The 72,089-nt window shown below is 39.6% G+C and overlaps 2 protein-coding genes and 1 non-coding gene across 5 annotated transcripts; 1 reads left to right on the plus strand and 2 right to left on the minus strand.

The window, feature by feature from the left end:
* Positions 1 to 1,868: 1,868 nt before the first annotated feature.
* On the minus strand, positions 1,869 to 9,180 carry ORC6 (origin recognition complex subunit 6). Of its 3 annotated transcripts, XM_047836043.1 has the most exons (7): positions 8,762 to 9,176; positions 7,152 to 7,281; positions 5,784 to 5,947; positions 5,475 to 5,564; positions 3,581 to 3,693; positions 3,047 to 3,115; positions 1,869 to 2,435 (listed from the first exon to the last, which is right to left on the minus strand). In XM_047836043.1, exons 1-7 carry the CDS (start codon positions 8,824 to 8,826, stop codon positions 2,308 to 2,310), a joined length of 759 nt encoding a protein of 252 aa, XP_047691999.1. In that variant the 5' UTR covers positions 8,827 to 9,176; the 3' UTR covers positions 1,869 to 2,307. The 3 variants fall into 3 exon arrangements, with proteins under 3 accessions (XP_047691999.1, XP_047692000.1, XP_047692001.1); XM_047836044.1 differs by lacking the exon at positions 3,047 to 3,115 and having other exon boundaries at positions 8,762 to 9,180; XM_047836045.1 differs by lacking the exon at positions 5,475 to 5,564 and having other exon boundaries at positions 8,762 to 9,177.
* A 121-nt stretch (positions 9,181 to 9,301) lies between these two features.
* VPS35 (VPS35 retromer complex component) lies at positions 9,302 to 37,771 on the plus strand. Its single transcript, XM_047836042.1, has 17 exons — positions 9,302 to 9,397; positions 15,198 to 15,296; positions 16,532 to 16,628; positions 17,711 to 17,834; positions 19,095 to 19,277; positions 20,905 to 21,118; positions 22,303 to 22,386; positions 22,789 to 22,898; positions 26,161 to 26,257; positions 26,356 to 26,504; positions 28,243 to 28,450; positions 29,205 to 29,360; positions 31,972 to 32,094; positions 33,944 to 34,123; positions 34,621 to 34,860; positions 35,985 to 36,128; positions 36,774 to 37,771. Exons 1-17 carry the CDS (start codon positions 9,395 to 9,397, stop codon positions 36,951 to 36,953), a joined length of 2,391 nt encoding a protein of 796 aa, XP_047691998.1. The 5' UTR covers positions 9,302 to 9,394; the 3' UTR covers positions 36,954 to 37,771.
* Positions 19,997 to 20,069, minus strand: TRNAR-CCU (transfer RNA arginine (anticodon CCU)). The gene has a single exon. It is a non-coding gene; the product is annotated as a tRNA-Arg (tRNA).
* Positions 37,772 to 72,089: the final 34,318 nt, after the last annotated feature.

Consider the following 72,089-nt stretch of genomic DNA (forward strand, 5'->3'; position numbering starts at 1 on the left):
GAGAGGGAGACACAGAATCAGAAGCAGGCTCCAGACTCTGAGCTGCCAGCACAGAGCCCAACGCGGGGCTCGAACTCACAAACCATGAGATCATGACCCGAGCCGAAGTCAGTCTCGCAACCGACTGAGCCACCCAGGCGCCCCTCAAGGACATAATTTTAAGTGAAATAAGCCACTCACAAAAAGACACTCTTGTACCGACCTAGAGTAGCTAAATTCAGATATAAACATATGGTAATTGCCAGGGAGGCAATTAGGAGAGGGACAAATAAGTTGCTTAATGGGTGTAATCAGCTACACAAGATGAAAAGAGCTCTGGAGATTGGTTGCTAACAGTGTGAATGTAACACTACTGAACTATGTATTTAAAAAATGATTAAGAAGCTATGTTTTATGCTAGGTACATTTTACAATTAAAAAAAAAAGTGAATATGCTTAATTTTACTTGGTGATGAATAGACTGCTTTTCACTCAAAGCCAGAAATCTAAATCTTGGCATCAAATAAAAACAAATTATATACTTTCTTAAAATAAACTAGGAAAAGACTAACTTATTCATTTTAGATGAAAGCAATGAGCTACTATTTAAGGAATGCCTTCTAAGTACTATGCACTTTATAGAAATATTACCTTCAGTTCTCACAAGGCAGAGAATATCTCTACTTTATAAATGAGGAAACTGGAGCTCTTTTAAGGTTCTGAAATTTCCTTACGGTGGAAGTGGCAGAGTCACAATTTAAATACCAATGTATGTGCTTCCAAAGGCTCATGTTCATTTCCCTCTATCACAGGGCTTGCTAGACATTATGCCTGAGTTAGGATCATTTGACCATGGCTTTTCTTTTAGATTTCCAGATCTTGGAAGGATCTGGAATTAAAAAGGGCAGGGGAAGAAATTACTCTTTTAAATGTTAGTCTGCTTTTTTTTTTTTCTTCTTTAATGTTTATGTATTTATTTTGACAGAGAGAGAGAGAGAGAGAGACAGACAGACAGACACACAGACAGAAAGGAGAGACCACGTGCATGCTAGTTGGGGAGGAGCAGAGGGAGAGACAGAGAATCCCAAGCAGGCTCCGCACTGTTAGCGCAGAGCTGGAGGCTGGGCTCAATCTTATGAACCAGGAGATCATGACCTGAGCTGAAACCAAGAGGCAGTCAGACATTTAACTGACTGAGCCACCCAGGCATCCCAAGAAATCCCTCTTTTAGCACTCCAGGTCTATACAGCAGGTATTACATCTTACTTATAGCAAATAAAATACAACCCCTATTGATACTATTCTGAATAGATTTTAAAATTTGGATATTCTTCATGGCTATACTTGATTTAATTAAAATCATACCTGGCACAATGCCTCTGAGCCCCTAGCAATGTATCTTCCATAAAGGTCCTTTCTTATAGTTATAAAATAAGGAGTATTTTTAGTAAGGTTACATTCTTCACTATGTGGGTGTGAAAGAAAATAGCCCTCAGTCCATCTGACTTTTTAATATGCTGTTAATGTGTAATTCATTACATGAGACCTTTATATGTGAAGTTCTCTCTATATTCTAACATTTGCTAAATACTTACTTATACCAGGTACTGTGCTAAATGTTTTATATGTATCAGCTCAGATACACCTCCAAATTATTCTATGAAGTAGACACCATTTTTAGTCCTACTTATAGATGAGGCATGAAGAAGTTAATTAATTTTCTCAAGGTTCCATAGGTAGTTAAGTGGCTGTAAACTCAGGGAGTCTGATTCAAGAGTTTGTTGTCTAGTGAGCATCATTATGGTTCAGCACATGGCCTTTTTCTTCTAGAGTAGACAGTTTTTAGCATAGCAATGACTCCCCCAAACTGATGACAAGGGCAACCTGAATGCATATAAAAAGAAATATTTATTAACTCAGGCTGTACCATATACTGATTTAATCAAACAAGAAATTTACACAAAAACCTAAGTAAAATCCATAGTACTCCATTCAGACCTGAATTTTATATTGATAGGACAGGAGAATGTCTTTTGCTTAAAACAAAAGAGCAAAATGGCTCCAATTCCATTTTGTAGGAATGCAGACCTGTGGGGAGCCAAAGCCATGCCAACCAGGCACTGTGCCTGACCTAATGAATTTGTCGCCCATGTCACCGGCCAGTTTGCTTCCAAGAACTCAGCCCCAGCACTGACTTCTTTGCTTTTAAGGCAATAGTCTTCGGATCCTTGTTATAAGAGTTCAAATAAAATTCCAAAGCCCTCACATCTTCATTGAGGTGGCAGATGTACTATTAGTTTGCAGCCAATGGCAGTCTGGAAGCTGAAATCACTCTGCTATAACCTTTTGTGCTTTGGCAGCATTTTCCAAAATTTTCCTTTTCCATTCTTCATAATCCTGTGTCAGATCTTCATCTTTCTGCAGTTTATGTGGCCTGTCTACTACCTTCTCTGTTTCTATGAGAGAAAATTTTCAAAAGTGTTTCAAAATTCTTACAAGTAAAAAAAAAGTAACCTTGTTTCAAATATCTTATTAATTAAAAAATATGGAATATAATGCTGAAAACTGGAAACAGTAGCTAACACATTAGTTTTTTGCTCTTTTACTCCATGCACCTCACAACATCCTTAAAATAGTTAACATTTATCAAGCACCTATCTTGTGCTTCAAGACACTGAACCAAGAACTTCAATGGCATTATCTCATTCAACCCTCACCATAATTCTATGAAGTGGGTGCTAATATTAACCGCAAAAGATTAGAAAATTCAGGCTTACAGAAATAAGTGACTTTCCTAAAGTTCTAGAGTCAGTGGGTATTAAAGCAGGATGTGAACCTAAGCCGTTTGGCTTCAGATAGGTTCTTACATAATATTTCTATTAACTTCTTTAAATGACTACTTGGAAAAGTGGTCTTATCAAATAAATGATTGTTAGAATTTATTTAAAACCTGACTCTTATCAGGCAAGCAGCTAAAGCAGCACAGGACTATTCACTGCATTAAACTCACTGTACACTAATCCCACTGCACTAATTTCAAAGCTTGTCCAGTGTTAATACAACTTACCTTTTGCTGGAGGTTCAACCATTGTCTTCTTTTTCTTCTGTGGTGGAGTAGCTGAATCTCCAGCTTCTCCTTTAAGGGAAAAAACGTGTTACCTACTAACTAAATTTTCTCCTATTCTTAATTTTACTCGTTGGGCACATTTTGGATTACAAATAAAAATTAGATACTTTGACCAAATACTAGGATAAGGAGAAGGCACATGATCTTGCCCTTCTCTTTTCTTTAGTTTCTCTTGTCGGACTTGAGAATCTTTTCTATTCTAGCTTATGTATATGGAGGCTAGCATTTAACATTGGAGCATGTTAACAGAAAATCTATTTTTCAGGCATGGAGTCATATAATCACAGGTGTTTTAAAGGTCATTATGCTACTTTATTTGAAAAACCAAATAATTTCTCACTAAAAACTTAGCTGGTCCACATTAAATACAGAATTCAGAAAGCAGCCATTTTGCAAGTTTGAAAATATTAGGCTTTTACCAGTAAGTTTACATTTTCAAATAACACATTCTTGAAATATAGAATGAATACTCACTGTCAGCCTGCCGCCCAATCTTCTCTAATTGTTTACACAGTCGATCAAATATGGCTTTTTTCACACCAGATGTGGCTACCATTTTATTTTTATCCACCTTTAGCTTTAACACCCTATAAAAGAGTTTAATAAATTACTATTTTTAAGACCAGTATAGCTATCTCTGGCCAACCATATTATCAACTTATTTCCTTTCCACTCATGCTTTATGTTTAGTTTTCCTTTTATTCCAAACATACATTATTAGCTATAATCATGTAAATTTGCCTTTTAAAACTACTTATTTAGGGGCGCCTGGGTGGCGCAGTCGGTTGAGCGTCCGACTTCAGCCAGGTCACGATCTCGCGGTCCGTGAGTTCGAGCCCCGCGTCGGGCTCTGGGCTGATGGCTCAGAGCCTGGAGCCTGTTTCCGATTCTGTGTCTCCCTCTCTCTCTGCCCCTCCCCCGTTCATGCTCTGTCTCTCTCTGTCCCAAAAATAAATAAACATTGAAAAAAAAAAAAAAAATTTAAAAAAAAAACTACTTATTTAGTTGTTTGTTGGACTGACAGTTAAAATATAATGGGATCTGTTATGTAACAAAAGGGGCACACAGGGGCACCTGGGTGGCTCAGTTGGTTGGGCATACGACTTTGGCTCAGGTCATGATCTCACAGCTCATGGGTTCAAGCCCTGCATCAGGCTCTGTGCTGACAGGTCAGAGCCTGGAACCTTCTTTGGATTCTGTCACAGTTTCTCTCTGCCCCTCCCCACTCTCTCTCTCAACAATAAAAAAAATTAAAAAAAGGGGGCACACAGAAGACATCTGTATAGTGCTTCATGCCTTGAAGAACTCTCAGTGAATCTCAGATGTTACTAATTTGCTGAATGACAATCATAGCATTTTTAAGTGTTCAACTCACTTTAACCCACGATACTTATGTTTATACTATAGGAAGATAAATCACTTTCACTTCCCCAATTACCAATCACCTTCCTAATTACCAGTCCACAACAACTACCAGTGAAATATACAAGAGACTTCTTGTTTAGGATAAATCTAGTCACACCTTTGTTTGCTCAGTGTCATTTGGTTTCAAAAGTAGGGTTAGTTGTTAATATTGTTTTTTGTAACAGCCGCCATACTCTTTCTCCACATACACATATCTTTGTTGAAATAAAAGGACATTTTCTATGAATGCCAATTAATCATTCTAGGTCTGTAGCTAATAGAACTAAACAACCAAATTAGAGGCTGGGTAGTAAGAAACCATCTTTACAGGACAACTATATTTTGTTTTATAAGGAGTTTCCCAGCAAGATAAAATAAGACAACTTTAGACAAAGATAACAGGAGTATTTCCAAGGTACCATTTCAGTATGCACAAAAATAACCCCAAATTTTAAAATTCAGATGTAAAAATTCATCACTGGTGTTTTCTAAATTATTTGAAAAACAGCTGCAATTGGTACTTAAAAAAGACAGGACTGGAATAATCATCAACCAGTTTTAATGACAGATTTCATTACTCTTAAAGGTAGACCCTGGGGGTGCCTGGCTGGCTAAGTCAGAAGAACATATGACTCTTGATCTTGGGGTTGTGAGTTTCAGCCCCACGTCAGGTGTACAGATTACAAAAGAAAATAAAAAACTTAAAAAAGAAAACCCTTAAAAAAATAAAAAGAAAATAAATAAAACATGGACCCTTGGCAAGCAGACTACTGGCAATAGTGATCCAAATTGTCAGATATATTGTAGGCTAAACAGAATCTGGTCACTTGGCCACTATTCCTAATATTATTTATATGGGAAAATATGCTCTGGGTTGAAATAAACTGAATTAGAAGTCTTCTTTGGGAATGAGAAATCTCTTTGTGAACTGTGGACTTTTCCCAATATTAAAAGGCACACTTACTTGCATGCTGAAAGTAGTGCAGCAGTGGTGAAAAGTGGCCTGGATAAGTCGAGATCCAACTGCTGTGTTTGTGGAAGACTGGACTCATAGCTAAGGGAAAGCAGTGTTTGCAGAATTATTTGTTAAAAAATACTATTTCAAAGGGACTGAAAATGCATATGAGAACTTACTAAGCCATTTAAATGCATGAGCTCTACATCATGTCACCTTACCATATTAGTTATTTTTTAAGACTGAAAATAGGACATTAGATAATTCTGCCTTTTGTATCAGTATAAATTTTCAGTTAAGACTCTTTATGCTTCTTACCTTTGCAATATCTTTGAAGCCATGTTCACTGCTTCTGTACAGCTAAATTGTACAGCTAGGTCTCTTATTCCAATATTTGAATTCAGGCCCAGTAAACACTCAAAAGATTTAAGACGGCTCTGATACATCTTCTTGTTCAAACCAGAAAGTTTAATTAAATAAACCTTTAAAAGAAAAAAATGCATGAATCATAAAAATTGTAATCATAATCATTCTATATTGGTGCCCTTAAACGTTTGTTTAGTAGGTCACCTTTTCAAAATTAATTAATTCTGTGACAACTGACTCTATCTAAACATTTAGCTTCATTTAGTCAAAAGTCAGTAATCATGTCAGGCAGAATTGAGTACTGCTTTCAAGGAGCTCACACTTTAGAAAGACAGTCATGCATAAGCACAGGTAATTTTTAAAAACAACATAGTGTTACTACAGCCATGCTGTGAATAAAAAAACAAAGGAGACACCCGTTTTTCAACAAAAGTCACAATGTGCAATTTAGTGGGAAAAGGATGGAGGGAAGTAGTGGGAGTGGGGGTGGGAAGGATGATTGTGTGGAGGAGGGAGAGGAGAGGCTAACTGGGAAACAGGAGGATCAACAACTGAGGGAAACCAACTACACCTGGGAAAGTCAAGGAAAGTTTCATGAAGGATGTAACAGCAAGGCAGGGTCATGGAAGACCTTGCCAGAAAAGAAATGCATGTTAAAAAAAAAAAAAAAGGTTGTTGCTTTACAAAGATGTAAGTCATTAAAGTGCATAGTCTGTTAAGTAAATAGTGTAGCTTGAGGTTAGTATTTAAGACAGGCTGGAGAGTTTGACAGTAATGGGGAGCCAATGTCACCATTTGATGAGTATATCATTATGTGATATATACTGTGTTAAGTGTGTTACATACAGTATATGGTTTAATCCTCACAATAATCCAGCGAAATGGATATTCTTATCCCCACTTCATGAATGAGGAAACTGCAAGCTCACAGAGCTAGTAACTGGTGGTACTGAGATTTGGTCTCAACATCTAACTCTTCCTGACTCCTAGCTTGTGCTCTCAACCACTGTGATACTGGAAGAAAAATACACATGGGTTTTAAAGCATGCGCTTTAGGAGGATGCTAGCAACTGCATGAAAGATGGTCTTGAGTAAAGAAAGAGGCAGCCAAGGAAACTAGATGGTAAAGAGTAAAGGGAATTTTCTTCAACTTGACAAAAATGGTCTTGAAGTTTATCTAGAATAATCTTATCTAATAGCCAGGAAAATTCTAAAAAACAAGAGTTTAGTTAGAGTCTACTCTTTCCAATCAGAAATTAAAACATGATTAAGTTTCAGTGTTGCAGAGGATTATTTAGACATTCAGTGGGACCTACTTACCCTGTCCAAGGGGCACTTCATACAGGAAGCTGCAAGATCCAGGCACATGACTGCATTGCTGGTTTCTGTGGTATGTGCAGACAGGGCATTACAGTTCACCTGGGACAGTCGCAAGTACTCCTCTGCTTTCCTGGTTATAAAGGCAACATGCTCACTAAGACTCTTTTCCAGAAGTTTGTCCAACACTTTGGTAAACAATAAATACAGCCTGGTGGACTTCGTTCTGGGCCTAACTCCTGTGCAAGTTTATGTGGGGGTGGGAGACAAGGTTCTGTAAGACAGAATCAGCCCTGACCTCAGACACCACTGTGCTTAAGTACTTCTAAGCAAAAGTAAGTTCTTCAATTTCTTAAAAACAAACAAACAAACAGACAAACATACAAAAAAAACCCAACTTCTTTCATCCTTCCATTACTGGGACAAACATGAACTATTGCAGAGGCTGGCAGTTATACCAGGGTTCCTTCTTTTTACCCCTTCCTCTAAATCAGTGATTCTCAAATTTTAATGTACAAGACAATCACCTTGAGCTTGTGAAAACAGATTGCTGGGTCCCATCCTCGGGGTTTCTGATCAGTAGGCCTGAAATGGGACCCGAGAATTTGCATTTCTTTTTTTTTATTTTTTTTTTTTTAAGAATTTTTTTTAAATTTTTTTTTCAACGTTTTTATTTATTTTTGGGACAGACAGAGACAGAGCATGAACAGCGGAGGGGCAGAGAGAGAGGGAGACACAGAATCGGAAACAAGCTCCAGGCTCTGAGCCATCAGCCCAGAGCCCGAAGCGGGGCTCGAACTCACGGACTGCGAGATCGTGACCTGGCTGAAGTCGGACGCTTAACCGACTGCGCCACCCAGGCGCCCCGAGAATTTGCATTTCTAAGGAGTGCCAAGATGATACTGATGTTGCTGGTCCAGGAACCACACTTTGAGAATGGCTGTTCTAAACGATTACTGAATTCAAGAGGTCTTACTTCAACTCTTAAGAAGTGCTTTCCTTTCTCTCCCTCAATTGAGCGCCAAAGCATCGGGCCTTCTCTTGCTCTCCACGCTTCAGCCACAACAGCTTTATTTCTAACCCTGGATTATGCAAAGTGATTTTTTGTGCCGCTCTTCCCACATCTTCCGATAGCTGGCACCTTCTATCAATCTGGTCTCAGCAAAAGTGGCAGCCCCTCCAAGGCCTTTCTAGGATTTGTTTTTTTAATGAAAAGCAAACGCCAGGGCGCGCTCTGTGCTCCTCCCTCCCCCGCTTCCGGCACATCACCCAGTTTAGTTTTCTCCCTAGTTCTGTCATAGACAGTAACCTCAATGGAGGTCTGTGTGGCTCACCACTGTAAAGAGACCCTCAATAAGCATCTGTGGAACGACCTAAGTTCTCCGGCTTTTCCCTTCCCACCGATACAGCTGTTCCTAAAGACATCTGCAATTGTCCCTTCTCGCCGGCTCATAAAAGCCCACTCTGCTGGCAAGTTTTTCCTGAGACAGGGCCTAATCCCACCCACTTCCGGCGTTCCCCCCCCACTCCAGCACTGCCTGACGCGCGGGAATGACTCCGACCTCGCCTGAGGGAAGTCTAAGGCCCGCTGAGGCGTGCACCGCCAAACCCACCTTAGCACTACTGGCTCGGCGATACCCAAGCGCGGTGCTAAACGCCGGATCAGCCCCGATTCCATGGCGCGAACTAATCTCGCGAACAGCTGCTACACGATGAAACCCGCGCGCAAACGCCGCGCCAGCCAGTGACGGCCAGGCCCCACCCCTCTAACTGCATCTGGATTGGCTGGGACAAGAAGTTGAGACCGTTCCACAAATCAAGCCTAGTCTTCCTTTTGCGCATGCGCAACGGGACTGCACGACCCTGGACAGGTGAACTTGGACCGGCAGCTCCCACTTCTTCCATTCCTTCCGTCTTGACAAACTACTCAAACGACACCTTTACTTCCTGCTGTCTCGGCGGCAGGAGCCGCCGAGAGATTCCCCGCTACAGTGCACCTCCCCGCCCTCTCTCACACACTGTGGAGGGACAGGCTAGAACCCAGGTCCGTCAGTCCCTGGATAAGTGGCAGGAGCCAATAAACACGCGAGACTTGAGTTCCTAGAAGCGGGCCAATCGAGGAGCCGCCTGCAGGGTCCGGGGGCGGGGCTAAGGAGGGCGGGGTTTGGAGAGGCCGCAGCGTCACCTGACCGCAGGAGGCTTCGCGCGGGGTGGGTGCTGCTTGCTGCAGGCTTTGGGGAGTCGCCATGGTAAGTGTTGAGGGGCGGCGGGCCCCGGGCGGACCCTTCTTTCAACCTCTGTGCTCTCCCACCGCCCTGGAGCCTTGCGGGCGGAGTTGGGGCTCTGCAGCCTGATCGGGGCTAAGACCAGCCCGGCTTGGCCTGCGGGATGAGGACAGGCCGGGGAAGGCCGCAGGCGGGCAGATCCGAGATCGGGGTGGGCGGCGGCTCCTGGTCGCGACGGTTGCTCTGGAATGGGGTAGCCTTTTCGAGGGGGTGTCTCGGCCTGTAGGCTCTGAGGTCCATGAAGGCCTGCTGCCACCTCTTGAGTGGAGTCGGCCACCGCCGCGCCTTGAGGGGAATACCGGGTCTAAGCGTCAGGCTGAGTCGGGGGCGTGCAGTGGGCCTGAGACTCCGAGGTGGCGTAGGGATCCGCCCAGAGATTGCTCTGTCGCTGGCGTGCGTTTCCACCTTTGTGCCTGGTAGTGCTCTGTTGTCCCCACGCCCTTTTCTTGTACAAGAAATACCTACCGGAGGGGCCAAGTGGTGTCTTGGCCTTTTTCGGCCTCATAGCCCCCTTCCACTGCTGTGTTTGTCAGCGATTTCTAGGGACTCATGTGAATTTCCTGGAAGGACTCTTGCTATCTGATATCCATTAAGTAGGACAGAAAGGAGACTTCTTGTTTCCTTTAATGTTTGTTTATCCGGTACCTTGGCTATATTACATGTCTTCTCATTGATGAAATCTAAGTATTTTATTTGCTGGAAGTAGGCATTCATTCTTGTTAGCTCCTCTTCGTGGTGGCAGCAAATCGTGATGTGGCTGTTGGCCTGTAAACTTGAACTTCCTCAAAATGTAAATCCATGTGCCTAGTTTCCACAAAGGCAAGTTGTCACTTGCATTTTATTAGCTTTTGACATAATCTGCAGTGTATAAACCATGTTTTGGGGGTGTTGGTGTATTCTATGTAATATTAGTGATCTCATTATTCAGTTCACGTAGACAGGCTTTTATAAACCTCTAAGCCTGGAAACAGACTTCACTTTAAATGTGTTAATGCCAGAAAGCAGGATTAAATGTTTGACATACTACTTTCATATAATATATTGCCGTACAAGATGATTTTGTTTATTTATCAGAATTTTTACAATAGAGAACTGATGTAAGGACGATATAAAAATTTAGCGAGGATGTGTCAGTTTCTCAACATTTATGGATTGATATGTACAGTGTTTTGTAATGGAAAGCACTTAATTAAGGATCTGCTGTACACCTCAGTTCTGTACTGGGTGAACCAGTTTGAAGCAGTGAGCTGGACACACGGTCCTGTCCTCATGGACATTTTTGGGAAAGGAAACTTGGCTGTTAGTCTTGTCACAGTCAGTGTTTCTATGAATTGGGCGAGTCATTCATTCTTCTTTGAGTCTCACTGAAAACAGCTGTTGGCTTCTTTGGCTCTTCCCCGTCCTAAAATTCTGGGATACAGTTCAATTCAAGCATATTGTATGCCTGCTAATGTCAGTGCTAGGCACTGGAAACAAACATGGTCCTTACCGTCCAAGAGCTTAAGAGTGTCTAACAGGGAAGATATGCTTATGGAACTTAATGTAATATAGTCTTTACAGTCTTTATTAGCACTGTCAACTCAGCGTTGTGGGGTCATAGAGGGAGAGAGTTCTGCTTCAGGAGCCTGAAAAAGACTATAGAAAGTGACATGTGAACTGAGACAGTGAGTAAGGTAAGCAGAAATTCTCCAGGTGGAGGAGAAAGAGCATTGCCAATAGGTGAAGCTGAGAGAAGTGAATGCTCATGGTGTGTACCAACATAGAATTCCTGGAGAAATTTATTGGTAAATGAAGTTGGAGCCAGTTTAGTGTTCAAATTGTATTTTGAAGTTCCCAAGCCCTCATCATCCTTAATGCTCTGTACTTCAGTTGTAATGTTGTGAAAGGAAAAGAAAGGGAAGGGAAGGAAAGAAAGCAAAGGAAAACAAAAGAAAATACAAAATTTCTGATTTTGAGAAAAATCAAATAGTGCTTTCACTAAATATGATGAAATTCTGTATCTTTGTGAGAGTGGTTATTTTCACTTTACAGTTGATTTGCATTGTGTTAGGATTACATCTACAGCATATCAGTGAAAAAATGGACCAGTAAATAAGTGGCTAGGATGGGTGGAGATAATTGCTTGTATCTGATGGTGGTATAATAATAATAACACTTAAAAAGTGCTTATTACTAAGTGCTAGGCATGTTCTGAGCTCTGTGTCATTTCATTTATTCCTCATAATAGTATAAGTACTCTTACTGTTCCTGTTTGATAGAAGAGGAAATGAATGCACATTGTTTGAATGGAGAGTAATTTTATAAGTGATCCGTTCATAATGGATCACTTTCTCTGCCTTTCTCTGAACCGTGTAATTGTATAGACTTAGGAGGACTGTTTGGCCTGGGTCTCAAGCTAAAGTGAGCCTAGTCACAAATGTTAATTTGATCTTAATTCTTTAGTGTTTCCATTTTTCTCTGACCCATGTAACTGCTAAGTATAGAGTCATTTGTAAATGAGGAACCACTTCTGTAAGTGAGGAGACATTGATTACCTGGCTCATGTTTAATGAGAGCATGTTCGTAACAGTTCTTACTGTTCTTGCTGTATGTGACACTTCCCAGGGAGGGCATCAAGACACTCCCTTAGAATAGCCATATTATGGCTACATTTGTATAATAACTACATTGTCCTGGGAGTAATATCTAAAAATACATTTCTTTATTACAGCTTTAGTTTTTCATTTGTAGCCTACTTTGTAATAAGGGTGTAATTTTCTACATTTTGTATTTATGTTTCTATTTTAAACCCAGTTGATACAAAATAGAAGAATTTTGCTAAAGTTTTATTTATAAATCACTGAATCTATTTAGTTCTATACAAATATTTCTACAATTGTAGTCTCTTTGTAACCAGTTATATTTGCTATATTAAAGTAGTTTTATACAGAATAGCCAAAAGGTGGAAGCAACCCAAGTGTCCCATCAATAGAATGAATAGATAAACAAAATGTGGTATATACATATGATGGAATATTATTCAGCCTTGAAAGGAAAGGAAATTCTGACACATGCTACAACATGGTTGAACCTTGAAAACATGCTAAGTTGAAATGGCCAGATACAAAAGTGTATGATTCTACTTATATGAGGTGCCTAGAGAAGTCAGACTCAAGAGAAAGTAAAATGGTGGTTTCCTGGCATGGAGTGGAGAATGGGGAATAATTTTATGGGTAGAGAGTTTCCCTTGGGAAAGATAAAAGGCTGTTGGAGATGGATGGTTGGTGATGACTGTGCAACAGTGTGAATGTACTTAATGCCACTGAACTGTACAATTAAAAATGGTTAACATGGCAAATTTTGTATTTTACCACAATAAAAAATAATTATAAAAATTTCTTGATGTATAAATATTTATCTCTAAGTTGATCATCTGAATGTAATGAAATCTGTTGATTCTAATAATTGTTAAATCTATTCCATCTAGAGATAAAGAGCCAAAAAAAAAAAATCCAAACTATAGTTTGATGTCACTGAAGTTCTCAGAGGACTAGCCCAGGATGAATAGCGAATTTCATTAAGTCAGAATCCTCAGATGCTGGTGTTGTCTTTGCCTCTGAGACCAACATTTAACACTAATAGTTCTGCTGTGTAAATTAATGTTCCCTTTAAGTTTAGTTTAAAAGACATAACTTTTTCTTTGAAATTTGTGTATGCTTGTGAAGAAGTGTGGTCATAGGGAAGCACAGGTTACTAGAGTTTGCCATGGGAAAAAGATAGAGACACTTAGCATTTCTTGTTATTAGCTTTCCCCTCTTTACAAAATTAGACCAAGAGAAAACTTTCCACTTTTATAAGTGATTATAATTCAGAAATGGGCTTTATGTGGTTTTTGTTACTCTCAAATTCATTGTTGTTTTGATTGTCAGATATTGGAACAAACCAGATTAAACTTTCACGTTTATGTGTAAGTCTTTGCTGCCTTCCTTTCCATCTTATTGTGTAAGAGGGATTTTATCTTTGGTTATTTTTTTTTATTAAGGTGAAATTTATATAACATAAGATTAGCCATTTTAAAGTGAACAAGTTAGTGACATTTAGTACATTTGCAGTATTGTGCAACTATTTCTGTCCAGTTCCAAAACATTTTTATCACTCCCAAAGGAAACCCTATACTCATTAAGCAGTTATTCCCTGAGTCTCTCTTCTGGTAACCACCAGTGTACTTTTTTTTTTTCTTAATGTTTATTTTTTACCAGTGAGCAGAGATGCACATGTGTGTGCGCCTGAGTGGGAGAGGGACAGAGGGAGGCAGACAGAGGCTCGGAAGTGGTGCAGGGAGCCCTACGCAGGGCTTGAACTCACGAACCATGAGATAATGACCTGAGCCAAAGTTGGAAGCTTAACCAACTGAGCCTCCCAGGCGCCCCTCTACTTTCCGTTTCTATGGATGATTTGCCTATTCTGGATATTTTATATGAATGGACTCATACAATATGTGGTCTCTTTTCTGTCTGGCTTCTTTCACTTAGCAAGATGTTTTTTAGTTTCATTCGTGTCACATATATCACTACTTTGTTCCTTTTCATGACTGAATAATATTCCAGTTTACATGTTTATGTATATGTGTATACCAGAACTTAACTATTCATCTATTGATTCTTTAGTCATTTTTTTAATTAAACATGTAATCTGAACATTCTAAAACCAACTCATTCTTTCCTACAGTGAACATTTGTGAATATCACATAACCTAAAAAAAATGACCATCATTTATAATTGCAGTACAGTGCATTTATAGAGTGTAGAGGTGTAAACACGTTTACACAGCATAAAGGAGGGTGTAGTTAATTCTGCTTGACAGGTAAATCTAATTAATTTTGCAAATAAGGTTTTGCTGGTAACAAACTGAAGAGTACATAATATTTTGTCCATTATAACTATAGATTTTTCTATTTGAAATGGTAAGGTAGGTACTTGAGAGTACTCCTATGGTCTTCTACATCAGTCACTAATATTAGTTTCAGTTATTTTATTTCTAAGCTTTTTAGTTCCTTGTTCTATATTGCCTGAAAAGGTCAGTGTTCCATAAACTGGCTTCTTGATCTAAGAATAGACTAAAATGCAGATGAAAAGTAGTATGGAGAAAAAAAGAGGCTTTTAGAGATTTGGGTTACACTATACCTATCACAAAGACTAGATTGATTGGATGGCTGTGTTCGGGTTGGATTTAAACTAACACCACATGTTTTTTGAGGCCAACCTGCTAACAAGTATGTTGAATCAGTTTCTGAGAGAGAAGAAATTCTGTATACATTACTGTTCCCCTTTGGCATTATTTTGCTGTTAACTTAGATGACTGGGTTCAATAGTTGTCAAAAATAGATAAATGGGCTTGAGATCTAGAACTGGAATGAGCTTATATGAAAGCTTTGGAAAAGGGCTATGGCTAGAGCTATGGAAATAACAGATTTTTATTTTTTTATTTTAATTTTATTTATTTTTAAAAGTTTATTTAGAGAGAGGGAGAGAAGTGCGCAAGCACATGGGTGTAGGGGGGAGGAGGAGGAGGGGAGGGTGGGGGGGGGAGAGAGAGAGAGAGAATGAATATGAATCCTATGCAGGCTCCACCCATGTGGGGCTGGATCCCATGAACTGCAAGATCATGACCTGAGTGAAAATCAGGTGGCTTAACCCACTGAGCCACCCAGGCACCCCAGAAATAACAGATTTTTTAGAGGAGAGTGCTAATGGGACATTAATGGAAATATTTTTTATTTTTCAGCCTACAACACAGCAGTCACCTCAGGATGAGCAGGAAAAGCTCTTGGATGAAGCCATCCAGGCTGTGAAGGTCCAGTCATTCCAGATGAAGAGATGCCTGGTAAGAATGTCAATATGAAAGCAGAATTTCAATCTGGGTTTTCTTAAGTCCTATAGCATCACTTCTTCTGTCTTTATCCCACGTCCCTCAAGCACTGTGTGGAGCAATTCCAACAGAGAGCCCTGTTTACTTGCATTTGCATTTATGATTTGGAATTGTCTCTTCTCTACCAGAATGTAAGCTCCAGGAGGACAAGAAACCCTATCATCTATTTACACATAGTGTTGATCTACATACCAATATCTGACCTTAGTTACTAGCCTCATTGATTCTATATCTCAAATCTGAGGAGTACTTGACATATAATGGGTGCTTAATAAATATTTGTTGAGCAAATATATTTAAAAGCTTTCAGTTTGGATTATTCAGCTTTTTTTCTATCTTGAAGACTTTTTGTTTCTATCCTGAATAGATACGTATTTTTTGCAGCAACCAACTTGAAAATTATCCTTACACCAGTTTCTGTGTTTTCATATTCTAAAAGACAGGGTAGGAGGTAATCTGTATAGAAACTATGGATTCTCTGCATTAAAATTTATGAAATGGAACCAAAGAGGCCGGTACCTCAAGTTATAAGTTGCCCTGATGATGATGATGATGATGATAATACCTTATCTTTGTAAAGTGTCTTATAGTTTCTAAAGCTTAGCAATATGCCATTTTAACCAATTATACCTACTGTATTTTTTTCTTACAAAAAAGTGTGTTGGAATGGAGAAGACGGGTGGGTATGGAACTTGGTATTGCTTGCTTCTGTTTTTTCTGAGTCTGAATATTGCTTTCTGTATCTGCAGGCATTTTTTGTATTTATGTGTTCAGTGGACACATGGGCATTGTGAGGAGGAAAACATACTTAAAAGGATAGTCATTTCATACATATCTGAAGAGTCTTTACTTGTGGCAAAGCCATTATCAGGATAATATCTTGCTTTAAAAGAATTAGTATGCCAGCCCTCTTGATTGTAGGAAATGTGAATTAATGGAGCTAGTTTCATAGTCACTAGGGGTTGAAAAGATTAGAGTTATGCCAGGAAGTTTGCAGTCCTAGTTACAGATGACTTGCTAATAAGCTTTGCAGTCCTGATGAACCATGAATCTTTTTCTTTCAGTAGAGAGAATGTAAAGTGAAACTAACCTGATTTGCATGTGATTAAAATAATTTAAGTACTACATACTGTATAACAAATCCAAGTTAAATGAAAGCTTTCTCATTAGTTCTCTTGGTATTTCTGTAGGACAAAAACAAGCTTATGGATGCTCTGAAACATGCTTCTAATATGCTTGGTGAACTCCGGACTTCTATGTTATCACCAAAGAGCTACTATGAACTTTGTATCTTTTGAATGTTGAAGATTGAACATTTTCATCATACTTTTTTTCTTGATAAGGCCATATTTTGTTTGTTCCTTATAATGTTTTTCTGGTTTTACGTTATTTTTCATTGTCTTAACCAAATAGTACTCCATGGAAATTTTGTGAGAAAAAGAAAAACTGAATATCAGAAACCCTTTTTCTATGCCTAAACTTCTTTAAATAGGTTGTTGCAGTTTCCAGTCCTTTCATGAAGGATATTGAAGCTATTAGGCAGTTGGTTCTTTAATGCTTAGATTTTGTTATGCAGTATTCAGAAGTGGAAAGGAATTCAATGCTTTGCCATTTTAAAACCCTCTAGTAGTATGTTAGGCAATCCTTGTTTATACCCCTTTGCTTTACCAGACTATCTTTAAAAACCCTTATTTTATTTTTTTTCTTTAACATTTTACACATTTATTTTTTAAGTTTTTAATCACCTGGTGCTCATTGTGACAAGTGTCCTCCTTAATCCTCATCACCTGTTTCACCCATCCTCCAACTCCTGTCCCCTCTGGTAACCATCAGTTTGTTCTCTGTAGTTAAGGGTCTCTTTATTGGTTTGTCTCTCTTTTTTTTCTCTTTGTTCATTTGTTTTGTTTCTTAAATTCCACATATGAGTAAACAGAAACTTTATTAAAAAATTTTTTTAAATGTGTCTTTATTTTTGAGAAAGGCAGAGACGGACCACGAGCAGGGGAGGGACAGAGAGAAAGGGAGACACAGGCTCTGAGCTCTTAGCACAGAGCCTGATGTGGGCTCGAACTCATGAACTGTGAGGTCATGACCTGAGCTGAAGTTGGATGCTTAACCAACTGAGCCACCCAGGCACCCCATAAAACCTTTATTTTAAAATAAGGAAAGCCCACTGAAATTGTCTTCACTTAAACACATACTTTTTTGAAGGACTAATGTTTAAAATATCTGCCCAGTAGTTTAATGACTCCAACAAGTTCCATTGTATTGCTTAGGCTGGCATCGTTTCTCGGCCTTTTGGCTAAGATCAAGTGTTGTATTGCTTAAGCTGGCTTAGCTTTATTTGAGTCCTTAATTGTAATGAAAAGATATGGCTATTTCTGATGAACTACACTATTTGGAGGTCTACCTGACAGATGAATTTGCTAAAGGAAGAAAAGTGGCAGATCTCTATGAACTTGTACAGTATGCTGGAAACATTATCCCAAGACTGTAAGTAATTGAGAATTTGAGGGCTTTTATAACTGCATTTTCCACCTTATGTTATAGCCTTTAAACTTTGATTTTTAAAAATAATTTTTAAGGTTACTTAATTTCTTAACAAATTGAGATTAGCATTTTGGTAGAAAGTCTAGGTTTTCTTTTTTCTTTTCTTTTTTTTTTTTTAATGTTTTTACTTATTTTTAAGTACAGAATTACAGAATACGAGTTGGGGATGTGCAGAGAGGGAGGGAGACATAGAATCCAAAGCAGGCTCCAGGCTCTGAGCTGTCAGCACAGAGCCTGACGCGGGGCTTGAACTCACAGACTGCAAGATCATGACCTTAGCTGAAGTTGGATGCTTACCCGACTGAGCCACCCAGGTGTTCCCCCCCCTTTTATTTTTTTAATATTTATTTTTGAGAGAGAGAGCACACACACATGCACACACACAAATGTGGGCAAGGGCAGAGAGAGAGGGACACAGAGTCTGAAGCAGGCTCTGATTGTCAGCGCAGAGCCTGATGTGGGGCTCGAGCTCATGAACTGTGAGATCATGACCTGAGTCAAAGTTGGACACTTAAGCAACTGAGATACTCAGGCACCCCAATACTCTGTGTTTTCTTTTAAGGTTTTAGGGTATGATTAATTTTACTTTTTATATAGATAGTTGAGGAATTTTTGAAATAGAAAAGTGGACTTACTGTTTTGTTTAATGTGGTGACTACTAGAAAAATTAATGATGTTTATTCTCTTCCTAATGTGTAAAGGTGATTATGATACTCGTGTGTGTATATATATATATATATATATATGTATGTAAATATACATAACCTGTATGTAAATATATATGTAAGTTGGGGGGAGGGTCAATGAGTGGTTTTCTCTCTTTATAAGTTCTCTCTTTTTAAGTTTATTTTTGAGACAGAGCATTCAAGTGAGTGGGGAAGGGGTAGAGAGAGGGAGACAGAGGATCTGAACTGGGCTCTGTGCTGACAGCAGAAAGTCCGATGCGGGGCTTGAACCCACAAACCACGAGATCATGACCTGAGCTGAAGTCAGATGTTTAACTGACTGACCCACTCAGGCACTGTGGTTATATTATAAATTAGATATTTTTTCATTGTGCAGAAGAAAAACATGGTTCCTGTCTTAATAGGTTTGTAGTCAGTATGTTTGGACATAATCAAATTCTTGACTTGAATATTTTACTTATTTATTTATTTTTGAATATTTTATTTTTAATCAAATATTTTCTCATAATTCCCCTAGTTATCTATTGATCACAGTTGGAGTTGTATACGTCAAATCGTTTCCTCAGTCCAGGAAAGATATTTTGAAAGATTTGGTAGAAATGTGTCGTGGTGTGCAACATCCCTTGAGAGGTTTATTTCTTCGGAACTATCTTCTTCAGTGTACCAGAAATATCTTACCTGATGAGGGAGAGCCAACAGAGTAAGTGATTTTCTTTCTTGATTTAGTTGTAAGATTTTTTTGTTGTAGAATATGCAAGAAGTATAGAAAAGTGTTTGTAAGAAAATAAATCTCAGTAATTCTCCTCCCCACACCCAACTAGCGACTTGTAGCATTTCATGTATGTATTTCCCTTGTGATACAGAACTCTTGAGCATGTGTGGTGTGATGTAAAATGTACTATTATGAAATTTATGTCTGTGGATTATTAGAACCTGCTTTTTTCATTTAACACAATTGGGAGCATTTTTCCATTATGTTAAGTATTCTTTGAAACTGTGACCTTTTAAATTACATTTATGATGAATTCATGAGGTATGATTAACTTTTTCCACAAGTGAGGCTAATTTTCATATTGTTTCTTGAGTATCTTATCAGTTTTATAATTTATGGACTGGATAACCTGGATATAAGAGACTTAAGTTATCTGTGTACACAAATTACATATTAACTCCAAAACTGAAAAAACAAAAGCCTTTCAGTGAGAGCCCCATCTCTTGTGTGACCAGTATTCTAGTACCCACATCCATTGCACTTTTATTCTACAAGTGTAGATAGTCAGCCAGCTGTGGTCTTCAACCAACTAGATGAACTATTTATGTGAAGATTCTGTAGATTGAGGAACTTAATTTCTTTTTGTTTAATTTTATTTATTCATTTTTATTATTTTTTTATTATTATTATTTTTTAGGTAATCTCTACACCCAACATGGGGCTTGAACCCGTGACCCTGAGATCAGGAGTCACATGCTGTACCAACTGAGCCAGCCAGGCACCCCTTATTTATTTATTCATTTATTTCTAAGGTGCACAATTCGATAGTTTTTAGTATATATACATCAGTTCCTTTTTAAGGGAAAAAGAATATAATAAAAATTTACCATGCATGTGACAAAGTTAAACAGTATAGAAGAGATAAAAACTTAACAGTGCTGAGGAGATGGCGAGGTTATTTGTTTTATTATGATTTGACTGTCACTTTTGAGCATTTATTTTTTATTTTTTTAAAGTGTATTTATGTATTTTTTGAGTGAGAGAATCCCAAGAAAATAGATGTAGGGCTTGAACTCATGAACTGTGAGGTCATGATCTCAGCCATAGTCAAGAGTTGGACGCTTAAGTGATTGAGCCACCCAGTTTTGAGCATTTAATTAGGCAGTCATTAAAAAATTTTGAAAACTGTGTTTCCTATCCTAGAAGATGAAAAATAAGCAGGAAATAACATAGTCTCTTCCCTCTCAAAGCTTATATTCCAATTGGAACCATGAAAAGTTCGATAAAATGATGTAGTTAGTATGTTATTAGTATCAAGTTTTTTAGGCTTTTTGAATTAATGGAGTTGCTGTAAGGACAAGTTGGCCCCAGATAGAGAGTGGGGGAAAGTTTTTTGTCCCTTTGTACTTGTACTGTGTTCTCTCCCTGGTATTTTTTTTCTCTTGAGTCTGTTTTCCTTGAAATTGAACACTAAGCCAATGAAGTTAAAATTTCTAATAGAAAACGTTGACATATTAATGCAATAAGGAAATGCACAAAGGAGAGGGATAACAGTAAAGCTGGTCCTATGGCATAAATAGTGTATATAAAGAATTTTTCAACTGTCTCTTTGCAGTGAAGAAACAACTGGTGATATCAGTGATTCCATGGATTTTGTACTACTCAACTTTGCAGAGATGAACAAGCTCTGGGTGCGAATGCAACATCAAGGACATAGCCGAGATAGGGAAAAAAGAGAACGAGAAAGACAAGAACTCAGAATTTTAGTGGGAACAAATTTGGTGCGCCTCAGTCAGTTGGAAGGTGTAAATGTGGAACGTTACAAACAGGTTTATATCCTTTTACTTGTCACTTTTTCTTACGTCATGAGGTATATAAATTGAGGTCTAATTTTTACAAATATTTTTATTAAATAATACTACATTGAAAACCATTTTAAAACTAAAGAAGATTTAAGTAAATTGATTTTCAGTTTGTGTTTGTGGATTGGAGGACTCAATATTAAGATACCAATTTTTCTGAAATTGAGATTAACTACATATTACTGTAGATTTACTCTAAAACTACAGTAAGATAATGTGATATTGGTGGAAGGGATAAACACATAAATCAGTGGGAGGAATAAAGCAGAGATTGACAAGCTTTTTCTAGAAAGGAAAAATAGTAATATATTTTTTTATTTTACAAGCCATGTTGTCTACAACACTAAACTCTGCAGGTATAGTGAAAAACAACCACAGACAATATAGAAGTAATGTACAAAAACAGATAATTGAGCTAGATTTGCTGAGCCCTGGAAAAGAGAATCCAGAATGGGCCCTGTCATATATGATAAATTACTTTTGATAAAAGTACCATTACTTTTCAACAAGTGGTTCTGGAACAATTGGACATCTGTGTGCAAACAAAACCCTTGAACTGTGACCCATTCTCATACCATGTAGAAAAAGTCAAAAATGGATCAGGGGTGTAAATATAAAACCTAAAACCATAAAACTTTTAAGTTTTTTTTTTTTTTAATATTTATTTTTGAGAGAGAGCATGTGAGAGAGTGGGGGAGGGGCAGAGACAGCAGAAACATAGAAGCAGGCTCCAGGCTCTGAGCTGTCAGCTCAGAGCCCAACATGGGGCTCAAACTCAAAAACCGCCAGATCATAACCTGAGCCAAAGTCGAACACTTAACCGACTGAGCACTCAGGCACCTATAAAACTTTTAGAAGAAAACACAAAGGAAATCTTTATAATATTGAATTAGACAAAGATTTCTTAGGGCACAAAAGGCACAAATTATAAAAGAAAAAATTGATAAAATAAACTTCGTCCTAAATGACTTACTAAATAGAAGCCCAGAATTTTTTACTTAAATTTTTATTTAAAAATTCTTCTGTAAAATGTTAAAGTTTAAAAATGAAATAGGGGTAAGAAAAATCTAAAGTAAGATTTTCAAATTAATAGTTTATGTTATTAGAGGAGTGGTTTAGGATTTAAAAATAATTTTTTTAAACTCTTTTAGATTGTTTTGACTGGGATATTGGAACAAGTTGTGAATTGTAGGGATGCTTTGGCTCAAGAATATCTCATGGAGTGTATTATTCAGGTAAGTGAGAACATTTCACTTTTTAAAAGGACTCATTTTGTCTTTCATTAATTTTCATTGTTTTGAAAAAAATCTTGATAGAATATCAGCTGGCCTCAGTAAAGGATTTTCTCTTAATGATAACTTCATCTTTGTATTGATGTGTTTTTTCTCCCCAAAATGTAGGGAAGAGTAGTTTTCATGTTTTCTAGTTCTCATTTGTTTTAGTTTAATTGTAGATGTACTTTGGTTATTGGAATATTTCTGTCTGGCCTTATGTTTAAAGAGGCTCAAAAGTAATGTATTTGAATTTAGTTGTATAAGATTAAACGATTGTTTCCACAAATATGACCTTTGCCGTAAATCCAGAATATAATGTGAAATACTTTTACTTGTATCACTCAATTATTATTTGATTTTCAGGTTTTCCCTGATGAATTCCACCTTCAAACTTTGAATCCTTTTCTCCGGGCCTGTGCTGAGTTACACCAAAATGTAAATGTGAAAAACATAATCATTGCTTTAATTGATAGGTAAGCATTTCCAACACTGCAGGGCAGTGTTTTGACTTGGAACTAATGAACTTAAAACATTTCTGTGAATTACTTATTTCTGTTACATCTTTATTAATGATTTTAATGTAATTACATTATGGACATTTAGTTCTGTAAGTATGAGTACCTACCAGGTGCCTGCCTAGCTTAGGCATGAGAAGAGGCTTAGCAGCAGGCATGGAGATAATGAATACTCTTGTTCTTTTGTTTTGTTTTAAAAAATTTTTTTTAATGTTTTTTGTTTTGGGAAAGAGAGCATGTGTGCAAGCACGGGAGGGGCAGGCAGAGAGAGAGTGAGACACAGAATCCAAAGCAGGCTTCAGGCTCTCAGCTGTCAGCACAGAGCCCAATGTGGGGCTCGAACTCATGACCCAAGACCACTGGCTAAAGTAAAATTTAAACCTAAAAGGAATTTACTAAACATATTTAATATTTCAAAATTCTTCTTTAAAAAAATGTGATAGAGTGATTACCTAAACATTCTTAATCATCTCAAAGTATAAAAGTATAAAACTTTGCCTTTGATATGCTGAGTGCCAGGATATAATAGGTGTCCTGCTTGTGAGCTTACACATCATTGACGTAATGAAACCAGAAACCCAAGTGAAGATTTATTTCTGCAAATACATTTTGTTATATTTTAAATACCTAAGTTATTAAAGTCTGAGAATTTATATACCAAATTCTCCAAATTATCTCTTCAAACCTGGGCAGCAAGAATTACGTGCAAATTGGGCATACTCTTAAGGGAAGCTGATAATGGAATTTATCTTTTATTTTATTTTATTTTTTATTTTATTTTTTATTTTATTTTTTATTTTTTAAAATTAACATCCAAATTAGTTAGCATACAGTGCAACAATGATTTCAGGAGTAGATTCCTTAGTGCCTCTTACCCATTTCGCCCCTCCCCCCTCCCACAAGCCCTCCAGTAACCCTCAGTTTGTTCTCCATATTTATGAGTCTCTTCTGTTTTGTCCCTTTCCCTGTTTTTATATTATTTTTGTTTCCTTTCCCTTATGTTCATCTGTTTTGTCTCTTAAAGTCTTCATATGAGTGAAGTCATGATTTTTGTCTTTCTCTGACTGACCAATTTCACTTAGCATAATAACCTCCAGTTCCATCCACATACTTGCAAATGGCAAGATTTCATTCTTTTTGATTGCCGAGTAATACTCCATTGTATATATATACCACATCTTCTTTATCCATTCATCCATCGATGGACATTTGGGCTCTTTCCATACTTTGTCAATTTTGATAGTGCTGCTATAAACATGGGGGTGCATGTGTCCCTTTGAAACAGCATACCTGTATCCCTTGGATAAATGCCTAGTAGTGCAATTGCTGGGTTGTAGGGTAGCTCTATTTTTAGTTTTTTGAGGAACCTTCATACTGTTTTCCAGAGTGGCTGCACCAGCTTGCATTCCCATGGAATTTATCTTTTAAAGATTGCTCTTTAAAATCATGGTTGTTGAATACATTTGTCACTTTAATGCATTTTTATCCATATCTATTTGATTAGACTTCAAAGCATATGGCAAAATTGGCCTATTGAAGATCTATGTATAGTATAAAATATGTATATATAGTAAGAATTCAGTGAAATGAGACATCATTGACAAAACTGTTCAGTTAAAAATGAATTGACCACTTTCTTACTACACAAAAATAAACTCAAAATGCATTCAAGACCTAAATGTGAGACTGGAAGCCATAAAAATCCTACAAGAGAGTACAGGCAATAATTTCTCTGATATTGGCCATAGGAACATTTTTTTAGATACGTCTCCTGAGGCAAGGGAAATAAAAGCAAAAATAAACTATTGGGACTATATCAAAATAAAAAGTTTCTGGGGCACCTGGATGGCTCAGTTGGTTACTTGTCTGACTCTTGATTTCAGCTCCTGTCATGATCTCAAAGTTCATAGGATTGAGCCCCATGTCAGGCTTGGTGCTAGTGCAGAGCCTGCTTGGTATTCTCTCTCCCTCTTTCTTTGTCCCTTCCCTGCTTGCTTACTCTCTTTCTCAAAATAAATAAATTAAAAAAAAAAAAGTTTCTGCATAGTGAAGGAAACAGTTAACAAAACTAAAAGGTAGCCTACTGAATGGGAAAAGGTATTTGCAGATGACGTATCCAATAAAGGGTTAGTTTCCAAAATATATAAGGAACTGATAAAACTGAACATCCAGAAAAAAATCCAATTAAAAAAATGGGCCAAAGACATGAACAGACATTTCTCCAAAGACCTACAGATGGCCGACAGGCATGTGAAAAGGTGCTCAATATCACTCATCATCAGGGAAATACAAATCAAAACTACAATGAGATGATTGATACCTCACACCTCTCAGAATGGCTAAAATCAAAAATCTAAGAAACAATAGTGTTGGTGAGGATATGGAGAGAAAAGAACCCTCTTGCACTGTTGATTGGAAGTCAGACTGGAATAGCTACTGTGGAAGACAGTATGGAGGTTCCTCAGAAACTTAAAAACAAACCTACCCTACAATCCAATAATCGCACTACTGCGTATCTACCCCAAAAATACAAAACCACTAATTCAAAGGGATACATACACCCCTGTGTTTAGCGCATTATTTGCAATAGCCAAATTATGTAAGCAGCCCAAGTGCCCATGCCCATGGATAGATGAATGGATAAAGACGATGTGTTATATATATACATATGTTTAGTCATAAAAAAAGAATGAAATCTTGCCATTTGCAATGACAATGTATTTGCTAGAGAGTGTTATGCTAACTGAAATAAGTCAGAGAAAGACAAATACCATACGATTTCACTCATGTAGAATTTAAGAAACAAAACAAATGAGCAAAAGAAAGAAAAGACACATCCCAAGAAACAGATTCTTAACTGTAAAGAATAAACTGGTGGTTACCAGAGAGGAGGTGGGGGGTGGGGAATAGGTGAAATAGGTGATGGGGATTAAGGAGGGCACTCACTCGTCATGAGGATGGGGTGATGTATGGAATAATTTAATCACTATACTGTACACTGAAACTGATAGAATGCTGTTATACTAGAATTAAAATAAAAACTTAATTAAATGAATGGAGGGAATGGCTCAATTCCACGTTCTTTTTTAAAATCTTTTTTAATGTTCTAGGAGAAATACCTTGTAGAAAATACAGTAAGGTATAAAGAATAAAATGTCACCCATGATCCCACCACTCAAATCCCTGTATTTGTTAAAATAAAGATTGTTTTCTTTTTCAGATTAGCTTTATTTGCTCACCGTGAAGATGGACCTGGAATCCCAGCAGATATTAAACTTTTTGACATATTTTCACAGCAGGTGGCTACAGTAATACAGGTTTGAATGGCTTTTCTAAATTCTCAAAACTTGGAAACTTCTCAGCTGGTATATCCTTTTGTGATTGTTTAAATTCTGTGGTTTTCTAAACATTTCAGTCTAGACAAGACATGCCTTCTGAGGACGTTGTGTCTTTACAAGTCTCTCTCATTAATCTTGCTATGAAGTGTTACCCTGATCGTGTGGACTATGTTGATAAAGTTCTAGAAACTACAGTGGAGATATTTAATAAGCTCAACCTTGAACAGTAAGTCAAAGTTACATTTTTGTAAAAACCCTCATAAAACACTTTTTTAATCCCAGATTTGTTATTCTTAATTGCTTTTGGAAATGTTAGCATTTGTCTGAAGCGTTTGTTAGATTGACTTGCTTGGTGTTACAGGGCAGAAAGTGCCAACCAATTCCTTGATTATGTACATTGATAAAGTAGTGGCCCTCATGGAGTATAAGCAGTCTTTCCATTTCAGAATATGAATGAGTTTTCAAACTGGTAAGAAAATTAACAGTTCATCTTTGAACAATGTTGGGATTAGGAGCACTGACCTTGTGTACAATTGAAAAATTGCTTAGAACTTTTTACTCCCCCAAAACTTAACTACTGATAGCCTCCTGTTGACCCAAAGCCTTAACAACAAAAAACAGCTATGAACACGTATTTTCTACGTTCTATGTATTATATACTGTATTCTTACAATCAAGTAAGCCAGAGAAAAGAGAAAATTATAAGAATATTACAGGAAGAGAAAATAACATTTCATAGTACTGTACTGTATTTGTAGAAAAACATCATGTATAAGTGGGCCTGCACAATTCAAATCTGTGTGGTTCATGGGTCAACTGTTTATGTTAAGCAGTGTTTCCATAAGAAGTGATTTCCTACAGATGAATAAGTTTTGAAAAATTAGAAACATATATATTCAAGGTGTGAAAATTAAATTGGTTTGAAATATTTTTCTATTTTGAGCTTTGATTTTGATACCATCAAGGAAAGTTGATTTTGTTACCTACTTGGGAGCTTCCTCAACTATGCTGTCCTAGTCTGTGGCATCCTCTAGTGGCCACTGTGGGCAATTCTGGTCCCTTTACCTTTTCACCAGAAGTCCTCCTACTGTCTCATCCTGCATTGCATCTGAACATGGGGTCAATTATTTTTTAATAATTAAAAAGTATATTTTTAATAATAAAATTATTCATAATTTTACTTCATACCATCTTTTTCCTTTCCATCTCCTTTCTGGTGGTTTAGCTACATCAGGAAGATTTCTCATTTTCCTTTTACCTCCTTTTATTTGGCACTCCACCCCCCTTTTTTTTGTTATTTCCATTTTTTTTTTTGAACTGAAAAACATTCCAGATCTTGAACGTTAAATATGAGAGAAAATTAAATTATGTGTCTACATTCCCCCACCAAGTAAGTTTTAAAGTAAAATTAGACAAAATAAGGAATTAGAAATCCCAACCTCTAAAGGTCTTATAAATGCCCGGATATGCCTCATCTCAACAGAATGCTGCTATGAGCTACTACCTTGAATTTAGCCTGCTTTTCCTTAATCACCAACATCTGATGCAGAAGAAACTGTTTTGTAGAGGTGCTAGTTTTGCATGGGTTTTTCTTACTACTGATTTTCATCATGAATATACAGTATTTATTGGCTACCCAGGAACTTAACTACCACTTAAAATACTTTTCTTAGAAATGTCAAATTCTAGATAGTTATTTTACCTCAAGCTGTACAACCTGGTCGTTGAGTTGGAGAGTGTTACATCTTATTTGTATTAATGGAAAATTAAGAGGTGAATACGCGTTTGTGTTTAGATAGACATCTCTATCTTCTTGAAGAAGGTCATTGGAGTATTTTGAGATGGCATGATTCACTTGACCTATTTCCTTTAATGTATAAGTGAAAAATTTTTATGCAATGAGTTTTTCTATATATAGAAAGCTAATTTTATTCATTAAAGGGCTGTTGTTTTTCTTTTTGTAGTATTGCTACCAGTAGTGCAGTTTCAAAGGAGCTCACCAGACTTTTGAAGATACCTGTTGACACTTACAACAATATTTTAACAGTCTTGAAATTAAAACATTTTCACCCACTTTTTGAGTATTTTGACTATGAGTCCAGAAAGAGTATGAGTTGTTATGTGCTTAGTAATGTTCTGGATTATAACACAGAAATTGTCTCTCAAGACCAGGTAAGAGAATACCAACATGCTATATTAGGAAAACAGACAATGTAGTTAGGATTTTAGATCTTGAGAAAGACACATGAAATGGGAGGAGAGAGTAATGCTAAAAAAGGTTATAATTAGCTACTCATTATATAAATCAGAAATTAGAAAAAAATATATATATGTATAAAGAAGAAATTATAATCTCACCAGTAAGAGAATAATACTGTTAATTAATATTTGGTGCATCTTTTGGATGGAACTAAATGGTATTATGCTAAGTGAAATTAGTCAGAAAAAGACAAATATCATATGATTTCACTCATATGAGGACTTTAAGACACAGAACAGGTGAACATAAGGGAAGGGAAGCAAAAATAATATAAAAACACAGAGGGGGACAAAACATAACAGACCCTTAAGTATGGAGAACAAACAGAGGGTTGCTGGAGGGGTTGTGGGAGGGGGATGGGCTAAATGGGTAAGGGGCATTAAGGAATCTACTCCTGAAATGATTGTTATACTATATGCTAACTAACTTGGATGTAAATTAAAAAATAAACTATTAAAAAAATAAAATAAAATGCCAAAAAAAAATTTGGTGCATCTCTTCCAGACTCTTGTCTATATCTGTATCAACATATGTAAACTTTCTTATAACAAAAGGAATTATATTGTTAATACTATTTGATAACTTTATACAACTAGAAACACTTTTGACTGATTTTATATGCTGATAGTTTCACTTCAATGGGTTTCTGTGTCTCTTGTGTTATAGGTGGATTCCATAATGAATTTGGTATCCACATTGATTCAGGATCAGCCAGATCAGCCCATAGAAGACCCTGATCCAGAAGACTTTGCTGATGAGCAGAGCCTTGTGGGCAGATTCATTCATCTTCTACGGTCTGAGGACCCTGACCAGCAGTACTTGGTATGAGTTAACTCAGTTACACAGCTTCATCAGCTCTTAGTGAAATCACATGTAGATGTGACTTGAATGGTCTGATGCAGCTGTGGCCTTAGAAAGTTTAAAAAAAATTGCAACCGAATAAGATTAAGTGACATCCATGGACTTTCACTTTATATATAAATGCATAATTGTGAACTTATTGGGAATAAGTTGGTTGCTCTAGTTTCATTGAAGACTTCTTAAGAATTGCAGAAAGCCCATCCTCCTTTAGTTGGGTGTTCAGTACTCATTCCATGTTCATTTTCTTTTTCAACTGTGCTGTTTTTAGAATTGTCCACTGTTTATTATAATAAAATTTAAAGTATAAACAGCAGTCCTCATATTCAGTTGTATTTATGTTTCGAAGGTTTGAAAATATAAGTTGTATGTGTTTGCCACATTGAAAATTTATGAAAACACTTTAGAATTAAAATTGTCTTTTTTTCTTAACCTCTTTTTCTTGGTAAAGAACGATCAGTTGAGGTTCTCCCTTTGTTTATCATTAGTCCTCAGTAAATCTTTGTGAAATGAATAACATGTTGCCTGAGTAGGAATATTGGTGACTGATACCAGATGATTTGTTTTAATGAAAGGTAGCACAGATGGCTGTTTAATTATTGTTTGGGCAAGGTGGAGTTTAACTGTTGTTAGATACATGAAGCTCTATAGTTAGACTGCTAAAATGAGGAACATTTTTATTTGAGGTTGAGTCCTGACTTTCTCCTTCTATTGATTTCTTTTGTTATAGTTGACACTCTTGTACTCCTTCATAAGCAGGGTGAAAAAGAAGCTGATTTCTATTGGCAAGATGATAGTCTTTGACTTGGCTTAATGATAAACATTCTGGGCACTCCAGTGTCACATTCTGTGCACTGTGTGTGATCTGTGTACGATGACTGGCTGATTGTTCAGATATTTTAAGTGATCCCTTTATGCTACGTTGGTTTTCACTTTTTGTTGCATACCAAATGTAGTGGTAGGAAGTATGTCTTCCACATCTAGCCAATTGATTTTGCCTATGTACTGAGAATTAAGACAAGAATTATTAGCTCTGACTCCCCAAGGGGGAATGCATTCTCTTATCTGTCTATTATATCAGAGGATATTTTGTGAATACAGAATCTGAATATGTCACACAGTGTGTCACACATATTAAAAAATATTTCATGAATATTTGTGTTTTTTCTGAAAAACCTGATGTTTCACAATGGCTCTTTTTAAAGTATATTGTCATTTCTTTTGACTTTAATGGTATTTTTTTTTTTTTTTTTTCTGAATTAGGAGGTATGACATACCAGCAATGTGCATATAACTGTTTTTGCATCCTACTAATAGCCAACATTTTCTAAGCACTTGCCTTGTGTCAGGAACTGGTAACACTTCACATGTATTACTTGATTTCCCAACAACCCTAGGAGAAATATACTACCCCATTTTTCAAATGAAACTTTTATAGCTAAGAGAAGGTAAATACTTTACTCAGGGTCACTCAGATAGTAAGTGTTAGAAACTACTTTTATTTTTTTATTTTTTATTAAAAATTTTTTTTAATGTTTATTTTTGAGAGAAAGAGGGGCAGAGTATAAGCAAGGGAGGGGCAGAGAGAGAGGAGACACAGAACCCGAAGCAGGTTCCAGGCTCTGAGCTCTCAGTACAGAGCCTGATGTGGGGCTCGGACCCACGAACTGCAAGATCGTGACCTGAGCTGAAGTCAGATGCTTAACTGACTGAGCCACCCAGGTACCCCTAGAAACTACTTTTAAATGTAAGTCTGTGTTCAGAGCCTGCAGTCTTTTTATATTTTTTAATTTATTTTTTAATTATTTATTAAAAAAATTTTTTTTAATGTTTATTTTTGAGAGAGAGAAAGAGCAGGAGCAGAGGAGGGGCAGAGAGAGAGGGAGACACAGAATCCAAAACAGGTTCTAGGCTCTGAGCCGTGAGCAGTGAATACATGACTGAACTGAAATTGGACACTTAACCGACTGAGCCACCCAGGTGCCCCTAATTTTAGTCTTATTTATTTTTTTAGTTTATTTATTTATCTTGAAAGAGAGAGGCAGAGTGCGTGCGCCAGCGGGGGAGGAGTGTTGGGGGGGTTGTGGTGGTGGAGAGAATCCCAAGCAGGCTCTCCACTGTCAGCGCAGAGCCCTATGTGGGGCTTGAACCCGTGAACTGTGAGATTATGACCTGAGCCGAAGTCAAGAGTTGGACGCTTAATCGACTGAGCCACCCAGGTTCCCCCAGAGCCTGCAGTTTTTATAAACACAGTATACTATGTACATATGTATATGAAAATATGTGTACATCTGTCATTGTCTCTGCTTGTATAACCTTGGGCAGATTACCTTTGAACCTCGGGTTTCTTCATTTGTGAAATGGGGTTACTATCTGTCTTGGTTGCGATGTTGATTGTATTGACCCAGTGAGATAAGAAATGTAAAGCATCTACTGTAAAGCCTGCTGCATATTAGATACAGTCAAAAATGGTAGCAATGACAATGATTAGAGCCCTCATTTAATTTTATAAATGATTAATCATAGTTCAGGAAAGATTAACGTTTTGGGTTTTGTTTTTTTTGGGGGGGTTCAGATTTTAAACACGGCACGAAAACATTTTGGAGCTGGTGGAAATCAACGGATTCGCTTCACACTGCCACCTTTGGTATTTGCAGCTTACCAGCTGGCGTTTCGCTACAAAGAGAATTCTAAAGTGGTGGGTTGACTTTTAAGTATGTCATTACTTTTTTTTCTTTTTTTCTTCATCTGTATGTGTTATTTATTATAGAAATTGAGACATATAAAAAAATAGACAATGGTATAATAAAATTCCTGTTTCAATAAGTTAACTCATTATGCATCCTGTATTAAGTGTTCCTAACAGTGGTGTTGGTAGATTGCATAGTAGCTGAGGGATCACATAAAAACACTTAGAAATGAAAGATTAAAACAGTATAAATTTATGCTAGGAGTTTTTCCTGTATTTAAAGATTACTTGTGAGACATTGATAAGTTTATTAGAGAATTGGCTCAGAGTGCTTTAGTTTAGGAATGATTTTACTTTCTTAGGGTCTTTACCAATTCTAAAGTGATACAGTAATCTCATGTAGAGGTTGCAAGTACGTAACAGGTAAGGTCTGATTCAAGGTAGCTTTGCCTAATGAAAGGGCCTGACATTGCATAATAACCTCTCTCCAAAAGCCTAAAATTGAATTATTTTATGAATTGTGTACATTTTTTTACGCACTTATTCCTTAAGTAGAATCATGACTTAAGTCTTCGATAATACAGTTTTATAGAAAATACTTAAATATAGCATACCTGATAGTTGGACAGTCAGTTAGTGTTAAGGAGTAAGCCTCGGTAAACTTACTTTTCTAATAGTGGAGAAGCAGATTTATTTAGTGGATATGCCAGCATGACATAGCAGCTTTTGGCCAGTTTTTATCATGCCAGCCACTCATTTAGACCCTTTTCCAGCATTCTATGTATAGATTTTGGCGAAAGTAACAATGGAAATAGCAGCCAGCATTTACTACGTGCCGTATACTATGCCGAGGACTGTGTATAATACTTGGATTATTGCATTTAATCCTTGACTATTATCTGATTTTTAAAATGAAAAGAATTGATTGCTTTAATAAGAAATTTTGATGGTTAAACATGGATAAAATATCTAACCTCACTAGTAATTACAACAATGAACCTCTGTTTTAGAAATTAAACTGGTAAAAAGGAAAGAAAAATAAGGTTCAGCAGTGGCAATGGTGTGATGATAATTCTCATCTGGTAATCGTGGGTATGTGAAATAGTACAGTCTTTCTAGAAAACTCTGGCATTATGTAAGTAGAGCCTTAAAAGAGCTAATAAAGTCCTCTTCTAAGAATTTATACTAAGGAAATAAGGATTCAATAAATCTTTATGTATACAGAGCATTCATTGTCATATTGCAGATTATTTCCAAAGGGAGTAGTTAAGTAAGTTATCCTACATCCAGTTTGTGAAAAGTTTCTAGTCATTAAAATGATTTCCAGTAACTTCGTATCATGAGGAAAAGTTATGACAAAATAAGTGAAGGGTGCAAGTATATGCAGCACGAACCCAGTTTTACTCTTCTGGTGAGTTAAAGTAGAAAACAAAACCAGAACAGAGATCCTAGTTAGTTATGATTTGCATAGACAAAAAAGAAGACCTTAACATCAGAATGTTATTGCTGATTATTGCTGGATGGTAGATTTAGGGATGATTTCAATTTTTAAAATTCTTTGGATTATTTTCTTAATTCTGTCCAATTGGGGTATGTGTTGATTTTCTGATGAGAAAAAACAAATGCCAAATATACAAAAATGGTCAAGTCAGTAACTACAAATTGATGTTTTGAGAAGACATTGTGCTTGATTCATTTGTGTGCTTTATAAATGAAACAGAAGAAGGATACCAGGAGAACCTTGAGCTCAGCTTTCCTGCTTTCCCTGTTCTAAAGATGTTTCACATAAAATGAATATTCTTGAGCAAGTTAATCTTGAAAGTAAGGTAATTTAAACTATTTTTTTTTTTCCCTTTAGGATGACAAATGGGAAAAAAAATGCCAGAAGATTTTTTCATTTGCTCACCAGACTATCAGTGCTTTGATCAAAGCAGAGCTGGCAGAATTACCCTTAAGACTTTTTCTTCAAGGGGCTCTAGCTGCTGGAGAAATTGGTTTTGAAAATCACGAAACAGTAGCATACGAATTTATGTCCCAGGTGATGGTCTGTTCTCCTTTCTGTGTTTAATGTTACAGTTTTGCTGTGTTCAGCCACCTGTCTGTAGTTATGGCGGTTAGTGCACATGGATTGTCTCTTAACTGAATTTGTAATTATCCCTTTCCCACCATCTTGGAACTCCTTAATACTGTAGTCATATTGATTGATTTGGAACAGGAAAATGGATCAGTTACTGGGTGCTAATGAGATTTAAGATTTCTAGGTAAGCCTAGGTAAAAGTGTTTCATGGGGTAAAAAGTACCTTTATTCAGCTTGGGAACTCTGGGTTAAACAGTAGTTAAAACAAGTTTCTTTGTTGGAAGTTGTCAGTATCTTTCCATATCAGCTGTGTCTTGTGCTTCTCCAAGGGAGGGGTCAGCATCTTGTGATCTGAAGGTGCTACAGAGTGTCTCACACGATGGGGGTTTGTTGGGAAGTACTTTAGAAAATGCTTGAGTAGATAGTAGTAAAGGTCTCTTCTGCTTCTTGTTCACCAGGCATTTTCTCTGTATGAAGATGAAATCAGTGATTCCAAAGCACAGCTTGCTGCCATCACCTTGATCATTGGTACTTTTGAGAGGATGAAGTGCTTCAGTGAAGAGAATCATGAACCTTTGAGGACTCAGTGTGCACTTGCTGCATCCAAACTTCTGAAGAAACCAGATCAGGGCCGAGCTGTGAGCACCTGTGCACATCTCTTCTGGTCTGGCAGAAACACAGACAAAAATGGGGAAGAGGTAAGGAGGGAGGTCATTCCTGGTCATAGAAGAGGGGATTGTTTGCTGGAAGTAGCTGCCGGGTCCTTGTGTGCTGGAAGTGAAGCATTTGGAGTGCTTGGAAACTTGACAAAGAAAATTGCCTTGTTTATTAAAATAAATGAAATGGATGGTAAAGTATACTGTACAGAGTTAACATACTGTGGTGAAGACCCACTTTAAGGATATTGTAACACAGCAAGTATATACTACTACCTTTAAAAAGTATACATAACAGGGATGCCTGGGTGGCTCAGTTGGTTAAGCGTCCTACTCCTGATTTCATCTCAGGTCATGATCTCATGGTTGTGAGATCAAGCCCTATGTCAGGCTCCACATGGGGCATGAAGCCTGCTTAAGATTCTCTCTGCTGGGGCGCCTGGGTGGCTCAATTGGCTAAGTGTCCGACTTCAGCTCAGGTCATGATCTCTGCAATTCGTGAGTTTGAGCCCCACGTTGGGCTCTGTGCTGACAGCTCAGAGCCTGGAGCCTACTTCAGATTTTGTGTCCCCCTCTGTCTGCCCCTCCCCTGCTCGTAGTCTGTCTGTCTCTCTCTCTCTCTCTCTCTCTCTCTCTCTCTCTCTCAAAAATAAACATTAAAAAAGAAAATTATCTGCCTCTCTCCTGCTCACATTTTCTCTAAAAAAAAAAAAGAAAAAAGGTATACATAATAAATATAAAACATTTAAGATACAAATATGTAAAACAGGGACATCTGGGTGACTCAGTTGGTTAAGCATCCCACTGTTGATTACGGCTCAGGTCATGGTCTCATTGTGAGTTTGAGCCCCACTTCAAGCTTTGCACTGACAGTGTGAAGCCTGCTTGGGATTCTCTCTCTCCTTTATTTTCTCTCTCAAATTAAATAAACATTTAAAGAAATAGATACTCTTTAAAAAAGTGAATATGTAAAACAAATACATGTTTTAAAATATAGCTGTGTCTTTAAAAAAAAATGAAGAGGTTTTAAATTTGTTGTGTACCTTAAAAAAGAGCCAGTGTAGGGTAGGGTTCTGTTTATTTCTTTGTGTGAAATGGGACATTTGTGATTCATTAATCTCTTTAATACTCTCCCCTTACCCCCAATCCCCTCACTTTTATTCTAGCTTCATGGAGGCAAGAGGGTAATGGAATGCTTAAAGAAAGCTCTGAAAATAGCAAATCAGTGCATGGACCCCTCTTTACAAGTGCAACTTTTTATAGAAATTCTGAACAGATATATCTATTTTTATGAAAAGGAAAATGATGCGGTAAGTAAACTATAATAAAATATTGTTAGTGAATTAATACTTCCCTTCCTGCTCTTCAGAGATCTGATACATATTAAAGTTTATGATCTTGATAACTTTTTTTTTTAAGAGGGTCAGAGTTTAGAGAATTCACCTAGTAGTCTCTTTTATTCTCTAGTATCCTTTTCTGTCTATAGATGAATCTCTCTAACAGAAGAACTCATCATGTACAAGAAATTCTCATCTCTTTTATGAATATTTTATAAAAAAAATAGTCCCTGTCTGTTTGAAAAACACAAAATAATTTACAAATATAGTATACTGATTGGTCATCACATACAAGTTTAGAATAATTCCTAAATGAATTATCCTTTTAGCAGTACAGTGTTGAAGATTTGTAGGTTAAGTAAAATTTTGCTATTCTTTTATTGGTTTGTGATGCTCTAATTTTTATTGATTTTTTTTCATTTTGTTTTGTTGGTTGTTTTGGTGAATTGCCAATAGTTGTTGCTCAAAGCAGGGATCATGTTTTCATATGTCTTTTTTTATGATTGATTACTCTGGTGATTGGTGCGAGTAAGACAATCTTTAAAACGTTTTTATTGAATTATCTTTTCTTTTTTATCGTACATGCTTGGTTATGAAACTGTGCGTGTTCTTTTGTAGGTCACAATTCAGGTTTTGAACCAGCTTATCCAAAAGATACGAGAAGACCTCCCAAATCTTGAGTCCAGTGAAGAAACAGAGCAGATTAACAAACATTTTCATAACACACTGGAGCATTTGCGTTTGAGGCGGGAGTCACCAGAATCTGAGGGGCCAATTTATGAAGGTCTCATCCTTTAAAAAGGAAACTGGCTCACCATACTTCTTTCCATGTACATCCAGTAAGGGTTTTATTATACTAGGTTTCCCCTCCATAGATTGTGCCTTTCAGAAATGCTGAGGTAGGTTTCCCGTTTCTTACCTGTGATGTGTTTTACCCAGCACCTCCGGACACTCACCTTCAGGACCTTAATAAAACTATTCACTTCATAAGTGCTCAATCTGTCTGATCACCCCTGGTAGCACGATTGATCTGCTATTTAAAACTCCTGTGATCTGTAAACAAAACAAAACAAAAAAACAAAACCCACCAACAACAAAAAAAACAGCAAACCACCACTTATCTCAGCTACTAATGAAGCCCTTCTTCCTTTATTTCGTTTTGTTGGTTGTGTAATTTCTTTCGTTACTTGGGAGTACTAACCTGAAAGTGTCTGTCTCTTTGTTCTCTAGTCCAATTTGAGATTAATTTAGAGGAAAGGGATACTGTATGTGAAATTCAGCTTGGGTTTTTCCCTAAATGCAAGATAAGGCCATGTGTAATATTTTCCCTAAAACTAGAATATATTAATGCATGTTTGAGAATTTTAAAGCACCATGGTCAAAACCAAAAGCTATATTTTGCATATTTGGACTCCGTCATTCATTAAGAACCTATGTTTTACTCTGGGCATATTTATCAAAATAATTTTGTTCTAAGTAGCATAAAGTAGAAAATTCGTGATCAGTATAATTTATGTATAACCTTCATTGTAAATTTAAGGGGAAATGCATCGTACAATTACCATGATTTTTTTTTTTTTTTTTCACCAGTGAAACAATAAAGTTGCTATTAACAATTTTGGACTTTTTACCCTTTCATGCTAGATTTATAGAAGGAGCTAGTAGAATGCCTGTCGTTAATAGACAATCTTATGTACAACACTTGCTTGTTCATTTTAAGCTTTCATTTTAAGCACTTCTTGAGCAAGGCACCATCTATTCTTCTGTTTATACTCATTTGCTTTCCTTGGCCTTATTCTCTTCTCCTTAGGCATGGTACTTCCACATTAATTCCCAGAAGGCTCACCACCTTTATCTGTCATGTAACAAATTATTCCGAAACTTAGTGTGTTGAAACAACAGACATTTATCTCATGGTGTTCTGGCTTAGGAATTTGGGAGCAGCTTAGCCAGTGGTTCTGGCTTAGGGTGTCTCAAGATTTTGCCTGGAGCTGCAACCATCTAAAGGTTTGGTTGGGACTGGCTTCCAAGCTTATTCACATGACCATTATCTAAAGGCCTCTATTCCTTTCTTTGTGGGCCTTTACAAGGGCAGCTAGAAAGTCTTCATGACAGCAGCTGGCTTTTCCAAAGTGACCCATGTGAGAGAGGGCAAAGAGGAAACCACATGCCTTTTTATGACCTGACCTTAGAAGTGACATACTGTTGTTTTTGCCTTCTTCTGTTTGTTAGAAAGGAGTCACTAAGACTAACTCATACTCAAGAGTAAGAGGAATTACATTAAGCTCCACCTCTTTGCAAATGTATGGACATTTTCAAATGATCACCTCACTTAATACCTTACCATCTGCCCCTTCACCCACATTGATAGATGTCTAGCACTTCTTAGGTGCTATGGTCTGAATGTTTGTATCCCCCTCTCCCCACCACCCCTGCAATTTATATGTTGAAATCCTAGCCTCCAAAGATGTTGAGTGGTGGGGCCTTTGGAATGTGCTTAGGTCGTGAGGGTGGAGTCTCACGAATGGCATTAGTGCCTTTATAAAAGAGGCCCAGAGAGCTTGCTTGCTCCTTTCCACTTTGTAAAAACACAGGTTGGCAGTATGCAACCTGGAGAAGGGCCCTCACTCAGCCATGCTGGTGCCTTGATCTTGGACTTAACACCTTCCAGAACTATGAGAAATAAACTTCTGTTTATAAGTTACCCAGCCTATGGTATTTTGTTATAGCAGCATGAATGGACTAAGACATCAGGTTTTAAAGAATAAAGTTATAGAATTGGTACCATTAAAATCTACCAAGTAGATAAGAGTCAAGATGGCGGCATAGGAGGACGCTGGGCTCACCGTGCATCCTGCTGATCACTTAGATTCCACCTACACCTGCCTAAATAACCCAGAAAACCACCAGAGGATTAGCAGGACGGAGTTGCCAGAGCCAAGCGCAGACGAGAGGCCCACGGAAGAGGGTAGGAAGAGCGGCGAGGCGGTGCGCGCTCCACGGACTGGTGGGAGGGAGCCGGGGCGGAGGGTCGGCTTGCCGGCCAAGCAGAGCCCCCGAGTCTGGCTTGCAAAAGCGGAGGGGCCAGGCGGACTGTGTTCCAACAGCAAACGCGACTTAGCATCTGGGAGGACATAAGTTAGCAGCTCTGCTCGGAAAGCGGGAAGGCTGGAGGACAAAGGGAGGGAGAGCTGCTGAGCCCCCGGACGACAGAGCTCAGTTTGGTGGGGAACAAAGGTGCTTGCCAGCGCCATCTCCCCCGCCCATCCCCCAGCCAAAATCCCAAAGGTAACCAGTTCCAGCCAGGGAACTTGCTCGCTCCGCGCAAACACCCAATGCTGTGCTTCTGCGGAGCCAAACCTCCATCAGCGGATCTGACTCCCTCCCACTGCCCCAGGGCCCCTCCTGAAGTGGATCACCTAAGGAGAAGCGAGCTAAGCCTGCCCCTCCTGCCCCCGTGCACCTTGCCTACCCAACCCAGCTAATACCCAGCACCACAAGCCTGGCAGTGTGCAAGTAGCCCAGATGGGCCACGCCACCCCACAGTGAATCCAGCCCCTTGGAGAGGGGAAGAGAAGGCACACACCAGTCTGACTGTGGCCCCAGCAGTGGGCTGGGGACAGACATCAGGTCTGACTGTGGCCCTGCCCACCAACTCCAGTTATACACCACAGCACAGGGGAAGTGCCCTGCAGGTCCTCACCACTCCAGGGACTATCCAAAATGACCAAACGGAATAATTCCCCTCAGAAGAATCTCTAGGAAATAACAACAGCTAATGAACTGATCAAAAAAGATTTAAATAGGGGCGCCTGGGTGGCGCAGTCGGTTAAGCGTCCGACTTCAGCCAGGTCACGATCTCGCGGTCCGGGAGTTCGAGCCCCGAGTCGGGCTCTGGGCTGATGGCTCGGAGCCTGGAGCCTGCTTCCGATTCTGTGTCTCCCTCTCTCTCTGCCCCTCCCCCGTTCATGCTCTGTCTCTCTCTGTCTCAAAAATAAATAAACGTTGAAAAAAAAAAATTAAAAAAAAAAAGATTTAAATAATATAACAGAAAGTGAATTTAGAGTAAGGGTCAAAAAATTAATCACTGGGCTTGAAAACAGTATAAAGGACAGCAGAGAATCTCTTGCTACAGAGATCAAGGGACTAAGGAACAGTAGAAGGAGCTGAAAAATGCTTTAAACGAAATGCAAAACAATATGGAAATGATGACGGCTCAGATTGAAGAGGCAGAGGAGAGAATAGGTGAACTAGAAGATAAAGTTATGGAAAAAGAGAAAGCTGAGAAAAAGAGAGATAAAAAATACAGGAGTATGAGGGGAAAATTAGAGAACTAAGTGATACACTAAAAAGAAATAATATACGCATAATTGGTATCCCAGAGGAGGAAGAGAGAGGGAAAGGTGCCGAAGGGGGACTCGAAGAAATGATAGCTGAGAACTTCCCTGGTCTGGGGAAGGAAAAAGGCATTAAATCCAAGAGGCACAGAGACCACCCTTCAGACGTAACTTGAATTGATCTTCTGCATGACATATCATAGTAAAACTGGCAAAATACAAGGATAAAGAGAAAATTCTGAAAGCAGCAAGGGATAAACGTGCCCTAACTTATAAAGGGAGACCTATAAGACTCGTGACTGATCTCTCTTTTGAAACTTAGCAGGCCAGAAAGGATTGGCACGAGATGTTCAGTGTGCTGAACAGAAAAAATATGCAGCCGAGAATCCTTTATCCAGCAAGTCTATCATTTAGAATAGAAGGAGAGATAAAGGTCTTCCCAAACAAACAAAAACTGAAGGAATTTGTCACCACTAAACCAGCCCTACAAGAGATCCTAAGGGGGATCCTGTGAGACAAAGTACCAGAGACATCACTACAAGCATAAACCATACAGACATCACAATGACTCTAAACCCGTATCTTTCTATAATAACACTGAATGTAAATGGACTAAATGCGCCGACCAAAAGACATAGGGTATCAGAATGGATAAAAAAAACAAGACCCATCTATTTGCTCTCTACAAGAGACTCATTTTAGATCCAAGGACACCTTTAGATTGAAAGTGAGGGGATGGAGAACTATCATGCTACTGGAAGCCAAAAGAAAGCTGGAGTAGCCATACTTATATCAGACAAACTAGACTTTAAATTAAAGGCTGTAACAAGAGATGAAGAAGGACATTATATAATAGTTACAGGGTCTATCCATCAGGAAGAGCTAACAATTATAAATGTCTATGCACCGAATATGGGAGCCCCCAAATATATAAAACCATTACTCACAAACATAAGCAACCTTAGTGATAAGAATGTGGTAATTGCAGGGGACTTTAACACCCCACTTACAAAAATGGATAGATCATCTAGACACACGGTCAATAAAGAAACAAGGGCCCTGAATGAGACATTGGATCAGATGGATTTGACAGATATATTTAGAACTCTGCATCGCAAAGCAACAGAATATACTTTCTTCTCGAGTGCACATGGAACATTCTCCAAGATAGATCATATACTGGGTCACAAAACAGCCCTTCATAAGTTTACAAGAATTGTAATTATACCATGCTTACTTTCAGACCACAATGCTATGAAGCTTGAAATCAACCACAGAAAAAAGACTGGAAAACCTCCAAAAGCATGGAGGTTAAAGAACACCCTACTAACGAATGAGTGGGTCAACCAGACAATTAGAGAAGAAATTAAAAAATATATGGAAACAAACGAAAATGAAAATACAATAATCCAAACGCTTTGGGATGCAGCAAAGGCAGTCCTGAGAGGAAAATACGTTGCAATCCAGGCCTATCTCAAGAAACAAGAAAAATCCCAAATACAAAATCTAACAGCACACCTAAAGGAACTAGAAGCAGAACAGCAAAGGCAGCCTAAACCCAGCAGAAGAAGAGAAATAATAAAGATCAGAGCAGAAATAAACAATATAGAATCTAAAAAAACTGTAGAGCAGATCAACGAAACCAAGAGTTGGTTTTTTGAAAAAATAAACAAAATTGACAAACCTCTAGCCAGGCTTCTCAAAAAGAAAAGGGAGATGACCCAAATAGATAAAATCATGAATGAAAATGGAATTATTACAACCAATCCCTCAGAGACACAAACAATTATCAGGGAATACTATGAAAAATTATATGCCAACAAATTGGACAACCTGGAAGAAATGGACAAATTCCTGAACACCCACACACTTCCAAAACTCAATCAGGAGGAAATAGAAAGCTTGAACAGACTCATAACCAGTGAAGAAATTGAATCGGTTATCAAAAATCTCCCAACAAATAAGAGTCCAGGACCAGATGGCTTCCCAGGGGGGTTCTACCAGACGTTTACAGCAGAGATAATACCTATCCTTCTCAAGCTATTCCAAGAAATAGAAAGGGAAGGAAAACTTCCAGACTCATTCTATGAAGCCAGTATTACTTTGATTCCTAAACCAGACAGAGACCCAGTAAAAAAAGAGAACTACAGGCCAATATCCCTGATGAATATGGATGCAAAAATTCTCAACAAGATACTAGCAAATCGAATTCAACAGCATATAAAAAGAATTATTCACCATGATCAAGTGGGATTCATTCCTGGGATGCAGGGCTGGTTCAACATTCACAAATCAATCAACGTGATACATCACATTAACAAAAAAAAAAGATAAGAACCATATGATCCTGTCAATCGATGCAGAAAAGGCCTTTGACAAAATCCAGCACCCTTTCTTAATAAAAACCCTTGAGAAAGTCGGGATAGAAGGAACATACTTAAAGATCATAAAAGCCATTTATGAAAAGCCCACAGCTAACATCATCCTCAACGGGAAAAACTGAGAGCTTTTTCCCTGAGATCAGGAACACGACAAGGATGCCCACGCTCACCGCTGTTGTTTAACATAGTGTTGGAAGTTCTAGCATCAGCAATCAGACAACAAAAGGAAATCAAAGGCATCAAAATTGGCAAAGATGAAGTCAAGCTTTCGCTTTTTGCAGATGACATGATATTATACATGGAAAATCCGATAGACTCCACCAAAAGTCTGCTAGAACTGATACATGAATTCAGCAAAGTTGCAGGATACAAAATCAATGTACAGAAATCAGTTGCATTCTTATACACTAACAATGAAGCAACAGAAAGACAAATAAAGAAACTGATCCCATTCACAATTGCACCAAGAAGCATAAAATACCTAGGAATAAATCTAACCAAAGATGTAAAGGATCTGTATGCTGAAAACTATAGAAAGCTTATGAAGGTAATTGAAGAAGATTTAAAGAAATGGAAAGACATTCCCTGCTCATGGATTGGAAAAATAAATATTGTCAAAATGTCAATACTACCCAAAGCTATCTACATATTCAATGCAATCCCAATCAAAATTGCACCAGCATTCTTCTCGAAACTAGAGCAAGCAATCCTAAAATTCATATGGAACCACAAAAGGCCCCGAATAGCCAAAGGAATTTTGAAGAAGAAGACCAAAGCAGGAGGCATCACAATCCCAGACTTTAGCCTCTACTACAAAGCTGTCATCATCAAGACAGCATGGTATTGGCACAAAAACAGACACATAGACCAATGGAATAGAATAGAAACCCCAGAACTAGACCCACAAACGTATTGCCAACTCATCTTTGACAAAGCAGGAAAGAACATCCAATGGAAAAAAGACAGTCTCTTTAACAAATGGTGCTGGGAGAACTGGACAGCAACATGCAGAAGGTTGAAACTAGACCACTTTCTCACACCATTCACAAAAATAAACTCAAAATGGATAAAGGACCTAAATGTGAGACAGGAAACCATCAAAACCTTAGAGGAGAAAGCAGGAAAAGACCTCTCTGACCTCAGCCATAGCAATCTCTTACTCGACACATCCCCAAAGGCAAGGGAATTAAAAGTAAAAGTGAATTACTGGGACCTTATGAAGATAAAAAGCTTCTGCACAGCAAAGGAAACAACCAACAAAACTAAAAGGCAACCAACAGAATGGGAAAAGATATTCGCAAATGACATATCGGACAAAGGGCTAGTATCCAAAATCTATAAAGAGCTCACCAAACTCCACACCCGAAAAACAAATAACCCAGTGAAGAAATGGGCAGAAAACATGAATAGACACTTCTCTAAAGAAGACATCCAGATGGCCAACAGGCACATGAAAAGATGTTCAGCATCGCTCCTTATCAGGGAAATACAAATCAAAACCACACTCAGGTATCACCTCACGCCAGTCAGAGTGGCCAAAATGAACAAATCAGGAGACTATAGATGCTGGAGAGGATGTGGAGAAACGGGAACCCTCTTGCACTGTTGGTGGGAATGCAAATTGGTGCAGCCGCTCTGGAAAGCAGTGTGGAGGTTCCTCAGAAAATTAAAAATAGACCTACCCTATGACCCAGCAATAGCACTGCTAGGAATTTATCCAAGGGATACAGGAGTACTGATGCATAGGGCCACTTGTACCCCAATGTTCATAGCAGCACTCTCAACAATAGCCAAATTATGGAAAGAGCCTAAATGTCCATCAACTGATGAATGGATAAAGAAATTGTGGTTTATATACACAATGGAATTCTACGTGGCAATGAGAAAAAGTGAAATATGGCCTTTTGTAGCAACGTGGATGGAACTGGAGAGTGTGATGCTAAGTGAAATAAGCCATACAGAGAGAGACAGATACCATATGGTTTCACTCTTATGTGGATCCTGAGAAACTTAACAGGAACCCATGGGGGAGGGGAAGGAAAAAAAAAAAAAGAGGCTAGAGTGCGAGAGAGCCAAAGCATAAGAGACTGTTAAAAACTGAGAACAAACTGAGGGTTGATGGGGGGTTGGAGGGAGGAGAGGGTGGGTGATGGGTATTGAGGAGGGCACCTTTTGGGATGAGCACTGGGTGTTGTATGGAAAACAATTTGTCAATAAATTTCATAAAAAAAAAATCTACCAAGTATCCTAAGCTTCTCTGTAGACCCTTTTAGTCTAGCAAATCCTTTCTGTACTTTGCAGGTGCCACTTTACTCAGTATAAACTTGATTGTGGAATAGAAGTCAACATGTTCATTCTATTCACATATTTTGTGAAATACAGCTGGAGAAATAAAGACGTGACTCAAGGAGAATACTTGAATTTGAGCTCAGGAAGGTTCAGAGGTAAAATGTCAGTACAGGGTATAAAGTATTTCCCATTGTTTTGGTGAGGTGAAGAGAACAGATTTAGGAAATAAACCAAAGCTCTGCTAATCTTAATTCACACATTCCTTTACTGAACAAAAATTGGGTACCTACTATATGCCAAGTACAGGCACTGGGTATAAAGGTGAACAAGATAGGGTCCCTAGCTTTGAGAATTTTCATCTGGTGTGAAGACCAACAGTAATGTGATAAGGGTATGCCCAGGAGAGCATAGAAGTGGGGGCTGAAGGTGTTGGGGTAAAGCCTGGAGGAGGTTTTATGAATCCTCATGTGACTTCAAGTCTGTCTTTTTAGCCTTGTGAGGCTAATGCTTGACCTGCAGTCCCATATTTTATAGATGGAGTCAGGCTATCCAAGAGTGATCCATGGACTGAAGCAAGTTAAACTCTTACCTGTCTATAATGAGAAATTTTAAAAAAGTTAAAAAAGAAAAAAGGACTAAGAATTGACACACTTAAACCAGTTTGGCGATTTTATGTCTGTTGAATCTAGTGAATTAGGGCTTGTGCTTTGTATGCCTGCTTCCCTGGCCTCCTTTTTTCTAGTAATTTTTATTGTGTCTTACAAAAAAAGTACTGGTTCTTGATAGACCAGGGGGAAAAAAACCCTTCATAGGTGGAGAGAAGCACTGAGCCTAGGTCAGGCCTAATGTTGCATGGAGAATTCCAAGACTAGGGGACAGTTAGTTAGGAGGACATATCTAAGAGGTGATATGAATGGATGACCCTTTATCATTCTGAGATGCTGTTTTAGAACATTTCTGCCCTCCCTTTCCTATCTCCACTTGTCTGAAGTGATTCTTGGAGTCCAGGTGATTGCTTTTTCACCTAGAAACTATGCTTCTGACTGGTCCTTTAGCCATGACATTGGGAGCCATCAGATAAAGGAGCTCTGATATTACCTTGTCCACTAGGGGTCCCGGTTAGTTTGCAGGCTGTTTTATCTGTTAGTGTAGCTTAAAAGAGGGAGGTGTTGGACTTGGTCAGGCATCATAGAGTGCTTTGAAGAAAAGGAAGAATGGTTGTAGTACAGTTCATGTACATCTCTCAGAGCCATTGAGAAATAGGACAGACCACAAGGAATAAGTATACCACCATAGACACTGAGAGGGGATTTAAATACAAAGTCTAGATTTCAGAGGGCTCTTCCATTACATTGCTTTCATAAGAATTCAAAGAAAAAAGTTCAAGCGAATGGAATTGAAAGGATTTCTCAATGGCATTGTCTTTGATGATGGGAATTCCAGACTACATACTATAAATGAAAAGTGATGGGGTGAGGAAATCTCTCAAGGAGCCTTCCTGTTTGCTATGATTGGGGGTGTCCTGGAGTTGGACAGCAGACACTGAGTCAGCTAGCCAATATCTACTCATTTGTTGTATACTTGAGTGACCTGCCCTAGGTTTGATTAAAGACTTAGGTTTTCTGGCTTGTGGTAATTCAAAATAAGTCAGTTGGGAATGGGTAGGGAAGGACCTCATACTGCTGTTCACTCCTCTACATCACACTGCAGTGTGCCAACAAAACTAGGTCCAAGCCTCCAAAACCTCTGGAGATGTACTGTATATTTTAACCACTCATCACAGTGATTAGCCTTAGGTTAGAAATGTCTTCCTAAGACAAAGTAAAATCTTAAGCTGTGACTTTAATCTATTTTTACAAGGCAGAGCTAAGTGTAAATACAAATGGCTTCATGACCATTAGATATAATGTTAGAAAGGAGCACATTTGGGGGTGCCTGGGTGGCTCAGTTGGTAAAGCATTCTACTCTTGATTTTGGCTCAGGTCATGACCTCATGGTTGTTGAGATCGAGCCCTGCATTTCACCAAGTGAGCCACCCATGTGCCCCTGGGTTCTACCATTTTTTATCAAGCTTACTGTCTATATACAAAGGCAATGGAGTACTCAAAACTCCAATCAAAAGGGTTAATACTGGGGCATCTGGCTGGCTCAGCTGGTAGAGCATGCAACTCTTGATCTCAGGGTTGTGAGTTCAAACTCCATGTTGGGTATGGAGCCTACTAAAAGAAAAGTTAAAATCTAAACTGGTGATCCTTATCAAAGAATAAAATGGGTTGACAGGATAGTGTGCAGATTCAGTAAAATTAATATAAATTTGAACCACAATGATTTTAAGCCTTAAATAGGATGTCTCTCAGGATATGGGCTATCACAAAACCATGCCTGTCAACTACTTTTATCCTTTTACACATCCCTTGGACCAGATTCTCAAGCTTTATTAAACATACAGATCACCTGGGATCTTGTTAAAATGCAGATTCTGGAATTCAGCAGGTCTGTGGTAGGGCCAAAGATTCCATGTTTCTAATATGCCCCCATATAATGCTGTTGGTCCAGGGACCATACTTTTGAGTAAGAAGCCCTAGATAACAATTCCATAGACACATTTTTAATAGTACTTGCAGTAAATTGTTTCACTTGTTTCTTATAATGTAAGATGGTTCTTACATTTCCTTGTGGTAAAGACTAAGGAGAAATGTGTGGCAGTGGTCTAGGGAAGTGTTTGTAAACATCTTTCCTTTGGAAGGGGTTTAGGCAATCTGCTCCAGGAAGCATTTCTGTCCTATGTACATATGAGGGTGGATCTTGGCTTTTCCAGGGCATAGCAGTTTGATGAAACTCTTCTGAAACTCATGTGGCATAAAGGGTACAGAACAGGGTTGATAGCTGAATTCAGCCAGAGGAGCCAGAAAGACATCTCATGGAGGGAGTGCTGGATGCATATCCCATGGCAGGCAGCTTGGATGATCATGAGCAATGTGTAGGGTCCCCAGCACAGGCCAAACACACATGATGATGGCTAGCCACCTGGCCACTTGCTTAATCTGGAAGAGCTGCAGGCGGCTGGCCAGTGAGCTGGCGAGGTCTGGCTGTCTCTGGGCAATGCAGACACTCTTGCTGGCCCTGTAGTTGTTCTGTTACCAGTGTGCTGCTTTGGCTTGGATGTCTACCTGCAGAGGTGGTAAATCTTGAGTCCCAGGGACATCCAAGGAAAGACCCTTGTGTCTGGGGGAGAGTACCTGGTTTCTCTTCTTCCTGCTCCTCGTCTCAACTAGTTTAACAAAAAGTATAATGTGTTTTTTCTCCCCTGGAAGTTCATCTCCGAATTGTCTTGGCTCTGGACAATGTTGTTCCTCCTCAGGGAGGTGCGCTTCTGAATGTTGATGTAGATGCTCAAGTTGAAGTAAGTGACGCTGATAAAGGGAGTAAAGAATTCGATGATGGAGGTCATCATCAGGAACTACCAGTTGTAGAAGAACTCAGCATAGCACTCCCCCCGAGGCAGGATGCTCCTTTTGGCCACATATGCCCAACCGATGATGGCAGGTCCATAGACGAGGAATGCCACCACCCACCAACTCGAAAACAATATTCCTGGTCATGCCCTTCTGAGCTCTGTAAGTCACCTAAAAGGAAACAGCAGAGGCCGGTAAGAGGGGAAGTTGAGGCACCTTCACTCACTCAGCCTGGTACAGCATGGTGCCAATGGTGAGGTCGGATATTAGTTGTTGATCTAGCCAGTGTCTGGGGGCTGGGAGAGGTTCTACTTCCCTATCAGCCAACTCTTCCCTAGCTCTACTCTGCCACTCCAAGGGGCCTCCGTGCAATGGGTGAAAAGTCTCCCTCTTGCGGACACAACTCAAAGTCTGCCCATTTTGATGTTAGTGGTATTCCTCCATGTATGAAATCATACATTTTCAACACCTCTGAGAACATGTATACATTATATACATAATTCGCTCAACATCCACAAATGGAATAGCACTGTGTTGCACCGTGCTTCTTCTTCCAACTTTAAGTACATCCTGCTGTTAACTTTATGTGCTCACTCTGTATTTTTATTTTTGATCAGTCCAGTCCCACCTACTGTTCCTGTAGGTGGCACAAGGTCTCAGTGACCAAGAGTAGAGGCTCTGGAGTCAGGTGGCTTGAATTTAAATGCCCACTATCGCTTGGCTAGCTGTTTGTCCTAGGCAACTTAGTTAACCTCTGTGTGCCTCAGTTTCTTCATGTATAAGATGGGACACCTTTACCTGGACCACAGGGTTGTCATGACCCTATGTATATCAGCTCTTGGATATAATCCATATAAAGTTCTTTAAATAGTATCTGACTTAAAATAGGCCATCAAATATTACGTATCATTCTTACTGAGCATAACAATATCTGTAAGGGCAGAAGCATGAAATAAATGTTCTTGGCTTTTTCTCCCCTGTATCTTTGGTGTGCAGAAAAAGTTCTGAGATGGTGAGAGATAAATGTGAAAATGAAAGGTTCTTTGAAGATTGGAGAGATGGGCATTTTCCCCCAACTGGGCTGCCATATTGAAGACCCTTTGGGAATATGTGTCACTGAAGCAGAAGACCCAGCCCTCTACATGGTTCAATGCAGAACATTTAATACTGCTAATTAGGCCATCTTACTCTGTATGCCCTCAGTGTACCCCAAAGCCTTTCATTCATAGCAAAGGAAACCTAATCGCCAATGGATTACAGGAGAGTGAGCCCAAGTAATGTTTACTTTGGGCTCATTTAGAAAATGCCACTTTAAATGATGTTGGTACTTAGGAAATTATTTTGGTCAAATACAGTGAAAATGTAATAAACAGTAACAGAGATGAGAGACAGGGATGAGCTGGTCTAGAGCAGTGACGAAAGGCAATGAGTCTCATTCATGGTTGTACCTTCTAATACCTTATAATCACCTGATGGCCTTTTTAAAAATGCCAAGCTTGCCCCCCACCTCTAAGCCCATTAAGTCTAAATATGTAATAATAATAATAAAAAAAAGTGCTTCCCAAATGGGTTGGAAATTGCAGCTGGAAAAAGCAAATTGCCTGAGTGCCACAGAGTGGACTTAGCAATGGATGGCTCTATCTGCCAAAGCTTCTAATTTTCCTATAGTGAACATAGATTACTTGAACAAAAGATAAAAGGAATTTTCATAAAAGCCCCAAAGGAAAATGCTTTAAATGCAGTAAAAATGCTTTTTTTCCCCCTCTTCTGTCTCATTTAAGGTTCAGTTTTGCCCCAGATGATTAATTTCTTTGGGTCTTATCATCCCTGTGTGCAAAATAGGGATAAAAATCTTTAGTTTCTACCTTACAGGGAGGTGAGGACCAAAAGAATTAGCCATCATAGAGGTTAGAGCCAAAGGGCTTTTAACCCCTCACTTTCCTAATGGCAAACAAGTACACAGAGGTGCTGTGATGTGCCAAAGGCACACAATGTGTTGTGTCTTAAATCAAGAGTGGACCCTAGGTCTCCTGACTCCTGGACCAGCCTAAAAAGCACCACTGTGAGTGCAACGTACTTGTGATTGCTCATGCAAACCCTTCCCTTTGCTATCTGCTCTGGAAATACTGAAGTATTTTCCCTTCCCACCCAGCACTGTTCTTGGGGAGGCAGCCATGAATACTTACCAGGGAGGACAAAAAGCCACTTGGCACCCATATTACCTTTACACCAGGCCTTGAATGTGGACTTTGGATCACGCCTCCAGATGAGGTTATGCTTTCATTAAATCAGTACCTATGCCTAGCACTGTTACAAGCAAGCACTGGGAAAACATCAAGTAGTAAGACCCCTGCCCCCTTAGAGCTTGGGTTCTAGTGAAGAAGACAGACCTCGAATACAGTGTCCAGCCGTGATAAGCATGAGTATAGCAGGGGAGGAGAACTGGAGAAGGTGAGGGCTGTTATTTGACACAGATGACCAAGGAAGTCTCTGAGGAGGTGACAGTTGAGCAGAGGCGTGGACTCAGGGTGAGAACAATGGATGGAAAGAGAAAGATGCCTTAATAGGACTTTACGTTTGCATCCTTCCTGACCATACTCATGACCATAACACCTAGGGTACACTTCATAAGGATAAAAATAAATCATGTGAAAGGCACAGTTTATATTGCATTTTAACTCTTTAATTTGTTAAATGTATTTAAAACGGATACCAGTATTTGTAACCTAGTTTTAGTATCTCCTTTTCTTTTCCCTTTGAATATCTGGGGTTCTGAAAATATATGGAAATCGTATGGTGGTTTCTCTCCGCCACTAGCCCAGCAACTCCAAACCCGACTGTGTCCCTGGCAGTCCTCCACGCCAGCGGGTTTGTGTAGAACCTCTGGCTTTCTTTCCGCCCTGGTGACAGAGGTGAACCTGTCATAGCTGATGAGGACAATATTGAAGGCCGAGGAGGTGCTCACCAGGTAATCCATCACTAGTCACAATTTACACAGCTCCTTCCCGAACTTCCACTTCCCGGTCAGGACGTAGGGGATGTACAGTGGGATGCAGAAGCCGCCTGCGGACACAGGGGAGCGGTGGCCCGGCCGCCGGGCTGCCAGCTCCAGCCTGGCCTGGGGTGCCCCAAGGCGCCCCAACTCTCGAAGGAGACTTTCGAGCGCAGGGTTCTCCTCTGCAGGGCTACTTGTGTGCCGCCGGTCCCTAGACGGCACTCACCCACCAGGAGGTCGGCGACAGCCAAATTGAGGAGGAAGTTGTCGCTGGAGCGCAGGCTGCGGTCCACGGCAAAGACCACCACGATCAGTGAGTTGCCCAGCACCGTGGCCAGCGCCAGCAGCGCCCTGAGCGCCGCCAGCAGCGCGGCCACCGGCGCCGAGAAGTGGCCGGCGTGCCGTCCGGAGTGTAGCCCTGACTGGAGCCCCAGCCCGGTAACGCACGCGTTGCCCGATGCGTTCGGCTCCATGCTGTAGGTGGCAGGGATGCCGGGGGCTGGCGAAGGGAGCCCGTGGGCAGGGGGCGCGCGGCTGGAGCCGGCGCCTGGCCGGTGGGGATCTAGGGGGCGCAGCGGGAGGAAGTGGGGCGGAGAGACGGCTGCCTGCAGCCAGGACAGGGCTGGGACGCTGGGGACCGGGCCCCTGGCCTGTAGGGTAGGGACCACCAGTGGGTTGGGTCCGGAACACCTGGGGCGGGGCCGGAGTCGGGGTGCTTGGTTGGGGACAGCCGGCTGTCTGGGGAACAGCTGAGAGCGGGGAGTTGCCAGGGGACTGGGGTGGGAGGAGTCGGGGACCGCTGGCGGTGGGGGCAGGGGACCCTGCGGGGCGGGGGGCGGGGGGAGGTGGAGGGTTCGCGCTGCGCCGCGGTCTAGCTCCCCTCGGCGAATGCAGGGAGGTTGAGTCTTCCAAGCAAGTTGCTACTACTATTTTCCCGAACAGGAATAGTTTTGTTTCATTATGTTTTATCGTAAAAGTAGTATGTGCACTTATAAAACAAGCAATACAGAAGGGCATCAAGTGGAAGCAAAATTTCTACCGTTATCTCCTCCCTGAGATACCCACTTTGAACATTTGGGTTTAAATCCTTCCAGGCTTCATGCCCCCCCCCCCCCTTTTTACCCCCCAACTCTTCCCTCCTCCACAGAACTAGACAGACAAAACAAACATGCAAAAAACCCAAAACGCATAGATTTGGGGTGGGGGGTGGAATGGGGTTTGGCTATTTTGATTTATAATCTGCTTTTTCTCCCCATGAAATAATAAATCTGGACATTTCCCCACATCCATACGGAATACAGGTAACCATTATTATCTTTAATGATATCATTTTTCCATTATATGGATGAGCATATTTCCCCAATTTGTTGATAGACAACTATCAATTGTTTCTGTTTTGTTTGATTTTGCTTGTGTATCTTTGTTCACTTATCTACATAATTTCCTCAGGGGAAATTAATGGAAACAGAATTGCTGGGACAAAAGGAATGCAATAGTATAAAATACTATTTTACAACATGTTGCCAGGTTGCCAGGTTGGTAGAAAAGTTGTTCTAATTTACCATTGAAAAAGCCATTTAAAATTTTTTTTCACAGTGGTGTGACACTGAATACAGGAAACTTCAATTACAATAGAGGCAGGAGGACAAGGGACACCTGTTAAGCATCTTGATTTCAGCTCAGGTTTGTGTGAGCCCCACATCAGGCTTTGTGCTGACAGTGTGGTACCTGCTTGGGATTCTCTCTCCCTCTCTCTCTCCCCCTCCCTTGCTCACTCTCTGTCTCTCTCTCAATTAATTAAGTAAGTAATTAATTAAAAAATAAAATAGAGGCAGGAGGCCAGAAGGGGAGATCTCACCCCTTATCAACTCTAGGACAATTGCAGATCCCAACAGAAAGATCCATGCCTTGCATTTTCCAACAGGAAGAAACCTACTTTATTACCCCAGCAAGCAGGAGGAAGATTTTTCTCCTTGCTCAACAGCAGACTAGCCAATGAGAAACTGCCACAACTTAGCCAATGAGAAACTGTAATCACCCTTCTCAGTTTCCTCTAATGGACTTTTATCCAAAGCTGCCCCTCCCAACTTCCCTTTCCCCTATAATGTTCATTTCCTTTGTTCTCTGGACTAGCCTATGATTTTGCTTTGGCTTGCATGTCCAAATTGCAATTCCTCTGCCATTTCTGAATAAACCCATTTTGCTGGTAAAGTAACTGGTTGTTTTTATTTTCAAGGTTGACAGTAGGTAGTGGTTGTGTGGGGTCTTAGTTTGGCTTCCTAGAGCTCCCTCTCACCTTAGCCCCTTTGTTTCTCCAGCGTAGACAGTCCTTCCCTGTGGCGAATTGGCTCAGAGTGGACTACCTGTCAGGACTACTAGGACTGGGAGTAATGGCCTCTTAGAGAGGGGGAAGAGGTTGGAAGACTGTACCTTAACACTTTTATCACCGGGGTTGGGGCAGAATCTGTCAGGAAGCTCCTCCTTGTGGTTTGGGGTGTGTGGGCATGGGGAGAGGTATGTGTAAAGAGGGGATGTGTATAAATTATGCAGATGGAAGCTGCTTTATCTGTCCTGTTATTTGCCTCTTGCAGACCAGTTTGTTCTGGTGGTGGGAAAAGTGACCCAGTGTCATGGATACAAATTCTTGGGCCACAGAGCAGGGATGGGCCCTTGGGGATTATTTGTGCAATGACTCTCAAGCTTTTTGAACCACAAACCACCTAGAATATACTGTTTACATTATAACCCAATGTGTACACATACTGTACACATGTGCATGTACACACATATTGGTGAGGAAAAAGTAAAACAAAAACAATGACTGCCCTTAGTATGATGCATTCTGATATTTTTGGTTCTACTCTATGTTTTATTATTAGTTTTTAAATGCTGGTCTTGACCCACTACATTTATTTTGTGATCCTCAACTGGCTGTCAGCCTGCATTTGAGAAACAGTCATCTAGTTAATCTAGTTGAATCCACTCATTTTACACATGGGAACATGGGCCAGAATGGGAAGATACTCAGTTGGGGACATCCAGGGAGTTATGGTTGAGCAGAGCTGGTTCCAGACTGATGTTGACAGACATGGCCAGCAGAGAGATGACTGTCCCTCTCGTGGCAGCAATGATGTTTGAGGCAGGAAACAACTCTGATGATTGAGGAAGAAAGAAACAAGCCAGCATTTATCTCCTTTCTTGTCTACTAATTGCCTCTTCATTTGCTGAAAAGATACTTTGGGCCTGGTGGAAATGACACTTGGAGCAGATTGATGGGCCCCTCTCCCACCAACCAGGGGCTGAGAATCCATCTAGGCCAGTTTAAATAGGAAAAGTGATGGCAGGTCATGTAGAAGATGCAGGTAGTACTACTCCCGTTGTCTGTCTGTAAGAGGACAGGAGAATGGGGTCTAGCAGGCATATACTTCTCCCTCCCCTTCAGGTATTGGGTAGCTAGGGGACCATGCTAAAGAGTTAATCCCTGTTTGTTGTGTATGTGTGCTACATTTGTTTCAGAGGGCCAGGCTATACCTTCACAGTGCCTCAGGGGCTGGGACTCATGCAAAGAGCCTTAGGGTTGACACTGCTGCCCCACTGGTCCTGGAAGGTAGGGTATCCAGGCAGAGAATTGTTCTTGAGCCTTGGATTCATCAGTTTGGTCTGCTGAAACAGAATACCATAGACTGGGTGGCTTCAACAACAAATATTTCTGACAGTTCCAGAGGCTGGAAAGAACAACATCAAGCTGCTGGCCGATCTGGTGAGGACATACTTCCTGGTTTGCAGATGACCATCTTCTCATATCTTCAAGTAGAAAGATATTGTGTCTCTTCCTCTTTTATAAGGGCATTAATTCTTTAAGACCTAATATAACCATAGTTCCCTCCCAAACGCCCCACTTCTAAATGCTATTACACTGGGAATTAGTGTTTTAACATATACACTTTGGCATGGGGGTTGGAGGACACATGAACATTCAGTCCATAGCAAACATTAAGATCCAACGGAATTTGCCTTGCTAGGCTCTGGTCTTGCTTGGAATCTGTCACCCCTTTCTTTCTGATGTCTCCCTTTTGGAATAGGAAAGTCAATTCTATGCCTGTCTCACCATGGTAATTTGGAAGCACACAGCTTGTCTGGTTCCACAGGCTTACAACTGGACCGGAGTTTTGTCTCAGGATGAATCACACCCCGAGGAGGTGTAACTAAGAAACCAAATCTGGCACAAAAAAGAAAAGGAAATCATTTGCTCTTTTTTGAAGTGGAAGTAAAATGATTTTTATTATTGCTATTGTTATTTTGGTGTCTGGGCTTTGCAATGTGAAAGGAGCTGACTGTACTTGTCTGCCAGGCTGTGTGGGGCTGTTGCATGTAGAATCAGAGCAGAGGAGGAAACCTGACATGGGGGCAGAGCTGTCTTCATTCCCTGGGCTCCCGCACAGCTCTGTCCACCATCTCAGCCTTCAAACCAGTTCCTACTTACATGTGCTTTCTTGGGAGTGGAGTGAAATCATGGCTTTAGTAACCAGACTTGAGTTTAAATCATGGCTCTACCACTTACTTGTTAGAAGACCCCAAGCAAAGTTTAGAACCCCTAAGTCTCATTTGATCAGCTGTCAAATGGCAATAATAGTAACTGGTAGCATTGTTATAAAGATTATTGGACAATGGGCACATATTGCATGGCACACAGCAAGTATGACATAAATGGTAGCTCTTATAGCCAAGATGTTAGCTGAGGTCTCTAGGCCTCTTGAGTTAGAGATAAGATTTCTTGAATCCTAGCACACCTGGAGGAATCTAAAACTTCCCCAATGTTCCTGCAAATCCACAGAAGGCTTTTGTTCCAAGGGTCACTCATATCTGGCTTGGAACTCACCTTTTTCTTGATGAGGTTGTCTCACATCTGTGCCATCTCTCTTATGAGTCATATCAACTCAAAATGAAACTCAACTCCTGTCTTGATTTCCCCAATGCCCCATCCCTCAAGATTTGGGGAGGAGATCCAGGAGGAGTTTATGTCTCATAAATATAATCTTAGCAGCTTCAAATGGAACATTAGGCCTTCCTGTTCTGAAAATGTCTGTCAGCTACCTCCACCAGGATGTTTTTGGACTTCTTCGCTCCCACAGTGTCCCAACATCACACTATTTCCCTGGCTCCCCTCTCTATACTCCCTTTTCTGAGAGCAAAATATATTTTCCCTTTTCTCATGATTATCAGACTAGCTATCTCTTTCCACTTTCTAGGTGTCTGCCAATACTTCTTGCTCAAAAAGATTATCAAGCCATTTATGGATCAAAAACCATCCCTACCCCAGTGGCAACTGAAATTTATACTCCCCTCTCCTGCATTATTACTGTTTGTTATTTAAATTTTATTACAGGATAAAACACAAAATTCTTTTTGTAGACCCAGAAAATCCAAGTGATTCATTTAAAAATCTATTAATAGTAATATGAGCTCAGTAGAGTGGATAGATTCAACTATATGAATGGAAATCAACAGCTCTGTTATACACTAGCAATAACCATTTAGAATTTTGTTGCAAAAAAAAATCCCATTTGCCATGGCAACACAAGCCACAAATACTTATGAATAAACCTAACAAGTAATTGTGCAATAGTGTGAAGAAAAATGTTAACTTTATTGAAAGACTTAGAAAAACCACCAAATAAAGGTAGAGACAAATGTTTCTTCCTTTTTAAGACCCAACAGTGTAAATATATATTCTTCAATTAATCTATAAATTTATTTCAATCCCAACTAAGTCCCAACAAGTTAGTTGAGCAAAGTTTACATGGGAAGAAAAATGCACAAAAATAGCCAAGACATTTTTAAAAAAAGATAGAAGAAAATTGTCCTAGTGCATATTAAAATATTATAACCCTATAGTGATTAAGATGGTTCAGGAATCATGGGGCACCTTGGTACCTCAGTCAGTTAAGCGACTGACCTGATTTTGGCTCAGGTCATGATTTCACAGTTCGAGGGTTTGAGCCCCCTGTAGGGTTCTGCGCTGACAGTGTGGAGCCTGCTTGGGATTCTCTCTCTCCCTTTCTCTCTCTGCTCCTACCCCCCCCCCAAATAAATAAATAAACTTTAAGAAAAAAGAAAAGATGGTTCAAGAATAAAAAAATATAATGCAAAAATGCAGAATTCAGAAGCATGTATATATGGAATGTAGTTTATGATCAAGATGACATTTCTTAGTGAAAAAAGATCATACAACACATTTGTTTTAAACAAAGGGATGAAATTTAGGAAAAATAATGTGAAACCCTGAATCTTATACAAGGGAGAAAAATATTCCAGATGAATTAAGAAACTAAATGTAAAAATGAACAAAACTTTAAAATACTTAAAAAAAATCATCTTGAGATGGGGAAGACCTATCCAGAGGCTATAAAGAAACAAATGGACAAATTTGACCTTAGTCAAAACTGTATAGTTCAAAACTTCTATAAAATGACAGATGCTAATCGCAGTCATAAAAATATTTTTCAAAGAATTAATATCTAGAATATATAGAGCACTTTTACAAATCAATAAGAAACAAACACAAATGTCCAAAGAATATGAGTAAGTTATTTAAAGGAGACCTACACATGACTTATAAACATACAAAATGATGTCACCATCACTAGCAATCAAATTAAATGCAAATGAGAACAAGACAGCTTTTATAGCCCATGATGATTGGAATCATCTAAAATGGTTGATAATAGCTGTGATTGACAAATATGCACGAAAATGGGCACTCACTTATGGGTGGCAGTATAAATTAGTGTCCAAGGGTAAAATTCTTGTACTTTTTAACCCAAGAATTTCACTTCTAGAATCTATCAAAAATAATCACACATGTATAAAGATGTATGCAAAAAGATGTCTGTTGCAACACTTCTTGTAATGATCAAGTGTTGGAAGAGACCTAAATGTCCATCGATATAGAAATGAATAAATAGGGGTGCCTGGTGGCTCAGCCAGTTAAGTATCCGACTTTGGCTCAAGTCATGATCTCACCGTTTGTGAGTTTGACCCCCGTGTTGGGCTTTGTGCTGACAGTTTGGAGCCTGGAGCCTGGAGCCTGCTTTGTCTCCCTCTCTCTCTGCTCCTCCCCTGCTGGTATTCTCTCTCTCTCTCTCTCTCTCTCTCTCTCTCTCTCTCTCAAAAATAAATAAACATAAAAAAATTTAAAAAAAGAAGTGAATAAATAATACATCTATGCCCTTAAATGTTGCCAATGGCCCTGACAAAAGAGGGAATCTATTTCTCCATTCTTTGAATCTAGTTTAGCAATGTAACTTCTCTTGGCTAATGGGACTGTACACATGACGCACTCAGAGGCTTGATAGGTGCTTGTATATTGGAGCTTGTTCTCTTGCTGCACTTGGGACCCTGACACTGCTGTGTGAATGAACCTGAGCCAGCCTTCTGGTGGGTGAGAGGCCATGTGGAGAACCCAGGCACACTGGCTGCCTCCCTCCAGAATATGGATGAGGCCATCCTAGACCATCCAGCCTGTAAAAGATCTGCCTGCTAACCACAGATGCATGAGAAAACTCATCAGAAATAAAACTGGATCAAGCCAGAAGAATTGTGCAGCTGGTCTTTTTAAACTACTAGGTTTTGGGGTGGTTTGTTTTGTAGCAATAGATACTGATACTAATCCATACAATGAAATACCATGGAGCAATCTGAAAGAATGAGGTGAATATATGTATCATAGTGTACTGACATGGAAAGCTTGCTGAGACAAATTATTAAGAAAAAACCAAAGACCTTGTAATTCTACAAGCTATCCTATAGTCTCCCAATAAATTCCCTTTTTTTTCCCCCTCAAGTTAGCCATTGTTTATTTCTATTGTTTGTAGCCAGATAGTTTTATTCATAGATGTTCCTGGTAAAATAAGTTTGGAAAACGCTATGTGAAATATTTTTCTTACTTCAGGATTTGTCAGTAAATCCTTTCAAAAGAGGTTGTGAATGCAGCTGTCTCATTGTTTTTTGATATCAAAACCCTTCCCACCTTGCCCTAATATCCCAAGAGATTAATGGTCTGTATAATACACTCTGAGAAACTGTCCTATTTGTTCTTGTGACAAATGAATATGGCTCTAAGGATTCTACCATTTCCATCTGTCATTTTTCTGGAAGCCTTTCTCATTTGTATGTGGTGCTGTGTCAGCTGTCCCAGTTTCTACAAATTTGTTGCCAGGAACCCATTATATTAAAAGTAAATAAAGAGTGGTCTCTGCTTTAAAAAAACATTCCTCTAGTTTTCCCCATTAATATTATTCATTATGCGGGTACATAATTACCCATTTATCCAATGTGCCACATATCAGGGCAAGGTGATCTGTTTTAGAAAAGAGACCCAATTCACATACTTCCCTAGACAAACTTGGTGAAAGAATTGGATTTGGGGGTAAGTCACTTCTTGGCTAGCATGGCATTGGTAGAGAAGTTATCAGAGAGGTACAAGGACTTGGAGCACTGGGCTGGGAGTTATACCAGTCACTGGACCAGGCTGTGCCTCAGGCTGTTTAGTTTGTCCATAAAATGAGGGTGGTAATAGTGTCCCTATCACAGGGGCATTCTAGTGCTCAGATATATTAATGGAGGTGAAAGTGTATTGTGAAGGACAGAGCACTGCATCTGTAGGTATCAGCCTAGGCCCTCTCACTTCCAGGAGGCAGAAACCCACCCTGACACAGCTAAAGCAAAACAGGAATTTGTGTATTTGCATAAGTGAAATATCCATAAATATCCATGGGGATTTTAGGTCTAGGCAGGGATGGATCCAGGGGTTCCAACACACTATCAAGATCTACTTCTTTCCATCTTCCATACATTTTCTGCTTTGACTCTTATCAGAAGAAGGGATATGAATTAATAAATATTCTCACTAAACTGAGTGAGAATTTCCACAGTCGTCACCACTTATGCAGGCCTTTGCTGACTGATGATATTTGCCAGGGACTTAGGCCTGTGAGTTTGAGATCCATAATTAGATTTAGAGTCAGGAAGAAAGGGGCTGTCAGTCCAACCTCTGCCTTGTTCCCTGAACACTAGTTTCTAGCCAATTCCTTTCCTTCTCTCACCAGGAAATGAGGGTTCTGGGAATACGAAAGATAACTTCTTATTTTGGGAGGTGGATAGAAGACACACATTAGGGCCATACTTAGTAAACACAGATGGAACTGAATTGGATGCCTTCATCTAGCCACTGGCTAAAGTTGGTAGGGTTCATGAATTCTTATCTGTAAAGGAAGGACTTTCGGCTTTCCATTTGATGGAAAAGACAATCCTACTGATGGATAAAGGAAAGAAGGGAGGGAGGGAAGGAAGAAAGGAAGGAAGGAAACAAGGAAGGAAGATCAGAAGAAAGAAGGGAAGAGAGAAAGGAAAAGTAAGGGAAGGGAGAGAAGGAGATGTGGAAGGGAGAGAGGGAGGGAGATGAGCAAGAAGCAAGGGCAGGGGAGTGGGGAGGGGCTGATGGTGCCTGCAGAGCCTTAAGCGGGCCAGGCTGGAGGAAAGGCAGAGGGCTTTTCCTGAACAATTCCTTTTTCTTCATGCCTTCCCAGCTCCTCTAGGTTTCTGTGGGCATCAGTTTCCAGTGTTTAAACTTATTTTTATGACTATAAAAGTTAAATATGCTTATTATAAGTAAGAGAAAGCACAGAAAACTATAAAGAAGCTGAAAAGCCCTTCATGATTCCACTGATTGTGACCCAAAGTTTGAAAGCTAGGCCTTAAAGAACGTGCATGACCCTGGGCCTGCCTACCTCTGACCTCCTCTTTCTATGCCTTGTGCTCACTGCTCTCCTGCTCAACTTGCACAACTGCTGTCCTGCTCCCTGGAGTCCTGTCCTGCCCTGCCCCATCAGTTCATGGTTGGCTCTTCAAATCTTTTAGGTCTTAAGTCAAATGTTGAAGGCCCAACTCTTTCTCTGTCACCTAGTCACTTTCTAACATCACAGAACTTATTTTTTATAGTCTTTATAACTACCTGGATATACATTCTTTTCTCTTTTTTTTTTTATTTTTAGTAGGGTATTTGAAAATTTTAATTCCAATATAGTTATACAGTGTTATATTAGTTTCAGGTATACAATATAGTGATTCAATAATTTCATACATCACTTGGTGCTCATCATGACAAGTGCCTTCCTTAATCCTCATCATCTCTTTCACTCACCTGCCTCCCCAACCTGCTCCTGGTAACCAGCAGTTTGTTCTCTATAATTAAGGATCTCTTTCTTGATTTCTCTCTTTTTTTCCCCTTTGCTAGTTTGTTTTGTTTCTTAAATTCCACATGAGTGAAATCATATGGTATTTGCCGGTCTCTGACTGACTTATTTCACTTAACATTATACTCTCTAGCTCCATCCATGTTGTTGCAAATGGCAAGAATTTATTCCTTTTTATGGCTAAATAATTTCCCATATATATATGGGAAATTATATATATATATATATATATGGGAAATTATATATACAAATTATATATACATCTATACATCTCACATCTTCTTTATTCACCTGTTGATGGATGCTTGGGCTCATTTGATAATTTGGCTAGTGTAGATAATGCTGCTATAAACATCAGGGTGTGTATACCCCTTTGAATTGGTGTTTTTGTATTCTTTGGGTAAATACCCACTAGTGTGATTAATGGATCATAGGGTAGTTCTATTTTAAATTTTTTGAGGAACCTCCATCCTGTTTTCCACAGTGGCTGCACCAGTTTGCATTCCCACTAACGGTGCAAGAGGGTTCTTTTTTTTCCACATCCCAACACTTGTTTCTTGTTGTTTTTTTTTTTTATTTTAGCCATTCTGACAGGTGTGAGGTGACATCTCATTGTAGTTTTGATTTGCATTTCTTTGAATGCAAATGATGAATTATGTTGAACATCTTTTCATGTGTCTGTTGGCCATGTGGGTGTCTTCTTTGGAAAAGTGTCTCTTCATGTCTTCTGCCCATTTTTAAATGGATTACTTGTTTTCTGGGTGTTGAGTTGTATAATTTCTTTGTAATTTTGGATATTAACCATTTATTGGATATATAATTTGCAAGTATCTTCCCAGATGTACATTCTTTATTGGTTCAGTTGTTTAATTGTGGTTTTCCCCACCTAAAATGAGAGCTCCATCAGAACAAGGACATTCATCACTGTGTTGTACCTGGCACATAATAGGTACTTAATATTTGTTGAATGACTGATCAATACTTTTTGCTTCACAAAGCTTTTACATATACATGAATTTGTATAATCTCAGTAAAATAAGGGAATGGATTATGAAATTCATTTTCTAAGTGAAGGAATGGAGGCTTAGAGAGGTGGAGGAATCTGCTTGAAGTTACAGAATCGATCCCTAGTGGATGTGGACCTGGAACTCATATGTCATCATATCCAGTTCACTGTGGTCATTGTGCCTCCTTGATGCTATGCTTTAAGGTGAAGGTGAGGATTTTTTTCTATGTGCGTGTTAAGGAAAAACTGATGACTGGTTGGTCCTTTACATAAGGAGGCTTAGTCATCTTTTTGCGCAGTCTTGGGCAGACTGCTTTTAACGAACTTGACATAAACAGCCCCATGAACAGCAGGAGGGCTAGAGGAGGATGAAAATCTTGGACAGATGTCTGGTTGCTCATGGGGTGAGTCAACCCACAAGGTCAAGGCTGTCTTCAACTCACTGATCTTTGGGAAAGTCCTTGTCAGGGGATAATCAGTTCTTTCTAGCAAATTTCTGAATCCAGGCATGACGTAGCAGTGAGATTGTTCTTGCTTTAGTCCAGTGGTGCAGAACTTGTCAGTTGATTATCCAAAGAGCCCACTCCCCATTCTTTTTTACTCACTGGAGCTCACTTCCACTATTATAGATGGAAACATCCAGAGACTGCTTTCTAGATATCCTTTGCAACATGGGTATGTGACCTGATATGGGCAATGACTTCCTAAGGGAAGTTTCCTGGGGAGAATGGATGCTCCTAGGAAAGAACTTAATCCAATCCAAGATAATAGAGGTGTAAGGGAGGAGAAATTCTCTGTGTGGTGATGTGATTCCTTGAAGATATTTTTGGCTGTCTTTGCAACCATGAGGGGGAACATCATCATCTTGGTGAGGACAGCAGGATGAAAAGATGAAGAGAGCCTGGACCATTAAGGTCCTGACCTAGTTGAGCCATTGAACCAACTCTTGAACTTCTTCCAGATTTTTCGGAAAATGGGTGAATAAATGTCCTTTTTGGTTTCAGGCATTTGTAGTTGAGCGTTCCTTGCCAAACCTGAAATAGCCAAAAGTATCTTAAAAGACATTTCCAATTTTGTCTCAGAGTCCTGCATATTCTCTTTATGAGAGTCCTGCATACAAGTTGCTGTTATTAAAATGGAAACTGGGTTTTCCTAGGCCTTACTCAACTGTGGACTGGGAGAGGTCCTACGAATGGTAATAACTATTAGTTTTTCACCATTTCTTGTCCCTACCAGCATGGGGCAGCACCTTCTGTAGTCACCCTCCCCCTTTTATCCACCACAAAGTCTCATCCAGCTATTTCTCACAGTCTACGGGGCTGTCTCAAGTGAGTTCAAGAGCCAGTCCCATGTTTTTCTGCTTCATCTCCTTTGTTGTATGCACTTCTTGTGAAGCCTCTTGATGGTATATCTTCTCATTGTTGTGCTTCCTTGTTGATATGAGAAGATCACTGAAGTGGGAGCAGAGAGATTTGCTTCCTATTTGGGCTCTGCCATTGACAAAATGACCTTGGATGAGCCTGTGCTTCCTGCTGGGCTCCAAATACTATCTGACCATGATGAGGTAGGTGGATGATATCATCTCTGAGGTAGTGTCTCAACAGTGAGATGTGGGGATTTTAAACTCCTGTTCTCAGAGCTTGGGTCTGCAGTGTGTGCCAGCTGGGAGCACAATCCCTGTGTCACCTCCCTAGGCTGATACATGGGCGTAGGCTCTGCCCTCATCTGCTATGCCAAGGGTCAGAGCCACGGCCTGCCAGGAGCCCCCTGGAGGTGGGTATTTGCACTGAGGAGTTTTGCTTCTGCATGGGGGGTGTCTGAGAGGTGGCGGGGAGGGAAGTGTGTGGGCAGGTGGCTCCTTATCTGCAGTGAAATCAAGAGTAAGGCCATCTGTCTTTGTTAGGAATGCATATGCTAGGAATTTTACCTTGTCAAAGTTTTATTCTAGTCCAGACCTACAGATGGAGCAGGCATTTACTGGAGCTGAAAGGAGAGGACAGGGAAAGTAGCACATCAGGCAGAGGGAATAGCATGCACAGTGGCTCTGAGATGGGGGAGAGTGTGATGTTTGAGCACCTGAAACAAGTGAGTGGAAATAGGCTGGAGGAGGCAGGAAGTAGCATGCTGCCTCAGGGCAGGCTGGCCATGGTGAGGATGCTGAACCTGCTTGTGAGACCTAACTCTGAAAGGCTTAGAGCAGAGGGAATATGACTAGACCTGTAGTTTGGCTGCCACAAGGAAAAAGGATAGAGCAGAGCCCAGGTGGATGTGTGGTTCTGAATAGGAGGTTAACACAGTCATTAGCTATAGGTGACAGTACAGAGACTAGACTGGTGGGGCAGGGATGGAGAGAGGTGGATGGGCTTGAAATATACATAGGAGGAAAAGCCATTTGGCACTGATTTGGCTACAAAGGGTGAGGGAAAAGGAGGTATCAGAAGTAACTCCTTGATTCTGGATTCTGTAGCTATGTGAAAGGTGGTGATCTTGGTAAGATGAGGAACTCTGGAGAGGTCAGGCCTATAAAGATGCTCAAGTTCAACATGATATAATGAGCTTGAAGTCCATTTGAGACATCTAAGTGGGGTTTTGTTAGTGGGTTTAGTGGATCAATCTAAGTTTTCAAGCTTTGCTGGCTATGGTGAGGCAATTGTACCTGATTTTAAGAGCAATGAGAAGACTTTAAAAGGGTTTGGGAAGATGGGGCCATGCTTTTGGCTTCATTGTGAGAATAGATTGGAAGAGAGCCAGAAAGAAAGTATGGGAACCTCTGGAGGTGAAGGTACATGGCAGTTGCAGCAGGGATGCTAATGGGACCACTGAGAAGAGAGAAGCAAGAGTGGGCCACTGGCTCCTATCTCTCCCATGAAATGTGGGCAGCTTTCCCCTCTCTAGACCTGGGCCTCCCCATTGGAAAGGAGCACTTTGGTCTGTATAGTCAGGCCACCTCAGGCTCTCGTACCCCAGTTTGGGATCACTGCATCTGCTTTCTCGGGAACAGATCAGTATTTCTATGGCAAGGGAGGCTGGAGAAGAGTCTCTGCAGGACCAAGAAGAGGCCCCTTTGCTCACTTGCATCTGGGAAAGAGGGTTGCAATTTGCATGAAAGAGGCAGGCAGCAGTACACAGATGGCAGCTCTGTAATTGCATTTCTGTGCCTCACAGCTCCTGGAGCACTGCATCTGGGACTGCTGGGTTCCTTCAAACTCAGTTCCAGGGAGACCAGGACTGAGAAGAACTGGCTTGCTGAAGGTCCCTCCTGCACCTACGTGGAAGGCCCGGGAGGTCAACTACTGCCCAGGGATGCAGCCTGGGGTAAGGTTTACCCAGGGTCCCACATTGATGGTTTCTGTCAGTGTCTGTCAGATGTTACTGGTCCGAGAAGAGATAAGCATAGAACTTAAGTTAACCTTCAGAAACATTATAAATTTGACATAGCAATTTTATTTCTGTTAAGTCTGATAATAAAAAAATGGGTTTGTACTTTGTAGGTTTTTGCACTGTTATTTCATTTTTATAGAAATTCATTTTTTGTGTGTATTACAAAAGTATCAGTCTGCAACAGATTGGAAATAAAAATGAACCATGGTACTTCTGCCTATGTAGTGGGAGAAGCACTGGTCTAGGTGATCTTGGGCAACCACTTTCCTTTTCCAGATCTCAGTTTCTCCACATGTGGATAAATGGTGAGCATGTTTGGAGGTTTTGGGGAACTTTTGGCTCTGAATCCTTATTTGTTTATTATTTCACTCAAACACTATTTATTGGGCATCTACTTTGTGCCAGACACAGTAGGAAAAGTTTAGAATACAATGGTGAGAAATATCAGAAGTGGCCCCTGCACCTTTGCAGTTTACGGTGAGAGAATAAACAGGGACATATATCAGATTATATGACACATACAGGGACACATATGAAATTATAGTTATAGGAAGTGCAATTAAGGAAAAGATTGGATCAACAGTGGAACTTGTCCTGCCCAAGGGTCCAGGCAAGAATTCCTGAAGAAGTGTTATATAACCTGGAGTCAGAGAGATTTGTAGGAGATGATTAGGTAAGGTATTTGCCCCTCAGGATCCACTTTCTATCTTTGTCCATCCTGCTCTGTGCTCAGGTGGATGACCTCCAGGGATTGCCTCACCAGGCTCTTGCTTCCAGCAGGTTTGGGCCAGAGGAAGAGATGAGTGGGAAGAAGCAGAGTGAGGTCATGGTTTTTATTTCTCTGGCTCCCTCCCTGCCTGGGATGGCATTCCTCTACTTGTGGCTTCTGTGGCAACCACAAGACAGATATATGCAGAATGCATAATTAACTGCGGGCTCTAATTTCTATGCTGTGAAACCCACTCCCTCATTGCACCAAGACCATGTTTTGCATGGGCTGCTCCCAGTCTGTGGCTGTGCAGTGGGGTACTAAAGCATTCCTGGGAGATACAGGACTTCTCTGCTGGCTGATTTTGTCTTGAGGGCTCCCTGATAATGTTTACAGAACTCCTTTAGTCTGCACAGTTTAGGATGCTCCTACCCATCCGTCTTTCCCTCTATTCTTCATTTGGGGTCAGATTTATATCATGTCTGATGGCTCTCCCAGCCTTTCTGGGTTCCCTACCCATTTTCTCTCATAAAAATTTTCCCTAATAAAATCTTTGCATGCTTAATCTCAACTTGGCATCTGCTTTCTGGACATCTTGCTTTTGTTGAGAGGCCCTTTGCCTGTAACCTCAAGCTCACTGGTTCCCAGGAGCTACTCTTTCTACTTTAGGCCTGGCTGTGATTCTCACTGTTGCTAGTCTCTGTGTGGTATTTCCCCTAGTCCTGCCTGCAACTTTTCAAAAACCCCACCATTAAACTCTATGAAGTTACTGCTATAGACTGAATGTTTGTTTCCCACCAAAATTCATATGTTGAAACCTAATCCTCAATGTGATGGTACCTGGAGAAGGAGCCTTTGGGGTGATTAGGTTATGATGGCAGAGCCCTCAAAAATGCAGTTTGTGCCTTTGTAAAAGAGACTCCAGAGAAATGATCCCTCACCCTTCTTGCCAAATAAGATAATAGAGAAAAGACAGCAGTCTATGAACAAGGAGACAGGGCCTGACTGGACACAGAATCTGCCAGTGCCTTGATCTTGGACTTTCCAGCCTCTAGAACTGTGAGAAATGCATTTATCTTACCTCTAGGACACCCAGTCTCTGGCTCTGTTATAGCAGCCTGAACTGACGTAGACAGTTTACCCCTTTTGAACTTGTTTCCACCAGAACTCTGACTGATACCGTACTCTAGGCACAGAGGATAGTATAGTCTGTGCATTGGCCTGATGTGTGAGGGACAGGTTGGTGGAGGAGGACCAAGGGAGAGAAATACAAAATGACTTGAGTTTGTATCTGAAAAGCATCATAAAAAAATTTTTTTTGAAGAATTTTAGGCAGAGGTAATAATATCACACTTGCACATTATAAAGATGATATGGCTGTATTGTGAAGAATAGATTTGGGGTGGGTGTGGAGTGGATGTAGGGAGACTAGTTATAAGGCTATTGGTATAGTCCAGGTGAGAAATGGCAGCAGCTTGGACCAGGAAGGTGACAGTGATAGTGGAGATTAGGAGGTGGATTGGATACTGGGGTTTAGGAAAAGGGAGATGAAAAGAATGACTCCTCGACTTTGGCTTATATCCTTGAATGGAGGATGTAGGTGCTGTTTAATGAGACACTGTACACTGAAAGACAATTAACTTTCTGGGTGGGGAGATCATGAGTTTGATCTTGGACATGCTGAATTTTGAGGTGCCATTGAGATTGCCAAGTAGGGAGATAAGTAAGCAACTGAGCCCAGGTCTAAGCAATCAACAGAGGAGACGACTAGGGTGGAGATAGACATTTTAGTGCCATTTGTACATATAGAGGCATGAATGAGATTTCTTGGGGCAAGAGAAGAAAATTAGAGAAAACAAGGTTTTAGGATCCTTATGACCTTAGACGTGGCAATGGATTCTTATATATGATATCAAGAACATGAGCAACAGAAGAAAAAATAGATAAAATGGAATTCATCAAAATTAAAACTTGTGTATCAAAAGGCATTATCAAAGTAAAAAGACAACCTACAAGATGGGAGAAAATTTTTGGTAACCATATATTTGATAAAGGTTAAATATCCAGAAGATATAAAGAACTCCTATAATTCAACAACAACAAAAAAGAACAACTGAGTTTCAAAAAAGGGCAAAGGACTTCAATAGACATTTCTCTAAAGAAGAAATACAAATGGACAATAAGCACACGAAAAGGTGTTCAACATCATTAGTCATTATGGAAATGCAGATCAAAACCACAATGAGATACTACTTCATACCTATTGGTATAGCTATAATGAAAAACATGGAACATAGGTGTTGGTGAGGATGTGGAGAAGTTGGAACTCTTGTGCATTGCTAGTGGGAATATAAAATGGTGCAGCCCCTGTGGAAAACAGTATGGCAGTTCCTCAAAAAGCTAAACATAAACTTAGTGTATGACACAATTCCGCTCTTAGATAAACTATACGCTTGGGGCACCTGGGTGGCTCAGTCAGTTAAGGGTTTGACTTTGGGTCAGCTCATGATCTTGTGGTTCGTGGGTTGGAGCCACGCATTGGGCTCTGTGCTGACAGCTAAGAACCAGCTCAGAAACAGGCTCCAGCCTGCTTTGGATTCTGTGTCTCCCTCTCTCTCTGTCCCTCCCATACTCATGCTCTATCTCTCAGTCTCTCAAAAATAAATAAACGTTAAAAAATTAAAAAAAAAAAAAGATAAGCTGTATGCTCAAAGGAATTGAAAGTAGGGACTCCAACAGATATTTGTATGCCAAAGTTCATTGCAGCACTATTTACAATAGCTGAAAGGTGAAAACAACTCAAGTTTCCATCAAGAGATTGAGTGGATAAGCCAAATGTGGCATACATATACAATGGATATTTTTCAGTTATAAAAAGGAAAGATGTTCCAATACATGTTACAACATGAATGAACCTTGAAAACATTATGCTAAGTGAAATAAGGCAGGCACAAAAGGACAAATTTTGTATAATTCCACTTATCTGAGGTAAAATAGGCAATTTCATAGAGACAGAAAAGAGAGAAGTTACCAGAGGCTGGAGGGAGGAGGAAATGGGGAGGTGTTGTTTAATGGTTACAGAGTTCCTGTTTGGAGTGATGAAAAGGCTTTGGAAATAGATTGTGGTGATGGTGGTAAAACAATGTGAATGTAATTAATGCTATTGAATCATATACTAAAAAATGTAAAATTTTGTTTCATGGATTTTATATGTCTTAATAAATTTGTTTTTTTTTTAATTTTACTTATTTATTTTGAGAGAGAGAGAATCCCAAGTAGGCTCTGCACTGTCAGCACAGAGCCTAACATGGGGCTCAAACCCACAAACTGTGAGATCACAACCTAAGCCGAAATCAAGAGTCGGACACTTAATCAATTGAGCCACCCAGATGCCCCTAAATTTGTGTTTTAAGAAAGATTTTAGGACTGAGTCTTGAGGAATTCCATCATTTAATGGTCCAGTAGAGAACAGTAGGTTTACCAGCATACTGAGCATGAGACATCAAGTTGAGAGAAGGAAGTCTGGGGAGCAAGGTGTCATGGGAGTCTGTGAAGAGGGTCCTCTAAGTGTATGGGAGGGGGCAAAAGGTCAAATGCTGCTGCTGTGAAAGGTTGGGCTGGGGCCAACCTTCCTTTCAGATTTCATGGCCACTACCAATTCTAGTCCAGTGTACTTTGCCTGAAAACTGGCAACATGCCTCCTAGTGCTTTATTTTGGAGAATCATCAGGGGACACTCATTTTACGACAGAGGATGGTTGAGAAACAAAATGAAGAGTGAATAGGAATCTGCAAAAGGTAGCAGAAAGGGATCTGGAATGAGATTTAGCTTTGTTTTGGCAATGAGCTCTGTGTGGCCCAGGCCAGGGCACCAAGAAGGGAGAAGGTTAAGTAGGAGAGCCTGCTCTTCATGGTGCTGACCCACATTGCCCACTGGAGGCTGAAGCAGGCTTTTGTCTCTTGGATACTGGGAAGCATGTGATCCTCACACTTTGTGCCTCTCTGCTGCCTTTTGCAGTTCTCTTTTTATTGGCCTTAGGTCTAACTGGATGATTTTTATACTGAACATCTCTTTTTTTTCTGTGCCAAACATCCAGTCCTCTTCTGATAATCACACTTTGACTTTTATTTTGGGAACTACATTTTCCTCACCCTCAGTTCATGTAGTTGGGGTGAATATGTCTCCTAGGATAATTGAGTAAGTGATAAAAATGTGATTTGTTGGGTCAGTAAAAGTCAATCTTGGATATTTGTGGAAACTATTGGCAAAGGGGAGCTCCTTTTCCTTCGGGATTATTATATTGGGAGAACTTTCTAGAGCCATCCCTTGAAAGGAATACAAAAGCTGATATAGGAGGAAAGCTAAATTCAGAGAAAAAGAGATAATGAGATGGAGAAAGTACCGAGCCCCTGGATGCAACTCTGCCTGAAAACAACATGCCCCTGAACTTTTCAGTTATATGAGACGATTGGTACTGTTTTGTTTTTTTTTTTTGACTACACCATTTTGAGTTGTATTTTTGTCATTTGAAACAATGAGAATTCTAATACTTCCAGTAAGAGCATTTCTAGTTCTGTTGTTTTAGGAATTTACAGGTCCTTCACACCAGAAACATTGCATTTAATATGTGCTGATACAGGGGTTAGAAGGCAGCTATTCCTCTAATGCCTTCTCAGAAATGGAAGACGGGATTTAAAAAACAGCTATTGATGTATAATTTATATACCATAAAAGTAACCCATTTTAAGTGTACAATTCAAAGATTTTTAGCACATTTAGAGTTGTAAAATCTACTATTAGAACATTTCCATTAAACCAAAAATATTTCTTGTGTTCATTTGCAATCAATCCCTGTCTCAGCCCTAGGCAACCATTAATCTACTATTTATCTATAGATCTGCTTTTTCTGGGCATTTAATATAAATTGAATAACACAGTATGTGGTCTTTTGTCTGTGGCTTCTTTCACTTAACTTAATGTTTTTGAGTTTCATCCATGTTGTAGTATTTTCACAAGTTATTTACATGGATTGCTTTCATTTTTTGGTTGTTATGAATAAAGCTTCTAAGTACATTTAGATACAGGTCTTTGTGTAACCATATGTTTTCATTTCTTTTATGTAAATACT

Source organism: Prionailurus viverrinus, chromosome E2, assembly GCF_022837055.1.
Source record: "Prionailurus viverrinus isolate Anna chromosome E2, UM_Priviv_1.0, whole genome shotgun sequence".
NCBI lineage: Eukaryota > Metazoa > Chordata > Mammalia > Carnivora > Felidae > Prionailurus > Prionailurus viverrinus.

Coding starts and splice junctions, on each gene's coding strand:
- VPS35 (XM_047836042.1), top strand. Junction 22,387..22,788: donor TCATGGAGTGTATTATTCAG/GTAAGTGAGAAC, acceptor TTTGATTTTCAG/GTTTTCCCTGATGAATTCCA. Junction 36,129..36,773: donor ATGAAAAGGAAAATGATGCG/GTAAGTAAACTA, acceptor GTTCTTTTGTAG/GTCACAATTCAGGTTTTGAA.
- ORC6 (XM_047836043.1), bottom strand. CDS start 8,826: ATGGAATCGGGGCTGATCCGGCGTTTAGCACCGCGCTTGGGTATCGCC. Junction 7,282..8,761: donor GCCGAGCCAGTAGTGCTAAG/GTGGGTTTGGCG, acceptor CTTTATAACCAG/GAAAGCAGAGGAGTACTTGC. Junction 3,694..5,474: donor GCACTACTTTCAGCATGCAA/GTAAGTGTGCCT, acceptor ACTCTTTTATAG/GGTGTTAAAGCTAAAGGTGG.